Below are 72,089 nucleotides of genomic sequence, written 5' to 3' on the forward strand. Positions count from 1 at the left end.
AACGAAGTGAAAAAGCAGTTCATTTTCTGATGGTAAAATTAAGTTAAGGACTCCAACCATGCATTGGTGGAATGGGACAAGCATAGGCATTCTAGGAACTGTGTGTAACAGCCTCACTGATGTTCATGGAATTGTACAAATTTAGACTGGAGGCTAATTGATAGAGCTACCGTATTTTTGCTCCATAAGACGCACCTGACCATAAGACACACCTAGTTTTTAGAGGAGGAAAGGGGGAAAGCCCCATTTTGGGGGAGGATCAGCTCAAAGTTGTGCAGCTACAATTGCAAAGGGGAAAAGCCCCCTTTTTTGAGGATCAGCTCAAAGTCGTTGAGCTTACTTTGCAAAAGGAAAAAATCCTGTTTTTATGGGGTTCAACTCACAGTTCTGCAGCTTCTTTAGGAAAGGAAAGGGAGCCGTTTCTACAGTTTCCAGACAGATAATCTAATCAGCCAGTCACGTGTCGCTGGGGAAACAAACAGCCTCCGTCTGCAGAACATACAACAATGGAGGCCTGGGCAAGGGGCCGGGGCCGGAAAGGGAGCCAGCGATCAACCACACATTCGCTCCATAAGACACACAAACATTTCCCCTTACTTTTTAGGAGGAAAAAAGTGTGTCTTATGGAGCAAAAAATACGGTATGCATCAGGAAGAACTGGGTTCAGATTTCACCTCTGCTGTGAGATCTCCAAGTGCCCTTAGGTGCCGTCTCAGGTTCAGGTTCCCATCTGGAGCACCAGAGTAATAATGTCGATGCTGGTCAGCCGCAGATTTGGAATAGGTTGTCAGCAATATGCCCAGCTCTACTTCTCTTTTACATCTGCAGGATTGTGGGTGTGCTGGATTGCTTCAGTAATAGATGGGATGAGACCCAATAAACTGAAGCTCAATCCAGATAAGATTGAGGCACTGTTAGTGGGTGGTTGCCTGGGTGGATGAGAAATTTCCTACTCTTGATGGGTTTATGCTCTCTCTAAAGGAGTAGGTATGTAGCTTGGATCCATTGCTGTCACTTGATGGGTAAGTGGCCTTGGTGGTGCAGATCGCCTTCCATCAACTTTGGCTGGTGGCCCAGCCATACTCCTACCTGGACAGAGATATCCTAATTTCTGACGTATGTGGTGCTCTGGTAACCTCTAGGTTAGATTACTGCAGGCATGTCCAGCTCCCAAAGGACTACTATCTACTCCCACTATAAGAAAACCTGGAAGTGATCTACCCGCGATCACTTAGGATTACATAATCAACCAGGATCTACCAGGGGCGCCCCGCGATCGACCAGTAGGTTCCAAATGACCTGTTGGAAAGCCCTAGATTACTGCAATGTCTAGTTTAGATTACTGTATCCCCCCCCCCTTCTGTACTAGCAAGCTTTAGAGAAATTGAAGTGTAGAAACAGTGGCTTTCAATAGCTGCTTGAGGCTAAATGCATTAAATTGGGGGTGCATTATGTGAATCAGATGGTGCAGTTTAATTGGGTATGCAGCCTTTGAGTGGCATTTCTTTCTGTGCAATTCATCCAATAATTTGCGTCACAAAGTGTTTAGAGTTTGTGTGCATGTCTACTCATAAGATCAGGTTCTTTCATGAATACCTATTTGGACTTTGTCTAGGTAAGTGTGCATAATATCATATGCTTAATGACCTGCAAAATCACTAGTCATCAGAGGAAACAACAGAGAGTGAGCTACCGGAACTGGTAGGCTGCTCTGAATAATATCTAATGAGTGCTTGGACAGGGCATCCTTCCAACATTATCGCCTCCTATTTCTGCTTCTGCTTCTTTTTCCCCCTTGGAAGCATCCTACGGTCAAGTAACTGCTTTGGTTTACTTTCGTCAATGCACCACTAATGGAAGGATAATGAGCTTGCCATTGCAATGGCTTGCACAGCTATCAGCTCTTATTGACTCAGATGATAACTATAGAATTGTGTTGTCTACCATGCATCTAAATGCTCAGCAGGTAGTAAACTTCCCTCTTTAGCATAATGTATCAAACAAAATCTGTACGACGCACCATTAGCGGAGTGTGTAAACCTCTTTGCTAAATTATGCACCCCAATTAGCAAAGGATAAATGGAGCAACCAGTAAAAGCGTGTGCAATTTTATCAACTCTTTGCGACTCAGTAAAACTCACAGCGGCATTCGGTTGACACATCTCCAGCCGAACCAGTGCTCCTGTTTACTTTGTTACCTTTGACTAGATCAGAAAAGGTGTGCAAGCAAGTCAAAAAAAGCGAATGAAGCTGTAAGCACAACATACCTACGGCTCAATCAAGGCGTACTTAATTAGCAAAGTGTGCCATTTGCTTAATTAAGTGTATCAAAACATGGCACCTGAAGTGTGATATTAAACAGCCGAAAGATGAATCTTGATCAGCACGGCAGGAGTGCGCCAACCTGAGTCTTGTATGATCAGCTTTCTAAAAACCAACAAAAATCTATGGTTCAATGTTACATTTTAAACTTGGGAAGTAAGAGGGCATACTCAGGATCACAGCACAGGCCAACTATAATTGTACATTCTTGGGATCTCTTAACTTTTAAAAGACTACTACTCTGTACTGAGAAACCCTGAATAAGCATTCTTGCTTAAGAACTAAGAGACAAGCTGTCTCAGAATGAGGCTTACCAACATTCTTTCCTAAAATCCCAGCAACTAGGTTCAAAGTGGTCCACTAGAAATTCACCAGGGACTTATCGTCTGTCTACCTGTTACACCATATGTAAGAGTTAGGACCTTTCCATAGTTAACTTTTAAAATTATATATAAAAAAACTCTCCCTCTTCCCATCCCAATATGCAGCAGTGACGCTATTGCCAGCTTCTCAGTGCTGCCTATTTTCCACCAGTCAAACTGAGTCGGAAAGATGGAGTTGAAACTTGTTTGGCTGGGTTGGGGAGCTGAATAATATTTCTGAGCTCTTACCTCCATCTCGAAGGAGAATTGAAATTGCATTTATGCATGGTTAATTAGCAAGAGGATGAGAAATCAGTTCTAGTATATCCAGTATTATCTGTTATATTTGTATTGCGGTGCAAAGCATTGTTCTCTTTAACTGCAGGTCACAACTTTGTCATTTGCTGTGGTTGTCTTGTTGATTCGGGACTAAAGCTTCTGGCAAACCAAATAATCCAAAACCCTGGTGGATTGGATGCATGGTTTGGCTGGCTGATTACAAAATCTGCAATAATTGTGTTAATTTTCTCTTGGGACTCCCAGGGAATATGACATTGATCATGTGCTAAACAAATTACCTGTGCATTTATCTCTTTGTGGGCAACTGTGGCATTGCTGTTGTATAATTATGGTTTCACCGGCAGAGAAAATTTTTGACCTTAAATAGTTTGATTAACCTAAGCCTTAGAAGACTCCCTGGAAAAGACCCTGATGTTGGGAAAGATTGAGGGCACAAGGAGAAGGGGACGACAGAGGACGAGATGGTTGGACAGTGTTCTCGAAGCCACAAACATGAGTCTGACCAAACTGCGGGAGGCAGTGGAAGACAGGAGTGCCTAAACGACTAAACAACAACAAGCCTTAGTGGGATCTACACAGGGAGATGTTGCAGAGGGAGCCAATAGGAGAATGCCACTGTGATTCCAAACAGCCATTGGACTACGACCGTATTCAACATTTGTTGTTGTTTAGTCGTTTAGTTGTGTCCGACTCTTCGTGATCCCATGTACCAGAGCACGCCAGGCACTCCTGTCTTCCACTGCCTCTGTTCCAAGGAGGGAAGAGAGACATTTAGTTTTCTTTCAATTACAGTGGTACCTCGGGTTACAAATGCATTGGATTACAAACACTTCAGGTTACAAACTCTGCTAACCCGGAAGTAGTACCTCAGGTTAAGAACTTTACCACAGAAATCGTTCAGTGGCAGCGCAGCAGCAGTGGGAGGCCCCATTAGCGAAAGCGCGCCTCAGGTTAGGAACGGTTTCAGGTTAAGAACGGAACTCCAGAATGAATTAAGTTTGTAACCCGATGTACCATTGTACTTGGTGTGTGATTCTTTTCTGAGTATAATAATGGGATGCAACTGTATTATCATGTTCTCTTCCTCTGCTTATGTATTTACTTATTCTTGAAAACTAGATTTTTTAAAGGTCCCTATTCCCCTCACAGAAATATAGTTCCCAGAGTGGCTTAATAATCAATCCCTCTGGCTCCCAAGGAACTCTGGGAATTGTACCTCATAGAATCATTGAATCAGAGAATTGTAGAGTTAGAAGGGATGCTGAGGGTTAGTCCAACCTAAGATTGCCATACGTCTGGGAAATCCAGGACATGTCCTCTTTTGGGGGGCCTACATGCCAATCCAGGGGGAGTTCTACAATGCATAGCAATTGTCCAGGTTTGGGGACTTATTTTTGTTTAATGTGTGTGTGTGTGTGTGTGTGTGTGTGTGCGCACGCGCGCGCGAGCTGGTAGATGGATGAGCTGGTGGATGGATGAGCGGGTATTTGCCCCCCCCCCCAAAAAAACCCGTAACTGCCATATTTTTCACTCTATAAGACATACCAGACCACAAGACGCACCTAGTTTTTTGAGGAGGAAAACAAGAAAAAAATATATTCTGAATCTAAGAAGCCAGAACAGCAAGAGGGATCGCTGCGCAGTGAAAGCAGCAATCCCTCTTGCTGTTCTGGCTTCTGGGGTAGCTGCGCAGCCTGCATTCGCTCCATAAGACGCACACACATTTCCCCTTACATTTTAGGAGGGAAAAAGTGAGTCTTATAGAGCAAAAAATACGGTACTTATTTATTGGACAATTGTAGGGGAGGGAAGCTCAACAACTTTGTGTGTCCGTATTTTTACCTCTTGAAATATGGTAACCCTAGCAACTGCCTGCAATGTAGGAATCTCAGCTAAAGTAACCATGACAGGTGACCATCCAACCTCTGCTTAAAATCATCTCCTGAGAACTCTCAACCCCCTTAACAAATTATAACTCCCAAAATTCTTTGGGGAAAGCTATGGCTGTTTAAAGTGGTATGATACTGCTTGGAAGGTGTGAATGTGGCCTTACTCATTGATCGATAAAACTGTCTCATATTCAGATTTGTTTCTGTTGTCAGCAGAAGATGTTTTTAGCCAGGAGACAGTTGGGCCTCTGCAGTCACCAATCTCGCAGCAGATGCCTTGTGATAATTAAATGTTTCTGCAGTGCACCAGGTTGAGGGTGGGAGATTTGGAGGGATACGATGGGATTAAAAGGAATATTTTAAAAGCCAAAGCCTTGAGTCCTTTGAAGATAGTTCCTCAAGCCTTTGAAGCTTACATGCGTCCTAATGCAAGGCAATGTGTTTTTATGTTAAACTCGATGCTTTAATGTCTCCCATACCTAAAGGCTGATCCAGACAAAGCATTCTCCAATTGAATTTTGACCTTTGAAAAAAGCAATGCTGTATGATATATAGTCAAGATGTCGAGGATAAGAGTAGCTCTGCTGTAGGGGAAGCAGTCTCGGGAATCGTATTTGCCATTTGATAAGAATATGAATAAATCAAGGCGAGTTGGAAGACCAGCACAAGCAGTCAGAAAGGTTGGACACTGGCTGAAGGTCACAGGAGCCAATAGGGTCACTTGCCAGTCTGAACTGCCACCCATATATTTGCTCCTAGGCCTGGTTCCCATTCGTGGAAGCCAGCCAGGCATCTGCAACCACTGCCCTACCTTGTCTTGGCTCTGAGAAAAGATTTCCCCCTATAATTTTTATTAAATTTTCTGTTTTACATTTCTACATCATGGGTCATCATGAAAACGAGGGTGCGGGGCAGGATGGAAGAAGAGAAGGGCATTTTTCCTGTATAATCCACAACTGCACAAAGCGGCATGTGTTCGACTTTTTCCTGCAAAATAGAGATGCAAGAGTAGGGAGTGCTGTACAATGGAGGTTGGATCAGTGCCACAGGATTCCATTTTGGGATGCTGTCAGAGACTCACGGCTGTTGCCCAGGAGAGTATAAAGTCAAGGGAAGATTTCTTTCCGTTCTTTTTCTATTCAGTATTTACAGAGAGAGGCTACAGAACCCAGCCTCTTGGACAATAGCGTTGTCCTGGGTGAATCTCCACAGCCTGTCTCTCCCACTTCCTCATTCATCACTTTGATGGGTGCTGCTACGTGCCCTTTGTCTTTTTCTTATTATTGAAGTTTTTATCTCTACAAAATAACAGAAAGAAAGAAAGGTTTACACATATGTACATGTTAGTAACCTTTTATTGAGGGTGAAAGAGGAGAGCGCAAAATATGATCTGAAGCTTAACATCAAAAAAACGAAGATCATGGCCACTGGTCCCATCACCTCCTGGCAAATAGAAGGGGAAGAAATGGAGGCAGTGAGAAATTTTATTTTCTTGGGTTCCATGATTACTGCAGATGGTGACAGCAGCCACGAAATTAAAAGACGCCTGCTTCTTGGGAGAAAAGCAATGACAAACCTAGACAGCATCTTAAAAAGCAGAGACATCACCTTGCCAACAAAGGTCCGTATAGTTAAAGGTATGGTTTTCCCAGTAGTGATGTATGGAAGTGAGAGCTGGACCATAAAGAAGGCTGATCGGCAAAGAATTGATGCTTTTGAATTATGGTGCTGGAGGAGACTCTTGAGAGTCCCATGGACTGCAAGAAGATCAGACCTATCCATTCTGACGGAAATCAGCCCTGAGTGCTCACTGGAAGGACAGATCCTGAAGCTGAGACTCCAATACTTTGGCCACCTCATGAGAAGAGAAGACGAAGACTCCCTGGAAAAGACCCCGATGTTGGGAAAGATGGAGAGCACAAGGAAAAGGGGACGACAGAGGACGAGATGGTTGGATAGTGTTCTCGAAGCTACCAGCATGAGTTTGACCAAACTGTGGGAGGCAGTGGAAGACAGAAGTGCCTGGCGTGCTCTGGTCCATGGGGTCACGAAGAGTCGGATATGACTAAACAACTAAACAACAACAGTAGCAACAACAACATGTTAGTAACACAAAGCATCCCACCACTTCACACACACCCCACCACCATTGGTTTGACATAACTCGAAATGTGAGTTAAAATCTGACTTCCTTCCATCGTTGCTTAACCTTAATTCTATAACTTATCTTTACAATTGTGTTGTTATATTGTATTTAACAAATATTCTGATTTTACTTGCATTTGTAACCTTTTCCCCTTACAAACTTTGTTCTTTACATATCAATATTTCTGTACCGGAGCAGTGGTTTTTTTCATATATTCATTCGCGCAACTCCATTCCTTTATTAAATTTTGATTTGTTTGACCTCTAATAGCTGCTGTCATTTTGGCTAATTCAACAAATTCAATAAGTTTGATTTGCCAATCTATTATTGTGGGTATTTTGTCTCCCTTCCAGTTCTTTGCTATAAGAACTCTTGTGGCAGCGGTACATGCCCTTTGTCTTTGAGATCTTTGCTCTCCTACTTTTAAGGCTGGCCGGGTTCTGGGAGATGGAGGGTCTAGGATGCTTTCTAATGATACCGGGTCAGCCAGCTGCTGCTCCAGCTCTGCCTCCTCCTCTCCCATTATTTCCCAACTTTTCCCCTCATCCGCCTCTGAGCTCTGACCTCCCTCAAACCCCTGTTCTCAATCTATATTGTCTTCCTCTCCCTCCTCCCGGGAAGGGTCACGATGGGGAGGCGGTCTCCACCATTCCTCCTCTACCCAGTCCCTGACACCTAGTGAAGAAGAAGAAGAGGAGGAGGAGGAGGAGGTGGAGGAGGAGGAGGAGGAGGAGGAGTTTGGATTTGATATCCCACTTTATCACTACCCGAAGGAGTCTCAAAGTGGCTAACATTCCCCTTTCCCTTCTTCCCCCACAACAAACACACTGTGAGGTGAGTGAGGCTGAGAGACTTCAGAGAAGTGTGACTAGCCCAAGGGCCCCCATCAGCTGCATGTGGAGGAGCAGGGAATCGAACCCGGTTCGCCAGATTACGAGTCTACCGCTCTTAACCACTATACCACACTGGCTTCACACTAGTGAGTTTTACAGCTTAGTGGGGGTTTGAACTTGAGTCTCCCCACTCCTAGTCCAGCACTCTAACTGTTGCTCATGAGCCATGGCTCTCAGCTGAACTTCATGAGATATGGATTCACACCAACATCATTTTTTTCTTTTTTTAAAAAGGCATCTCTGAAAGAGCCCCAAAGGTATTTGCTAGGCAAGGGGCCAGAAAAAGGGATTCCTTTGGTAAGTAGCAAGAGGCTGGATATTTGCCACTAAACAGTGTACCAAGAGTCCCTAGAGTGTTTTTCACCTCTAAGAAGCAAATCCTTAGACAGAGAATTCAATGCTTAAAATAAAATTTAAAAAACTTGGGGGCGGGGGGAAATCCCACAGAGAATCTATGCATTTCATCCTGACTCTGTCTGGTCTACAATGCCTTTTCCATTGATCTAACGTCTCAACAAGATGATGATAGGTGGAGAAGTCAATACTATATCTTGCCAAGTAATCGTCAGCAGTGCAGGGTAACATTAAAAGATCCCGCACCTAAAATTCAATAAATGTTATAAATCCCCCTGAAAAATAAGGATGTTTGAAGCAGAGCCGCAGTTCGCAAGCAGAGATATAGGCTGCTTTCAGGGGGTGGGGGACTCATATGGCAGACGAGGAATTAAGATCCAGTTATTCTGGGTTTGGCACCTTCAGTTCCATACATTCCTGTTCTTTTCAGCTATGGGTATTCATCTCTATCCCACCACTTGTCATCTACACCAGTGGACAAAGCTTGAATGAATGTATTTGGGCTGCGTGTTTTTGTCCCTCCTCATAATCATTCCTCCCTGCCCTCCTCTGTCACTTAAAAAAAAAAAAAATCTCCAGAAGTGTGCAAGAGAAGTTGCAGACACACTCGCAGTGACCCCTCTCCAAAGAGCAAGGCCTGGTCTGTGAAGGTGAAACAACTGGACAGAATTTTATGGCTTACTGCCATCCCTGGGGTTGGACACAAGCAGGCATTGTGTTGGAAGGAAGTGCTTTGGGATAATGTGGATGAAGATTACATAAAAATATGTGGGTATTAGGAGATACATTCACTAAACTGGTGAATTTTCATGAAGACTTTTTTAAATGCATATGTAGGAACTTAACGGGGGGGGGGGACAAGGGGAAACAAAAATTAACAAATTCACCCATCCTTAGGCAAGCTGCAAAAAGCAATGGAAAGGGGTCCCAGAGATATATATAGAGAGGGAGAAGACAGATGGGATTTGAAGGTTTTACAGATCATGAGCAGGCTGCCGGGCAAGGTAAATAAACCAGGGAAACTAGGAAAGAAAGGAGTTGGGTTCGAATGAGAGGTCAATGTTGAGGGAAGGGTAAGGATTGGCAATAGGTAAGTAAAGGTAAAAAAAAAAGTTAAGGACCCCTGGACAGTTAAGTCCAGTCAAGGCGACTATGGAGTTGTGGTGCTCATCTCACTTTGAGGCTGAGGGAGCCGGCATTTGTCCACAGACAGTTTTTCCGGGTCATGTGGCTAGCATGACTAAGCCACTTCTGGCGAAACCAGAGCAGCGCATGGAAACGCTGTTTACCTTCCCACCGGAGTGGTACCTATTTATCTACTTGCACTTTGATGTGCTGTTGAACTGCTATGTTGGCAGGAGCTTGGACCGAGCAATGGGAGCTCACCCCGTCGCAGGGATTCGAATCGCCAACCTTCTGATTGGCAAGCCCAAGAGGCTCAGTGGTTTAGACCACAGCGCCACCTGCCCAATGGTGAGCCAGGTGAGAAAAAGGAAGAAGTACAGTGGAGGGGGAAGGGAACCCTGCACTGCAAAATATCCATTAGCGCTGTAGAAAGGGAGTGTAACACTATGGAAAATGAACCACTTGGTGGGTTCTGATATTAGAAGGGTATCTAAGCCCAAACAGTAGCTTACCTGGGGCTCTAAGAATTCTTGGGATCTTAGGGAGCACAGCTGTGGCACAGAGTAAATTTAAAATATAGGCTGACGTTTTGATGCCGATGGTGTCATGTCCCCCCCCCAAAAAAAAAAATATGTGTGTGTGTGAGCAGCACTATTTCTGCAATAAATTTGCAGCTGACATAAAAGAGGGGAGTGACGTCTTTGTGCTCCCCATGTTTTTGAGCACCCGTTTCTTTGAGCACCTGCTGCTTTAAGGGCGACGCTATAATCCAAGGGTGACACACGACTCAAAGTGAGACGGATTCAGCTCTGCTACACTTACCATGCTGCTTTCTGACACTAATTGTGTTATCACAAACTCTAATTCTATTTTTGTCCTCGCCGAGTGACTGAAATATTGAAAGACGCACGTTTGCTCTTAAAAGCGATTATGGGAATGGTAATGTTTTGCTGCTCTAAACGTGATTTAATGCAAGATGGAGTTTTGGGTGTGAAATAAAAGGAGCTTTGCTTGAACAACGACATGAAAGGGCTGATACCCAAGCTTTTTTCTTCCTTCTGAGGATTACCTGGAAGTGGTGCCCTCAGGCAACCGCTAACAGAACCTGTGCCCATAATCACCTGTGGAGCACCTGCATTATTTTGCTGTCCATTGTTGCAATTCCTTCATCTATATCAGGGGTCGGCAACGTGTGGCCCATGGGCTGGATGCGGCCCTCAAAGACCGTTTTACAGACCCACGAGCCGCCCCCAAACCAAGCCGCCTGCTTGGCAAGTCCCCCGCACACTAAACCAGTGCAGCGCTGGGACTCGCCGAGTGGCGATGGAAATGGCATCTGCACATGTGCAGATACCAGAAATCGCATGTGCGCATGTCCAGATGCCAGAAATTGCTTCTGTCCAGGTGCGATTTCCGGTGTCTGGGCATGCACAGAAGTGATTTCTGGCGCCGTGGACATGCGCAGATGCGATTTCTGGCATCACGCTGTGCCAGTCTGGCCCACGGATTATCTCCGTGGGAGTGATCTGGCCCATGGCTGGTAAACCTTGCTGACCCCTGGTCTACATCTTGAGAAATCATGAGTCCCATTCAGGCATTCATAAGGAAGGAAGAGTGTGTGCATGCGTGTGCTAGCTTCACCCACCCCATCCTCATCACATATTCCAGAGAGACTGCCTGAGATAGGGGGAGAGTCCTTGATTGTGGAATCCTATTTTTCTATGGTTCCAAACTGTGCCAGGAGCTCTCCTGTTGACTGATATTCTTTCCTGAATCTTCTCCTTTTTCTTCTTCTTTGGTGATCGCTTGTAGCTGAGTAAGATTGTCTTCCATGAACACGGTTTTAACAGTGAGTCCGTAAGTGACTGTGGAGGCCAATTCTGGATCCACACGTCCTTCCACGGTGGGGATGCAGGTTTCCAGATGGGAGTTGATCATGTGACCAGCATGACTAAACCGCTTCTGGAGCAACGGAACACTGTGACAGAAGCCAGAGCACATGGAAACACCATTTACCTTCCTGCCACAGCAGTACCTATTTATCTACTTGCACTGGCATGCTTTTGAACTGCTAGGTTGGCAGGAGCTGGGACAGAGCTATGGGAGCTCACCCCGTCACGGGGATTCGAACCACCGTATATACTCATACCACAGCCCTTCAGCTACAGTGTGTTCCCAGCCTCACAACTTGCTCTGCAAACCAGCAAGTCAAATTGTGATTCAACGGTTACTCTTTCTTCCCTTTGCATTCATGCTTCAGGTGGGCTGATTCTTCCTTTCTTCAGCTTATAAACAAAGAAACATATTTTAAAAGGTTGCAATGCTGCCTTGGGGACGTGGAAGCAGGTATGTTGAGGATGTGCTAAGAAGTGGCCAAGACGTCACTACCACAGTCTGTAATTTATATTGCCATGCTGGAAAGTTGGTTTCACAGCTTGGTCTTGGAGACAAAGAGATGCTCCTGTACCAAACACAATGAAGGCAATTCCAAACCATCCCTGCTGCTCTAATGCATAGGCAGGTAGTATGAATATGGAGGAATGACATGAGGCATTTAAATCCTGAACGTATCAGTGAAAACTCATGATACAGCTCTGTCTGAACCATTTTGCATACGTGTACTATCTGCTTAAATTGTGAGTGGAAGGCAGCCAGGAGTACTCCGTGAAGTTGAGTTTCCTAGCAATTTTGTCCATTGTAGCTTTAAGTGAAATTACTGGAAAATAGGTTGCTTCTCCCCTCCCCAGTATTTATGATCCATTCAGCTTGAGAAAGTACTCGAAATTTCCTTTGAGATTTACAGCTCAATTTCTAGACCCAAAGCACTTGGAATAAGTTCTGAGTAAGCATTAATCCTACACCAGGCTCTAAAAATCAAATGATAAATCTTTAAGCAAATAATATATATTTCCCACTCAATGGCTGTCAAGCGCAGGCATTTTTTTGCCAAGGGCTTAACATTGGAAAGGGATATGGCAGAACTTTCCCTCATCTATTCATGATTAGTTTTCTAATTTCATGTAAACTTCCAATTATTCTTTGTCTATGTGAGCACATTTTCCAAAGCTGAACATGCCAAATAATGGCAATTGGGTAAAGTTAAACTGTCACTCTTCTCTCTGATGAATTTACCCTCTGTTGGTCAGGTAAGCTGAGTCAGGGGAGTGGAGACCCCTGCATTGCTGCTCACATAAAGCAGACATTGGAGGGTTTCACCAGCAGGAGATGGTGCCAACAGGACAGACCATCTGGACTGTGAGTCCTGGAAAACCTGCTCCCTGCCTGGCAGGCCTTTTTCCACCTGACATTGGAGTGTGGTAGCTAAGTTGGCTGAACAGACACTTGGGTTGAGGTATTGTTTAGGGGGGTTTGTTTGGGGGTGGGTTCTGTTGCTATTTTTATTGCCCTGTTAAAAATGTTTTAAATTGATTTTAACTGCTTTTTACTCGTGTGTTTTTAAATTTGCTGTTTTTAAATAAAAGGGTGCAGGATGTGCCCGGGAAGAGCAAGGGCAACCCCAGTCGCAGTGGTTCAAGGCAAGGGGAGGTATGGTGTGGGGTTGGGAAATTGTGGTTCTCCTTGTTGGGATACTGCCAGGGAGACAAATTCCATCATGGCCCCACGTCGCCTCCGGACGTCCATCGATCTCCCGTAGACACTCAGTATCAGCAATTAGCGACACGAGCTCCAGAAATAGCTTGCTACATTCTGGAACTGATGCATGCTCTTATCAGCAGATAATGCACAACGAAAGATGCATGCAGGAGAGCATTTTTCATAAGTTTATTCTGCGTTAGTCAGAACAGAGAAAAACATGACTGCCTTCTTCAGTGTTGAGGCACCGAGAGAGAGAGAAACGAAAGCAACAGAAAGCATAAACATCCTGTTAACAGGAAATACGCAGACTCTGTGACTCACAAAAGCCTGCTCCCTTTTAAGGTGGAACGGAAATATCCTAACAGTCCTATCAGCCACCTTTAAGTCTGTGGCTGCTGATGCTGAATGCCAAGTTGGCTCTGAGTAAGACCTCCCTCATCCATGATCTGATTATGGATGAAAAGACCTACTTGGTCTTCATCGCTGAGACCTGGGTGGGTGAGCAGAGTGGAGTTGGTGATGGGGGGGATGCTGAATATGCTGTTTTGGTTGGGGCTGCTGGAGTGGCCATACCCAAGGGACCATCGGAGGGGGTCCTTCCAACAGCATGTTTGACCTGGCACCCAAGTGGGGGTCTCCATTTACTATTCCAACGGAAACTTCCCCAGAACCAGACATCTCTGAGGGTTTAGAATCCAGAACCTCTAACCTACCAGGGCTCCTCCCCTAGATCCTCCTGATCCAATTGCCCAAGCTGACCCATTCCTCCTCAAATGGTGACCACCCCTTCCATGGGACTCATGACAAGCAACTGTGTGTGCGCCCTGGTTGTGCGCATCCCATTCACATAAATAAGTGATGACTGTTGACATTTCTATTCCACCTTAAGGAACAGGGATGAGATTGTTGTGTGTCACATGTCTGTTTACATTCCAGCACAGTATTTTGTGTATAGCTTTTGCTTTTGCTGTTCTCTCTGAAACGACATGAGAGAGAGATTCAACATGTTTCTTTGTCCTGATTTATGTTTAATAATATGTAGCTGTTTAATAATATGTAGCTGTGACGCAGGTGGCGCTGTGGTTTAAAACCACAGAGCCTAGGACTTGCTGATCAGAAGGTTGGCAGTTCGAAACCCCGCGATGGGGTGAGCTCCCGTTGCTCTGTCCCTGCTCCTGCCAACCTGGCAGTTCAAAAGCACATCAAAGTGCAAGTAGATAAATAGGTACCGCTCCAGCGGGGAGGTAAACAGCGTTTCTGTGCACTGCTCTGGTTCGCCAGAAGCGGCTTAGTCATGCTGGCCACATGACCCGGAAGCTGTACGCCGGCTCCCTCTGCCAATAAAGCGAGATGAGCGCCGTAACCCCAGAGTCGGCAACAACTGGACCTCATGGTCAGGGATCCCTTTACCTAATATGTAGCTGTAGAATGACTTCACAAGCCTCACGCCTATTCTGTGTGCACAGTACACTCTGCTAATAGCGTGCCCTGGCTTTTGAAGTCTGGGTCACTGATTTACGTCAGAGCACAGGCCGATGGAAGGGAATAGCACAGCTAGGGCTTGCCAGCTGACCTCCCGGCCCTCTGCATGTCAACAATGACATATCTGGATATCTCTGCAGACAGCCATGGCCAACACATGGTTGTCACAAAAGACTCAATGCTGGCTCTGCTGCCAACATGGACATGTGCTATGCATCAGTAACACATGAATAGTGCCACAGGCGGAGGTTTGTATCTCTTCACAAAACCTCCCGCTCAATGCTTTCCATCCATTCACCTCTGAGCCACTGACAAAATTGGAGGCAAGTATCATTAGTGTTTAGACTATTTATGGTTTGTACTCTAGTCAATGTTTTCATTTACTATGCTCTAGAAATGATTAATTCAGCTGCATCTTGTGCGCTATTCATATGCACAGTAATTACAGTGTATGTGGAAATTAAAAAGAATGCCACATACTCAGTTATCAGATTAAAACATTTTTATTGCCAAATTTTCTTTGTTTTCCTTTTCAAAAACAGATTTGAAATGCCACCATGAAATTAGTAAATGATTCACGAGAGAGGCATTATGCTTAAATTCCTTTTTTAAAAAATGCAAAATGACCTTTTTCATTCATTTTTGTTCATTTGTAGGGGGTATCAGTTTGTGTGCCTATAGACGTTCAAACAGCTGTCTTAATTCTGAATGGTTATTATGTTATGGTCTCTCTATAGCCATGATCTGAGCCAATCGTGATCAACAAGAGAACCGCATTGAAATTGCTTGCCAAGATAACAAAATGATTTTGGTATTCAGGGCTCAGAATAAAATGTCAGGTCTTAACTGCGAACGTGATCAAATTATTCTGTTAACATACAGTATCCCACCCCACCCTCAGTATATTTTATCACTTAAAGGAACATGTTTAATATATCCCCGCTCTCTTTTACACATATGTTTTTGATGAAATTAACACATGAAATATGTGTTTGCATTAATCATCTCCGATAGTTTTAAAATCCCTAACCTCATCAATTTCACACAAAGAATTATAGTTTAAAACAATGCAAACATATAATGTTCAGTATTGACTCCAATAAAAAGGTAAAGGTAAAAGACCCCTGGCCATTAAGTCCAGTCGCGAATGACTCTGGGGTTGCAGCGCTCATCTCGCTTTACTGGCCGAGGGAGCCGACATTTGTCCGCAGACAGTTTTTCTGTGTTATGTGGCCAGCATGACTAAGCCGCTTCTGGCGAAACCAGAGCAGCTCACAGAAACACTGTTTACCTTCCCACCGGATTACCTCACCCCGTCGCAGGGATTCGAATTGCCCAGGGGGCATGGCACCACCCGCGAGGGGCGTGGCGCACGTCGGAGGGGGGGTGCATGGCAAGTGGCGGTTTACCTCACCCCAGGTCTCCAGGTACAGCTAGGAATAGCCTTTGTCTGAAATCCTAGAGAGAGGCTGCCAATCAGTGTAGACAGTACTGCTCTAGATGGACCAATGGTCTGACTCTGTATAAGGCAGCTTCCTCTACCATTCACAACTCAGTGTTTCATAATTATGTTTGACTGGATAGTCCAGCAATAATAATTATAATAATTGTGAGCTGATAAATTACTTTCACTTATTTAGATGACTATATTGGAGTCAATATATGTCAATATATATATATATATATGGAGTCAATGGGACGCGGGTGGTGCTGTGCTCTGAACCACTGAGCCTAGGGCTTGCCGATCAGAAGGTTGACGATTCACATCCCTGCAACGGGGTGAGGTAAACTGGTGGGAAGTGGTGGGACAGGGTGAGGTGAGATTAAAGGTCCAGAAAGTACAAAACCTTAGCTGCTGCTACACACACACACACACACACACACACACACACACACACTTGCTGAATCCAGTGACAACCTGAATCTCCCTCTCCCCACTTGATGGAAGATGGCATGATCCCTTAAGGGCAAAATAGATTGTAGGGAAGACCTCTGAAGCCCTTTGTCTTCAGGCAGCCCATCATTCTTTCTGCAAATCCATCAACTACGCCATTAACTGCAGCATATGAATGGGAGCCAGAAAATTGCAGCCAAATGGCTATATCAAGAGCAGACTCCCACCTCCCCGTTCCCCATTCATTCTGCAGAATGCAATTTTGCTTTCCAGAGTTATGCTTTCATTACAGATTATTTCCTACAAGGACCAGGCGCTGCTACACACCTGTCCAGCCTAAAGTACAAAAGACAGAACCAAGTGTTACGGCTTTACAGCAACATTTGCCAACTTAGTGCCCTCCAATTGTTTTGGACTACAGCTTCCATGATCAGCCCCAGCTTGGGAATCTGCTCTATGGAAGCAAAAATGTTTCCCTTCAGCTTGACTTATATTAGGTAGGAATTTTTCGCGTGCCATAACAGAAGGGAACACATTATTGACTAATGTAGCTCTCTGACATTGAGCCCAGAATCCATTTCAGATATGTCTCTGATCATGGATGAGCTAGGATTTCCCCCGCTCCCTCTGTATATTGGCTGAAGAGAGTGCTTCTCACTGTGCCTTTGAAGAATTCCTTGACATTGAGCAACAATGTCAATACAGTCCCTGCAAATGTGGAACTGGTCAGCAGCTCTTACAGATCTGGTGGCATAGCTTCTGGACAGGTTTCTGTCCTGGTGCTTTGTCTTGTGCAAGTTAAATAACGAGGATCAAGAGGAACTCACTTGCACTTTATAGCAGCTTAACAGTCTTTCCAAAACCGCCATTTTCCTAATCAGCTCTGTACGTTTTGTATTTTGCTGGCTTCAGAGGCACGAGAAAAATCTGTGCACCAATACAGTTTTTCTTTGACACCCACCCCCAGAGCAGGTCTGCACCTGAGTTTAGTAGATGTGGCTTTTTGTTAGTGTGCTGTGAAATATTACTGTGGCTTGCATGTCAAAACATGGCTCATCTATGGCATTCTCTGCATTAGGAGGAACATCATTCAGAGGTCAAGGTGGAGTTGCAGCAACAATTTGTCATAGCTCACATGGATTCTTGGCATTCTGAACTCCACTCTGACTTCATCCACCCTTGATATGCACCACTTTAGCGCTTTGCAAATCTGAAACATTGACATTTCAAATCTAAAACTGAAATAATGAAAATACTGAAAGCGGGTCCCCCCCCTTGCATCTAATCAATGTTTTCCTGGCAGCTGTACAGTTTCCAGAATCTGTCTGAGCTCAGATCTGATTGGGAGTCAGAATTCAAATTACTTCCATGCTTGCACATGAGTCACATTTATTTGGTGTCCAGTCAGTGGCATAGCAAGGGGGGCACAGGGGCAGTTGCCCCAGGCACAAAATTGTTAGGGGCGCAACATTTCAACAGCCAGTGCCATCTCAATACAACTTTGTGCTTCTGTCGCTGGGCTCCATTGAAAACGGCTTCTCCGTGCAAACCCAGGAAGTGACCTCTCCAGACCACATAATGACTCTTCTTTTCCTATCTCTGCAGCTGCAGATGAATGCATATGCATACTCCACCCATTTCCCTCCCTCTAACCCCACTCCATGCAGCCCCGGGAACTGGCAACGCACGCTATGCCACTGTGTCCAGTGCTGTTTCGATAAAATCTGCCAGAGAATCCATATACAACATGCTCCCATGTGCACTGTAGTGCCACAAAGCTGTGGCCTGTGCCAAATAGCTAACCTTGTTCTCTTTAGGTATTTTTATCACTACTACTTAACCGTTATTTTTATTCTCTCTGAGTTTGGAGTTGGTGGTGTTGGACCTCTGGAGTGCTATTTTTGCTTCGAGGAGAGGGAGTACATATAACAAAGAATTCCTTCATTCAGCCCTACACTTTCCTATATTCCGCACTTTTATTTTCCCAAAAGGAGAGCAATATCTTTATGAGCAAAACAACATCTTTACGAGTCTCCTGCAAATAAGCACTAAAAAATGTGAAAGGAAAGAGCTAAAAACTCTTATCTTTGTGAGATAATTCAGGGTCAGCATAGTACCAGATCTTCCCAATGTATATCTGTCAGGGAACTCAGAGCGAGAGGTGAAGGGGAGGCTCACAGATGATGCTGGCGAAGGACCCAGCAGCAGGGGGAGAAACAGCTCAGTAGAGGGGGAAGCTAATCAGCGCAACACCAGGGAGAAAAGGGGGCAGATGGGGGAATCGGAGAGAGGGCTCCAGGACTCTTCACTGGACATCAGTGAGGAGAGCCCAGGTCCTCCGCTACCCACACCCTCCCTGCGCAGAAGACTCCCGTGCAGTGAGAGGAGGAGGAGACTGGGTCTCAAACAACTTTTATGTTGGAAGAGGTTCAAGAAACACCCACTGACAGATTCTGCCAGCGATTGAGGCAGCCGCGATGAGCAAGGGCTGTGCAGTCAGAAAGGTTTAACAAGGCAAATCAGCCTAGAGAGGCACCAGTTTATGCACAAGTAACTCATAGCCATTACAATATCCAGCAACTGATTAGTTGTGCATGACCCTCTTCCGCTGCCGAGACTCAACGTTCTTCCAGATTTCATGTTATCTAATTGATTCTGTCCTGGAAATTTCATGCTATATAATTCTTTCCCAACTTGAATTAAATCAAGCTCCCACTCGGTTAATGTAACGCCGATGAATGTATTGGACAATGAAACATCTTGTGTTGGCACAGTGTACCTTGTCAATTTGACACGTTAACAAAATGTACCGCAGCCGCCGGAAATGAGTAGTCAACACTTCAACGTCCTCAAACACAACAGGAGAACATTCTCAACACTCCATTCAAGCATCTAGAATATTCCGTTTCGATGAGTTTTTCAAAACTTGCTGGGTGCCTTAACCTCCCCTGTCGCACTGACTGAAGTGGCTTTATTTCAACGTGCTAACTTACTCCTCATAGACAAGCTAACTGAGAATTTCTTGAAGGCAAACACACACACACAAAAACAAAATATACGTTGCCTATCAAAGTGGAGGTGGGAAACATATTTCAAATATCGCTGCCAGAGAGACCAATAACTGAGTGACTAGTAAATTCCAGATCAGCCATTGCACATGCCACTACAACACGAGAGTGTCTCGGTCAGCTAAATCTATTGAGCATCAATTGTACAGAAACAACAATCATCTGGGGAAATTTGACTTGCGGCACTGCATCCTAAGGAGTGCAACGCCTCAAAAATAGGAATTTCCCCTTGCATTGTGGAATATCCTTTCCTCTGCCATACATAAAATGTACTATTCAGTTTGCACATTTGGAGCACTCCCAGAACCTCCTTGTACCAACCCTATTATTACTGAATTCCTCTTTTATAATACTGTTTTGCTGTTTTTTTTGTCGTATTTCTGTTTTTATGCTTTTTAAAAATGTCGTATTTTGCACAATGTTTAGAGATTATTGGAATAATAATAATAATAATAATAATAATAATAATAATAATAATAATAATTTATTTATACCCCGCCCATCTGGCTGGGTTTCCCCAGCCACTCTGGGCAGCTTCCAACAAAACACTAAAATACAATAACCTATTAAACATTAAAAGCTTCCCTAAACAGGGCTGCCTTTAGAAGTCTTCTAAAAGTTTGGTAGTTATTTTTCTCTTTGACATCTGGTGGGAGGGCGTTCCACAGGGCAGGTGCCACTACCGAGAAGGCCCTGTAACTTGGCTTCTCGCAGCGAGGGAACCACCAGAAGGCCCTCGGCTCTGGACCTCAGTGTCCGGGCAGAACGATGGATTAAGTGGTTTGGAGAGGTGTTGAATGAATGAAAAACAGAAAAAATTCTGTATCAATCTCTCTCAAATGTTTTGAACTTGTATCCACCATTACATTTGGGGGGGATCCCTCAACCCAGCAATATCCATAATCACACTGGTGGAATGCAGAGATCTTCAGATAACTGGGAAGGGCTGTAGCTTTTCTATGCAGAATATCCTAGTTTCATGTCTGGCACATTCAGTTTAAAAAAGAATTAGGTGGCACAGGGGATAGGAACAACCCCTGCCTGAAAATCTGACATTTTAGCAAAAAGAATGGCACAAGGGAGGAAAGTATGTGGAGAGAGATAAATACACTGCATGCATGTGCCAATCTGCTGCTTTAGTTTGCAGTCTCTGCAGTGGCATTTTGTAAAAGAAGACAAAAAAAGGGGACAAACTATATGTACATCAATCTTAAGTGTTCCTTGATCCTGAGAATAGTCTCCTGAAGTTGGATCCCCTTCCTGAGAATCTCGTCCTACCCCATTCAAATTGGAAATGAGTGATAATGCAATGACTCGATATCAGCACTGGATAGCTCAGTTGGTTAGAGCATGGTGCTGATAGCAACAAGGTTGTGGGTTTGATCCCCGTATGGGGCAGTTGCATATGTTGCATTAGATCAGGCTTCCTCAACCTCGGCCTTCCAGATATTTTTGGCCTACAACTCCCATGATCCCTAGCTAGCAGGACCAGTGATCAGGGATGATGGGAATTGTAGTCTCAAAACATCTGGAGGGCCGAGGTTGAGGAAGCCTGCACTAGATGATGCTCAGGGTCCCTTCCAACTCTTTGATTCTATGGCCCATCAATGGGAGTGGATACTTTTTGCATTCAAAAGGCTTCACTACCTGGCACCTCTGTTTGAGGATCTCAGGTAACAGGATACCCACTGGAGACCTCTGAAAGAGTCTGTGAGTCAGAGCATATGAATACAGTGGTACCTCGGGTTACAGACACTTCAGATTACAGACGCTTCAGGTTACAGACTCCGCTAACCCAGAAATAGTACCTCAGGTTAACAACTTTGCTTCAGGATGAGAACAGAAATCATTTGGCGGCAGCGCAGTGGCAGCGGGAGGCCCCGTTAGCTAGAGTGGTACCTCAGGTTAGGAACAGTTTCAGGTTAAGAACGGACCTCCAGAACGAATTAAGTTCTTAACCTGAGGTACCACTGTATAGTGGATGTGCCATCTCATTGTAAAATGGTTCCATGAGTTTATGAGTTGCCATCAATTTGAGTTGAATTAATTTTAATGAAATGATTTTAGAATGTTGTATTATTTTATTGTTGTTAGCCGCCCTGAGCCCGGCTTCTGCTGGGGAGAGCGGGATATAAATAATTTTATTATTATTATTATTATTATTATTATTATTAGGCTGCTTGAGTTCCTTGGTCTAGCATTTTCTTCTTTAAAAGAAATCTTTCCGAAGTTCATCTGTCTATATCTATCTGTCTGTCTGTCTGTCTATCATTTATTGGGATGTGGGTGTGGCACTGTGGTCTAAACCAGGGGTCCTTTACCTTTACCTTTTTTATCTATCATCTATCTATCTAATCATCTAACCTATGCAAGGAGGTATAAAAATAGGTGTTCATGGCCCCCTTTCTTCCAAACCGGCAGGCTTCTCAGGAGATATGAGTCTTTTCAACAATTTAGACAGAGATTGAGTTCTTTCCATGTAAAGATCAGGCATCAATCCTGCCTGTAGAGCTCACACATTTTCTCCTGACTCCCGCCCAAGATTTCAATTCACTTCAAACACTGGGAGTAAATCTCACTGTGGCAAGAATATCCTGAGGGGACAGAGAAATTCAAATTGCAAAGTTGCTTTAGGGTTTCTTGTTCCACATTTACAATGGAATCATTTTGCTGAGTAAGTCATGGATATCAAGCTTAATTCTTAGAAAGAACCAGGTTCCCCTTTGTGGAATTGCCTTTCACTTTCAACTGGCGGGCATGAGAAAAATTGCTGTAAGACTAAAACCTCCATTAAGTTAAGATACCTAAAGATCAAGGTAAGAAAGTCCAAGGCAAAACCTCACCTGAGCAGAACCTGTGTGGTTGTCTAGGAAAGTGGTTTCAAGCACTCTGATAGATAGATAAAAGGTAAAGGTAAAGCGACCCCTGACCATTAGGTCCAGTCGTGACCGACTCTGGGGTTGCGGCGCTCATCTCGCTTTGTTGGCCAAGGGAGCCAGTTTACAGCTTCCGGGTCATGTGGCCAGCATGACTAAGCTGCTTCTAGCGAACCAGAGCAGAGCACAGAAACACCGTTTACCTTCCCACCTATTTATCTACTTGCACTTTGACGTGCTTTCGAACTGCTAGGTTGGCAGGAGCAGGGACCAAGCAACAGGAGCTCACCCCATCACAGGGATTCGAACCGCCGACCTTCTGATCAGCAAGTCCTAGGCTCTGTGGTTTAACCCACAGCGCCACCCGCGTCCCTTAGATAGATAGATAGATGATAGATAGATTCAAATAACAAATTAAGGGAACTGTAAATAACCAAATCCAGAACAAATGGGCAGCTGATGATTGGTGTGGGGGGTGGGGGGGTGTATGATATGCAATGTCCAGACAATTTATATTAAAAAGCATTTTACTTTCCTAAACATTTGACTGAGATGAATATATTTATAATCTCACGCCTATTCACTTACTCGCCTTATAGAAAGTTCATGCACCATGTTTCTCCCTATTATTGTTTAGGGATCTTCCTCTCTCTGTTTCCCTTCAAACAGATCACACTGGCACACACTGTCCTCAGTATGGTTTGTGTTTTAATGAAAACCTGCCAAATCAGACTTCCCAAACCAGTGCATGCACCCAAAAACAGCTGCTTTTTTAAAAATTGTCCTTCTTTAGAATTTTTGATGCAGATCTCCAGCCACAAAATGTGCACAAGGTGTAATTTAGGGGAAGATGCATATAAGAATATATCTAATGGTGCCAAAATGCATTATGTTGGGGGGAAACAGCTTGCAATTTTTTTTGCAAAATTGCATGCAGAAATGTGTACCATTTGCAGAGCTGTGCATTAAAATGAGTCTGCATTTCCATGCAAACTTTTAAAAGAAAAATTGACAATTGGATGAGGAACTAGGGCAAAGCGAAGATTGGGGTAAAATGAGAAATGGAGAGAAACTGAAATGGATAGCTTCACTCATCCATAATCTGAATGAGCTCCTGGTGGTCCATTCACACATGCAAACCATTTAGGGAGTGCAGTGCCCATTTCTTCAGAACTACAGAATTGTGACTCTGGTCTTGCTCCACCCGATGGAATTGCTTGTGTTCATTGTGACACAAAGAGGGAGTTCACCTCCCTCGCCACCAAACTTAAATGACTGTGAATTAGTGTGTGATGCCTAAGTGCTAAAGTAAAGAAGATGCCAGAAAGTCCCTGAAATTAAGGGACAAATAACTTCTCTAGACTGTGCTCAGTAGTCAACTGGAAGTAAGTACCCAAAGTGGAGGTGGAAAGAATTTAAAGTCCCTACCAGAGAAGTATGGCAAATTAAGTTGACTGACTATGCTGAAATGGCAAAAATGACCGGAAAGCTCAGAAACTAGGATGACCAAAACTTTAATAAGGAATGGGGGGGGAGAGAGAATTATAATTTATGTAGAAGACCACTGTAAGCAGTTGAAAACACTAGCAGGGCAGCAATAACACTTGTAATAAGAACTATGGATATAATGGAGTTACCCAAAAAAACCTTGGACTTTTGAAATAAGATGCAGTAGAAAAAGGGTAACAATAGAACCAATAGAGGGGAAGGAGGAATCTTTGAACTGTGGATTTGTTGTGGTATGATTATATTTATAAATCTGTAAAACCAAATAAAAATTATTTTGAAAAAGAAAGAAAAAGTAAGTACCCAAAGTAGGCCCTTTCCCCTGAATTGTAAACAGGGCAGAGATTGCCAAGTCTTCGCACAATCACTTCCTTTTGGCTTTATTTGCTCAAAGTATCTACAGTGAATTCTGCCCTCTTCATTTTCCATTAGAAAGATTAATAATAGGGAGCTTAGCAACAATGGCTATATTGCCATCACATGACAGAGTCTTGGCAGCGGTTAAGGTCAATCTGCAATAAGCGTAGATTGAACGTCGTTAACTTTCTGACACATTTGCCTCTGGAGCTGAGTGCTAGATGGCTTGCCAAAGGTCTTCTCCCCCAAATAAAAAAAAAGAAATGTCTAATAGAGATATTGAACAAAACTGGATAAGAGGCCACAAGATCAGGACTTTGGATTGCATACTTTTCACGGGTGAAAAGTAAACCTCAAATCATCTTCATACATACAGTAAAACCCCTGCGAACGTCCGCCTCCTCTAGCGTTCATCACGGCAAACGTCCGCGGCAAACCCGGAAGTACCGGAGTGGATTACTTCTGGGTTTGCCGCTCACGCATGCACAGAAGTACTAAATTGCGCTTTGCACATGTGCAGAAGCGCAAAACCGCTCTGCGCACCTGCACAGAAGTGACACTTTGTCCTGTGTCGTTTTCAGGTTGAGGCGGGGCCTCTGGAATGGATCCCCGCCTTAAAACCCGAGGTTCCACTGTACTGTGATTTTTCAGTATCAACTAAAGCTGCAGACCTTTGGTCTTATTCCCAGAGAGTTGAAGGTGGACCCAAAAGGCCCTTGGTTTAATCCAGTAGAGCTCTTTTTAGGTTCTAAAAATGAACATAATAATAATAATAATAATAATAATAATAATAATAATAATAATAAATTTTATTTATATCCTGCCCTCCCCAGCCGAAGCCGGGCTCAGGGCGGCTAACAACAATCAAATAATCAAACAATCGAACATATGGAACTACCCTATTTTTTGCTCCATAAGACGCACGTGACCATAAGACGCACCTAGTTTTTAGAAGAGGAAAACAAGAAAAAAATATTCTGAATGAAACAGTAGATGTATGATTTTTGTGGTTCATGCTGTGGTCGCCTCCAGAAACCAAACCAATTTGGTACTTGCCTTAAGGCTTGCCTTGGGCTGACAGAATTATAATTAGCAGAAGTCTCTAATAACAAATGACTGAAGTGCTTCCTCCTGTTGCCTGTCGTGTTACTATGGCCATTGAAAACACACAAAAACCAGCACATATTTTTCATTAAACACTTGTACGGAAGATTGTGCCACTGGCATAATAACTCGAGGCTGTTCCTGACATAAGATGGCAGAGTTGTTTAATATGGTGCTTCAAATTACAGATCGGGTGTGTGTAACACAAAACTTGACATTATTCAATTCACTTTCAGTATAATAATTTCTTACCTTTTGACATCCCATCCTTACATCCGTGATATTCCTGTTGTATTCCTTTATCTTTTACCATAACTGCCATTTATTTTCTATTGTATTATAACATATTACAATCATTTATTTATTCTCCTTCTCTTCCGTGTTATTGACTATAATTTTTTTGTCAAATAGTCTGAAGAGAACCTCCACTCTTCGACAAAGTTTCCCTTTTTTATCTCTTCTTTTTGTTGTCGACTTCACCATATCTGCATAGTCCATTAATTTAAAATCCATTCTTCTTTGGTTGGGACTTCTTTTTTCCACTTGTGCGCATATAGGATTCTGGCTGTGCTAGTAGCATACAGAAACAACTTAACCATCTCTTTTTACCATCTATATCTCATTTTCATATAATGTTCCTTTATTGCATAGCAAGCTGTACATGTAATATCTATTTTCCACAACTAAAAATACATATTTAAAAAAACAATAATAATTATAGCTTTCCACTGTAAGCTTGATGATACAATGATATTATTTACCCAGTGTGTGTTTTTTAAAAGATTTGAGATATCATCTGCCTGCAAAAAACCCATGTGGCCAGAGTACTAACAAACAAGAGATTAGGTCAAGAATTTACCTCTTTAGATATATAAAAAAAGGAATTGTTATTTATATAAACCCCAAATTAGAGGCTAAACAGGTCTTTAAAGATGAAGAAGACAGAATACTAGGAGTAAAGATAACAAGAGGAAGGGAACAAATAGAAGTTGTAGGAATCTACGCTCTAAATGGTAACAAAACAAAGTACTTTAAAGAAGTAGAGGAGAGATTATTAGATTACATACATGATGAGATCATCCTAATGGGTGAGCTAAACGGGGTTGCTTCACTGGAGCTAGACAGAACAGAAAGAGTCAGGAAATCTAGGAAAGGGAGACTGCTGCATTCAATTTTCCAAATGGCAGAAAACTTAAATTTAAGGGATACATGGAGATATAAAAATCCAAACAGGAATCAGTATACACATTTTTCAGTAGCTAAACAATCAGCTGGAAGAATTGATGGTATATGGGTAACAAATAATTTAATAATTTAATAATTACAAATAATTTTAAAACAAATAATTTAATAATTTAAAATACACAAAGTAAAGATCCAGCCAAAAATATTAACAGATCATAATGCAATAGTTTTGAAATTAAGGAATAAAGGGAAAATAAACAAAAGGTGGAGACTGAACAATAATTTATTTAACGATGAAGAGATAGTTAACAGAGCACAAAAAGCACTAAAAGAATTTTTTAAAATAAATAAAATACAAGACACTGACATTAGAATTTAATGGGACACAAGAAAAATCTTTATAAGAGGATTTTATATACAGCAAACGTGAGATATAAAAGAATACAAGAAGAAAAATTAGAACAAATAAGAAAAGAGATATCGCTAAATGAAAAATAATAGCTAAAGAACCAAAAAATAAGGATGCAATACATAAGATGAAAGTATTACAAGCCCAGATCTCATCAATATTAGAATATGCGATTGAAAATAATATAAAATGGATGCGACAAATATCAAGTGATTGGGTGGTGAGAAATGCTATCTCTAGGACATGTGCTATGAATTATAAATGCTGTTGGTACTTCCATGCTCAAGCTGCCCTAAGGATAATTTTCCTTTTGGTCATTGAACTCATATTGCACTCCTTGCAAGAAATTAAAACTATTTGTTAACCCTGTGGATGGGAAAGGAACCTGTCCTCCGAGATTGTCCTGTATGCAATGCCAAACTTGTAGTTTATGCAATGTGATGCCCATGCAAATACCGTTACACAGGAAAAGCAGTTAAATGTTGGAATAGGTGAGCAAATGGACAAAATGTAGGACCGTTGCTAGTATAATGTGGTGAGTGGAAGAAAGAGAGAGAGAGAGAGAGAGAGAGAGAGAGAGAGAGAGAGAAAGAAAGAAAGAAAGAAAGAAAGAAAGAAAGAAAGAAAGAAAGAAAGAAAGAAAGAAAGAAATCCCACAGTGTAAGATTTCTGGGCTAGAATAAATGCATAGGCCTTCAGTCGTGTACCCACATAACCTCAGAGTATGCCCCATTGAACCAGAATTCTTTTAGAAAAGTACAGTGGTGTAAGCTGGATTCATAGCAAATGAGCTAAACGTAACACCCTGTAGAAATGAGACAAGCTAGTCATCACGATTAAAGTCCATTAATTTCAATGGGAACCAAGATCAGCTCACTGAACCCAATTGGGCTTAATGAATCCCTTCATTTCACTGCACTAGGATCTGTCTGCAGCTATTTTCAACTGGTCTGCTTGACAGACTTAAAAGCTCAGTTGATGCAAGTCTTCAGTTTGAGTGCAAAAATTACATTTTTTTAACTTGCCTACTTATCTTCAGCTCATACACACAGTGGGTTGTCCCCTTTTCTGACTTTCCTGAGAATTAGACTTATTTTGATGAATAGCTTTTCTAAGGTTTTTGGGTGACATTCAACTAAGTTTTACTTAGAGTAGAAAATGACTTCAGTTAGGTCCATTAACTTCAATGGGTCTACTCTTAAGTTAAACTTCATAGAATACAACCCTTTAGACTTCTGGTCTAATACTGGGGGGTGGGGGTCCACAAGAGTTTTTCTAAAGGACTCTAATCTGTAACTAGTTAATGATTACCTGTTGATAAACTGAGAGTGAACCTTTAATCATGTGATGAAGGCACTGAGTTGCAAATTCGCCATCTTGAAAGGGTGGTGGTTGTTAGTCTTCCTCCGAACATGACAAGCATGCGATAATGGCTCCCCAAAAGCAGAATCGAGAGACAGAGACCTCTGCTTATAGGTCTGATTGGATCATTTCATATTTTGTAAGATGCTGAGCCTGTGCTGGACAGCAGATGTACACTTGATGTTTTAGATCTGTTATGAAGAAAGTTCTGCTAGTAAAATTTGAATGAAGTTTCCACAGGCCTGGACAATGTTGAATTTCTGAAGGAGTCAGTTCTTATGCTTCCAGTAGCTTCAAACTGTGCGATATTTAATATCTGCAACACATACTCCCCTTATTAAAGACAGAGGTGGTAGGGCCAAATGATAGTGAAATGACTAAAACCACCTTGTAAGTCGCTGGCTAAGCTGAGATTTGACTTCTGTCCTTCACATTTTAAGCAGGTAACTATTATGCAACACCAGCCTTTTTGGAACAGGCAAAAGTTCTATTTTCATATATATGGGCTCTAGACCTATGCAGTGGCTGAACAAGAAGGAACAGTTGGCCCTATATTGATTTAGCATTCTCAAAGGAGTGATTTTTTAATGCAGGCCATATGGTGGCTACAGCTGTGTATAATCTGCCTTTGCTTTCTCAACCTTTGCTAGGATACATGCATTAGTGTATTGGCGTACCAGTTTTGAAGCTGGTAGAATGCCATTTTGTGTGAGAAACCTGGACATAAACTGCCAGGAAGACATTTCAAAGGATCAAGTGGGCAGCCATAGCTCACATTTTCTGCAAGGGTTGTGGTTGTTGTTGTTAAAAAACAAGGCTTTAAATTGAGGAGCTTTAGCCAATGCATCTGCAAATATAGGTCAAAAAATAAAAATAAAAATGTTAAATCTAGCACTCTTGGGCATGAGAAGAATTAGCTTATGATCTAGGAAGAACTCCACCCCCCACCCCCCCAAAGGAGATGAATCCTGTACTGAAAACCTGTGACAGGATGGAAAATAAGAGCGGGCAGAGTATTGAAGGATTAAAGGCAAGCTGAACTAAATGCCACCCAAATGCCAACAACAAACAATTTCTAACATTCTCAAAGCAGAACTTACATGAGTGAGGCAGTGAAAGCAGAGCATATCCTTTTAAATCTTCACCAAAACAAGCACTGTGATCACATATTCTCCAACATTTCCCTGATGAAAATAGGGACGTCGTATTACATGATGATGATTATGATGATTTTACTTTTCATACCCCACTCATCTGACTGGGTTGCCCCAACCACTCTGGGCAATTTCCAACATATATAAAAACACAATACAAACCATTAAACATAAAAACCCCCTTCTCTATACAGCAGTGTTTTTCAACCACTGTTCCGCGGCACACTAGTGTGCCACGAGATGTTGCCTGGTGTGCCGCGAGATGTTGCCTGGAGGGAGGCGGGCGAGTCGGGTGGCGAGAGGCGGGGCGGCGGCGGCGAGGAGAGGCCGCCCAGCGCGGGGCTCTCGCCGTCTGCCTGCCTAGCTGCCTGCGAGCTCGGCGGGCAGCGCCTCCGTCCGCAGCGCCCGCCTCGCGGCTCTCATTCCCTGCCCCTGCCAAAGCTCACCCAGCCAAGCCGCGCTCTCCTTCCTGCCTCGCTTTGCTGCCTCCTCCCCCCCCCACCCCCAAAGCTTGGAGGTTCCCCGGCAAGGGGGAGGGAAAAAAATTGAAACTTACACTTTCGTGCGTCCCTCCCGGCGTGACGCTGCACGCTGACGTCACAGGGCTGTAATGGTGGTGTGCCTCGAGATTTTTTTCATCAAACAAGTGTGCCTTTGCCCAAAAAAAGGTTGGGAAACACTGCTATACAGGACTGCCTTCAGATGGCTCCAGGATCAGATAACTCCATACCCTCCAACATTTCTTTGATGCAAATTGGGATGTCCTAAGGAAAAGCAGGACATTCCAGGATCAAATCAGAAACTGGGAAAGCTTCTGAAAATATGGGACTTTCTCTGGAAAATAGGGATATTTGGAGGGTCTGTGATCGGAGAGTGTTTGGTGAGATTCTTGCCCTGGATTGGAAGCTACAGCTCTCAATAAGCAAATTCCAGCTCTCCCCCTTCTCCTGGCTTTACACGGTATTGTTTATATTTTTTTCTATCAATCTGGAGGTGGGCTGTCTGTCTTAGATTACATGGAACGGGTTAACCCCCCCCCCCCCCGATAACCTTGGAGGGGCATCACCTGGGAGGAACTGTGCTGTGGTCCGAATACACCTTCCTGTATTTGGGATTTGGACAAACCGCTCGAACAACCCTAGTAAAAAAGTGAAGGTAAAGGACCCCTGGATGGTTAAGTCCAGTCAAAGGTGACTATGGGGTGTGGCGCTCATCTCACTTTTCAAGGCAAGGGAGCCAGCGTTTGTCCACAGACAGCTTTCTGGGTCATGTGGCCAGCATGACTAAACCGCTTCTGGTGCAACGGAACCTGTGACGGAAACCAGAGCGCATGAAAACACCGTTAACCTTCCCACTGCAGCAGTAGCTATTTATCTACTTTTACTGGTGTGCTTTCAAACTGCCAAGTTGGCAGAAGCTGGGGCAGAACAGCAGGAGCTCACCACCGTCGTGGGGATTCCAACCAGCAACCTTCCGATCAGCAAGCCCAAGAGGCTCATTGGTTTAGACCACAGCGCCACCTGCGTCCCACTAGTAAAGACCTGACAATAAGTCAATTGAATAGTTTCACAATATGTTTGCCTATGGCTTTCAAAAAATGTTACTAGTTTTATTCAAAGGAATGTTTGCTTTTTTCCCTTCATGATTTCTGAAATATCCTGAGCTATCTGTTTTGAGTTTCTGCAAAATGCCCGTGGTGTCACCAGTGAAGGATGACCGGCTCACACATGACAATGGAATGTGGTACTTGCAGGTTGAAACAGTGTGCAGCTTTCTTGAGCATGTCCGCAAGCATTCAGATACTCATGTTTCCTTTTTGCACTTTATGTATCCCTTGTAGGAAGCACCAGGGTAAACATGACTATAAAAGTGTGAATCAGCCCACGGAGAACCGGAGCTGGTGGGAATACAGAACTGTGATTGTTTCTTTCTCACCCCCCCATGCAAACAATGCTCTGACATTTCCATTAGACTGCTGCGTGTTTGTGAAGCCAGGAGCATTAAATTTTTCACATTTGACAATTCAGTGTGCAGCGTGTGGTATTTTTTCTCCCTTGAGCAAATCAACGCAGGCTAATTTTTCTTTTATTTTTTTGAAAACCCGAACGAGCCCTTTATCTCTATTCCTCAAATGCCACACTTGCTCCAGTAATTCATGACACCTGTGTGTTCTGCAGTCCTGGTCGCTTCAGTCCCAAGGAACGCTGTGTTCCAAACTGGGTGTCCGCTCCTCGTTTTATTTGTTGCTGGCTCTTTTTTTGTACAGTGATAAATGCTTGGTAGGAGTCAGAGTCCATCAACCTCTGTGTCTGCCACCATCAATCACTGGCCTGACTTGGTGTAGCAGTTCTTACCCTTTGCCTCAGAGCTCTTAAAAGAACGTAAAGTCCTGACCAGTGTGGGATTTGGTCAGACTAAATAAGGCTTGTCACTCAAACTGGAGATATGACTCTCCACCACCACTAGAGGGGTTCTGTTTCATCCAGGGTCTGCTGAATTCACACACAACATTACTCCCTTCAATTGCTCAGCCCAGGATTTCTTAAGCAGCCTGCCAGTCTCCATTAGATTGTTTCTTGCTTCTCTCAAGGCAGTATTTATTTGTTTAAAGTCTTTATATTACATTTTCAGTCACAAAGGGAACTCAAAGCAGTTTACATAAATCAGTCAAAACACTGGGCTGCATCTAATGCTGTGGAAGTGGAACTCTGATCCTCCGATGGGACTTCCTTTATTCTCATCTTACACCCCCCAAAAATCTAGTCTGGAGGTTCCACCAACCTATTGGGGGCCCTTCCAACTCTACAGTTCTATGACTCTATGAGTAGTCCAAACTAATTGTTGAGTAGTCCAAACTAATTAGTTGAACTAATTTATCATATTATTCCATTCCAGGAAAACTCCCAATCAAGTGACAAAGGAAAGGCAAAGTTGATTACAAAAATGGAGTCTGTTCTCAGGGTCAGCACAGCAGACATCCATCTGCATCTAAGACATTTTGAAGAAGAAAGCTGAGGGAGATAGAGGCTGCAGCAATCTATTGCATACCCACCAACATTTCTCGGATGAAACTAGGGATGTCCTAAGGAAAATTGGGACATTCTGGGATCAAATCAGAAACCAAGATGGCTTCTGTAAATCTGGGACTGCCCCTGGAATATAGGGACACTTGCAACTCTGGAAATAAAGCTCTGCCCCTAGACTTAGTAATTGTTAGATATTTGACTGCTAATTTCCCACAGATGGAGAATGAGGTCTTCAATGTGGTGGCACATTGATGCACATTGATGCAGATAACTATGGAAATGTAGTTCTCATTGCTCCCAGTGAATGGTAGATGTCCAGGCATTTGAGACCATTTGACTCTTTTGGCCATTTTTTTGCATTCTTAAGCGTAGGTAGTATATATTTCACTAGCTGTCCCTTGATCAAATGTAAATATGATTTTAAAGACATTCCACATGGCAGGAATCTATGTGAAAAGGTGGAATTTACTGTGAAACGTGTTGAGGAGGCTTATTGCTAAGTCAAGTGTGGTCAGCATAAAATGTACCTCTTTAGTAGGTTTTTCTCTTTTAAAGGGAACAGGTCAGGAACACAGTTGCACTTCTCCTCCTGAAAGCCTTTTATTAGTAACAGGAGATAAAAATGTGAAATCAGTTTAATTAACCACACCACTCTGCCAGAAAATCCCAAGCAGAAATTAAAAGTGGTTCAGACTAATGATTTTGTATTTACTCCACTGGGACTTTCTTTTGCCCTGCCGGGGTTAACATAAACTTTGTTCTTTAAAAAAGCTTAATCAGGATTTTGTGCTACTTCTGATTAGAGTTTCCCTCTTGTTCTTGGTTCCCCCACCTTTGAAAAAACAACTATCTCCTGCTGCACATTATTGGAAACAAATGATTTTATAGCAGAGTTCAGGATTGTAATGCAGTAGCAAAATTTGTCACAAATGTAAGAGTTGCCCTTATCCCATGTGGGTTGCGTTGTGGTTTAACTGAGTCTCTTGGGCTTGCCGATTGGAAGGTTGGCAGTTCAAATCCCCACAATGGAGTGAGCTCCCGTTACTGTCCCAACTCCTGCCAACCTAGCAGTTCAAAAGCATGCCAGTGCAAGTAGATAAACAGGTACCGCTGTAGAGGGAAGGTAAATGGTGTTTCCGTGCACTCTGGCTTTCATCAGTGTCTCATTGTGCCAGAAGCAGTTTAGTCATGTTGACCACATGAGCCGGAAAACTGTCTGTGGACAAACATCGGCTCCCTCAGTCTGAAAGCAAGATAAGCGCCGCAACCTCATAGTCACCGTTGACTGGACATAACCATCCAGGGGTCCTTTATCTTTTACCTTTATCCCACAGGGATATCTACTGGTTGAACTCCTCCCAAATGGGAAGGGGGCACATATGTGCATCAGGGTTACAACTTGAGCACAGCTGCAGCAGAACAGCCTCACATTGCATTTCGAGGTTTTATGACTTCAAACTGATCCCTTTTCGACATAATCACCCAGAGCTATTGGACCTGAATACTTCTTGTGATTAAAATAATCTTTTCCAATCAAAACAATTATTCGACATGGCATTTTATCCCCACCAACTTCTTCTAAAATGCTCCACACAAGCGTACATGTGAACAAAACGTAAAAAAATGACATGTGGCCATAGCTCAAAAACTTGACCTGATTGAGCAAAACCAATGTGATTTTTGGATTCAGCGCATCAGATTCGTCCTAAATCAACTGAAAAAACACAGACAACAAATTTGTTGTTGAGCAGTGTTGTTATATGAAGTTATATAAAAAAGAGCATAAAGATGGAATTAAAATAAAAGAGTATTTACGACAAAATAAATTACCGCCAATTATAGAAGAATATAGACATTTAGATTCTGACATAGAAATAGAAGAAATTGCTCAAGTAATAAGAAATATGAAAAACGGCAAATCACCAGGTCCAGATGGGATTACTATAAATTGTTACAAAAAAATTGAAGAAGTTATACTTCCTATCTTGAAAAAAAATTATGAACAATATAACAGAAGATGGAAAAATTTCAGCTTCATGGAATGATGCATTAATAACATTAATCCCAAAACAAGGCGCAGGTCTGAAAAATACAAAAAATTATAGACCAATTTCATTACTAAATTCAGATTATAAAATCTTTGCCAGAATACTTGCAAATGGATTGCAAAAATTTCCTAAATAGAATAATAAACAGAGATTATGCTGGCTTTCTGCTGGGAAGGCAAATCAAGAATAATACAAGGACAATAATTGACTTATTAGAATACATTGAAATGAAACCTAGGGGAAAAGTAGCAATGTTACAAATCAGACCCGGTGTATGTTTTCGCAGTTCTATCATATTCCACCTTTCAACGTGTTTCTCTGACGCCTGGAAATGAGGAAACCCCACCTTAACAGTCCCAGAAGGGGAATGCATTCTAGACCACCACTTGCAAATCCCTGCCGTCAGTCGCATTCTCAGCAGCTAACAATCGAGAAGCTACCCAGCAGATTAAAACCATATTTGTCAGAAACAAGAAAACGGATGAAAAGCACTGCCAGAAGAGCATCGCATGACATACTGCTGTTTTGCCATAGGGTGAACATCCTGTCTGTAAAGTATCGTGCTTACGGGAAACACAGACAAAAAGGTGGGTATGACAAACAGACAGGAATTTGAAGGAAGAACGAGACAATGGAGCTCAGCTTCATAAGAAATGATCCCAGCATGGACAGTTTCCACATTCTTCTCAAATCTTCTGCAAGCTTTGTTGTAAACAAAAGTTTGACAAAGAAATCTGAAAGGTTACTGGGATTTTGCAAGGCTGTAATGAAGAAACTGGGCCTGGAATTGAATCTAAGGTGGGGAGTACAACAACAACAACAACAACAACAACAACAACAACAACAACAACAACATATTATTATTATTATTATTATTATTATTATTATTATTATTATTATTATTATTACCCCGCCCATCTGGCTGGGTTTCCCCAGCCACCTTGGGAGGCTCCCAATTGAATATTAAAAACACAATACAGCATTAAACATTAAAAACTTCCCTAAACAGGAAGTTTTGTACTGAGTGAGACCATTTCTCTATTTAACTCAGTGTTGTCCCAGATGAGAGGCAGAGGCTCTCCAAGGATTGGAACTGGGACCATCTGCATAGAAGGAAATGTTCTATCACTGAGCTACAGCTTTCCCCTAGTTTAAGATGATGCAACAGTAAGATTACTGGGTAACACACACACACACACACACACACACACACACACACACACACACACAAATATACCAGAAGCTTTCTTATTAGGAATTGTAGGTACCAACGTCCCAAAAGAGAAGGAAAGACTTTTTATGTATGCAACAATACAGATGCTACTAGCCCAGAGACGGTCTGAACCAGTTCCAACTGGTCTAGACCGGTTCCAACCAGCTTGGACAGGTTCAAACTGGCTTCAACCAGTTCAAACCAGTCTGTACTGGTTCTAACCGGTCTGAACCGGTTCAAACTGGATTCAACCGGTTCCAACCTGTCTGAACCGGTTCCAACTGGTACGAACCAGTTCCAACCGGTCTAGAATGGTTCCAACCAGCCTGGACCAGTTCAAACTGGCATCAGCTGGTTCAAACCAGTCTGGACCGGTTCCAACTGTCTTCGACCAGTTCAAACCGGTCTGAACTGGTTCCAACCGTCGGTTCCAAGCAGCTTGGAGCGGTTCAAACCGGCTTGAACCAGTTCAGACCGGTCTGAACCAGTTGCAACCAGTTTGGACCGGTTCTAACCAGCATGGGCTGCTTCAAACTGGCTTCAACTGGATAAAACTGGTCTGAACCAGTTCCAACCGGTCTGAACCAGTTCCAACCAGTCTAGACCAGTTCCAAACAGCTTGGACCAACCGGTTCCAACCGGTCTGAACAGGTTCCAACTGGTCTGAACCAGTTCCAACCGGTCTAGACTGGTTCCAGCCTTCTTGGACCGGTCTGGACCAGTTTCATCCACCTTGGACCGGTTCCAACTGGTCTAAACTAGTTCAAAATGGATTCAACCGGTTCCAACCGGCCTGAACCGGTTTCAACCAGCTTGGACCGCTTCCAACCGGTCTAGAACTGGTTCTAACTGGATCCAACCGCTTCCAACCGGTCTGAACTGGTTTCAACCAGCGTGGACCGGTTCCAACCGGTCTAGACCGGTTCAAACTAGATTCAATTGGTTCCAACCGGCATGAACTGGTTTCAACCAGCTTGGACCGGTTCCAACCCGTCTGAACTGGTTCTAACTGGCTTTAACCGGTTCCAACCAATCTAAACCAGTTCCAACCAGCTTGGACCAATTCCAACCTGCTTCAACAGATTCCAAGGGGTCTGAACCGGTTCCAACTGGTTTGAACCAGTTCCAACCAGTCAAGACTGGTTTCAACCAGCTTGGAACGGTTCCAACTGGTCCAAACTGCTTCTAACTGGATTCAACCGGTTCCAACTGGTCTGAACCGGTTTCAACCAGATTGGACCGATTCCAACCAGTCTAAACCGGTTCCAACCAGTCTAGACTGGTTCCAGGCCTCTTGGACCAGTCCAATCCGGTCTGAACCGGTTCCAACCGGTCTGAACTGGTTCTAACTGGATTTAACCGGTTCCAACCGGTCTGAACCAGTTCCAACCAGTTTAGACTGGTTTCAACCAGCTTGGAACGGTTCCAACTGGTCCAAACTGCTGCTAACTGGATTCAACCGGTTCCAACTGGTCTGAACCGGTTTCAACCAGCTTGGACCGGTTCCAACCAGTCTGAACCGGTTCTAACTGGATTCAATGGGTTCCAACCGGTCTGAACCGGTTCCAACAGGTCTGAACCAGTTCCAACCGGTCTAGACTGGTTCCAGCCTTCTTGGACCGGTCTGGACCGGTTTCATCCATCTTGGACCGGTTCCAACTGGTCTAAACTAGTTCAAACTGGATTCAACTGGTTCCAACCGGCCTGAACCGGTTTCAACCAGCTTGGACTGCTTCCAACCGGTCTGAACTGATTCTAACTGGATCCAACCGGTTCCAACCGGCCTGAACCGGTTTCAACCAGCTTGGACTGGTTCCAACCAGCTTGGACCAGTTCCAACTGGTCTGAACCAGTTTCAACCAGCTTGGACCAGTTCCAACTGGTCTAAACCAGTTCAAACTGGATTCAACCGGTTCCAACCGGTCTGAACCGGTTTCATCCATCTTGGACCGGTTCCAACCGGTCTGAACCAGTTCTAACTGGATTCAACGGGTTCCAACCGGTCTGAACAGGTTCCTACAGGTCTGAACCAGTTCCAACCGGTCTAGACTGGTTCCAGCCTTCTTGGACCGGTCTGGACGGGTTTCATCCATCTTGGAACGGTTCCAACTGGTGTAAACTAATTCAAACTGGATTCAACTGGTTCCAACCGGCCTGAACCGGTTTCAACCAGCTTGGACCGCTTCCAACCGGTCTGAACTGGTTCTAACTGGATCCAACCGGTTCCAACCGGCCTGAACCGGTTTCAACCAGCTTGGACCGGTTCCAACCGGTTTAGACTGGTTCCAACCAGCTTGGACCAGTTCCAACTGGTCTGAACTGGTTTCAACCAGCTTGGACCAGTTCCAACTGGTCTAAACCAGTTCAAACTGGATTCAACCGGTTCCAAACGGTCTAAACCGGTTTCATCCATCTTGGACCGGTTCCAACCGGTCTGAACCAGTTCTAACTGGATTCAATCGGTTCCAACCGGCATGAACCGGTTTCAAACTGCTTGGACCGGTTCCAACCCGTCTGAACTGGTTCTAACTGACTTTAACCGGTTCCAACCGGTCTAAATGAGTTCCAACCAGCTTGGACCAATTCCAACCTGCTTCAACCATTTCCAAGGGGTCTGAACCGGTTCCAACCGGTCTAAATGAGTTCCAACCAGTCTAGACTGGTTCCAAACAGCTTGGACCGGTTCCAACCAGTCTGAACCGGTTCCAACCAGCCTAGACTGGTTCCAGGCCTCTTGGACCAGTCCAATCCGGTCTGAACCAGTTCCAACCAGTTTAGACTGGTTTCAACCAGCTTGGACCGGTTCCAACTGGTCTAAACCAGTTCAAACTGGATTCAACCGGCTCCAACCGGCCTGAACCAGTTTCAACTAGCTTGGATCGGTTCCAACCAGTCTGAACCGGTTCTAACTGGATTCAACTGGTTCCAACCAGACTGAACCAGTTCCAACCGGTCTGAAACAGTTCCAACTGGTCTAGACTGGTTCCATCCCTCTTGGACTGGTTAAAACTGGTCTGAACCGGTTCCAACAGGTCTGAACCGGTTCCAACCAGCTTGGACGAGTTCCAACTGGTCTAAACTGGTTCAAACTGGATTCAACCGTTTCCAACCAGTCTAGACCGGTTCCAACCAGCTTGGACCGGTTCCAACTGGTCTGAACCGGTTCTAAGTGGATTCAACCTGTTCCAACCAGTCTGAACCGGTTTCAACCAGCTTGGACCGGTTCCAACCGGTCTAGACCGGTTTAAACTAGATTCAACCGGTTCCAACCAGCCTGAACCGGTTTCAACCAGCTTGAAGCGGTTCCAACCGGTCTAGAACGGTTCCAACCAGCCTCAACCGGTTCCAACGGGTCTGAACCAGTTCCAACCAGACTAGACCGGTTCCAACCAGCTTGAGTGAATCAGAGAACGTCAGATTTTTGCTGCATTTTTGACTGCATCGAGGGCTTCTGTTTTCACCACCAAACTTTCAGGGGAGGATTTGCATTTGCAACAGTGTGGCACCATTTTTGAGTGAATTGCACAATGTCAGATTTTTTTGTGAAATTCTGACCCCGCGGGTTAGGGATTATTTCAAAAAATAATAATTCAGCAGCTTAAGGCGTCGAGGCCTGATTGCTTAGCCTAGGATAGGAACCCTTCTGTTTTCACCACCAAATCTTTCAGGGGAGCATTTGCAACAATTTGGCACCATTTATGAGTGAATTGCAGAATTATTATTTTTTTAATTCTTTCCCCGCGTGTCAGGGATTTTTTCAAAAAAAGATTTTCTGCATGGTAAGGTGTCGAGGCCAGATTTCTAAGCCTAGGATAAAAAGCCGTCTGTTTTCACTACCAAACCTTTCAGGGGAGCATTTGCAACAGTTTGGCACCATTTTTTAGTGAATTGCATAATGTCAGATTTTTTTTTGAAATTCTGGTTAAGGATTTTTTCAAAAAAAGATTTTCCGCAGCTTAAGGCGTCCAGGCCTGATTTCTTAGCCTAGGATAAAAACCCTTCTGTTTTCACTGCCAAACCAAAGAAGACAAAGTCCCTAGCAGAGAGGACTGGCAAACTCAGCTGATAGACTATGCCGAGATGGCAAAACTGACTGGAAAACTCAGGAACCAAGAAGGCAAAAACTTCAAGAAAGAATGGGGGGGGGGAAATAATTTATTTAGGAGACCACTATAAGCAGATGAAAACATTAGCAGGATTTTAATAACACTTGTGATGTAACAATCACTATGGACAATATGGAGAGATACAAAATATGGCTCATGAAATAATATGCAGTTGAAAACATTAAGAATAAGACCCTTGGAGGGGATGGTGTGAAGTCTGGAGATTCAGAGAAATCCCTAAATATGGATATGTACTTGGTATTATTATAACTTTATGCTTATAAAATCAAATAAAAATTATTATTTTTTAAAAACGATTACTGGGTTAATAATATCCTTGTATCATCAAGCTTACAAGGGAATATGCACTAGGGATAACCCCTTTCTAAACAAACGTAATGGGTACAGTATATTCTAAATCTAAATATTATATTTTGTTGTGTGAGCCTCAATTTAAGGTCCAGAGATGGGTGAGGTTGATGGGATGGAGGTGTCTTGTTTTTGTTGCACATTCATTTAAGAGTACCTCTTTAGGTTGCAGCAATGCAGTGACACTGGGGAAGAATTGATATGTGAATGCTCTGTTATCAATCCACCGCTAATGCAATTTTATTGTGTCAATGACATGTTGTAGTATACACCTGCAAAAAAGAGGGGAGGGAATAAAGTCTGGACTGGCCTTTTACCTCCATCAAGAACTCAGCTTTTGTTCTGCACTCTAATGATAATAACTCTGTATCACTCTGCAGGGCTAATGTAAAGATTGTTGGGATAATGTAGGCAAGGACCTCAATATTACCCATCTATTTTCTTAAATCACCTCCATCCCCCCTTTTATTTTAGTGGTCTAAGAGCACCTGTCTGTAATCATAATTGGTGCTGCTTTTAGGTTCTGCTCTTGAATTTAAAAGGTTGGATAGTGTGAAAAATTTCCACGTTCCCTTTTAAATCTCCAAGAAAGAAAATGTGCTTCCAGATGGGGACTTAATATTGCAAACATTGAGATACCAGGAACTGGTAATTGGCAAGAGGTTGTGTGTGTGTGTGTTTTAACATACTCGGAGGGGTAAATCTATATTAAAAGGTGGGGAGGGGGAATATAGGCTAACATCATGTGGATACTAAGGGGGGGGACTTGCATGCATGGAAAGCATGCATCTGACAATAAATATCATTTCTTCTTATATTTGTTCCTGCTCTCCTGTACCCATTCGCAAATACGCTGATTTTCTTTGCCTCCCTTTCTGCCTTTTTTTGATGACGCTAATTAAGTCATGACTTCAGAAGGAATACAGAAAGAGGAAGGAGCAAAAGAGCACTGGCAGAATCTCTCACGTTTCTGCTGCCACCTTGGCATCCAGCGGTAAAGGAAGCTGAACAGTCTTGGCCTCTGCATGCAATTTGCAGATGGTAACATTAAGACCTGCTTGTTCTCAAGCTGCACGTCAAGCAGGTAATGTGTCTGAGAAATTCTCTTCAGCGTGGCTCAAAAGAAAGAGGGGAAAGGGGCTGTGAATTTATTCTGTCAGCTCTGTTTGTGTATGTTTTCTGGTGCTAAGCTCCTAAGGCGTGAAAGAGAATTTCAAAGAGCAATTCCTGGGTAGTGGTGCTTAGGGAACAACACTGATGTGCAGATGTTTTGCTTAGGCCTGTATACCAGCAACGCACAAGGGGCAAATAGCCACGGAAGATGCAGGCAATACTTTCAGTTCTGATCTTGGTTCCAGTTCAGGTGAACCTAGATTGAATTGATTGGGTTTACAATCCCATATTTGCATTCCACTTGAATTCTTCAAGGCTCAAAGCTAGCAAGTGTAGAGGTTCCTTATAGCCACGCAATTCTACGATGGTGAGCACTGAAACTTCAGTTCCAATTCCAAAAATCTGGGGAAGCATAAATTGGCTGATAGATCCATACCGTTGAGATTTCAGGATGGCAAATCAGGACCCCACTACCACCATCCTGCTGCCCCCCTCACCTGCTGGCTTGCTGGCACCACCTGTCCACTCACCTGCTAACTGCTGCCGTCTGGCTTCCAGAAGTACACCACTGCGGCCCTCCTTGTGTGGGTGTGGCAATGGGCAACAGAAGACTGATCGGCAGGTTCTGGGCAGCTAGAGAAGGTGCAGAACCAAAAGACTGCAGAAGGAAGAGATGCATGTCTTTTGATCCCCGTTGGCTGAAATCCCAGGACATCCCAGGATGGGATCAGGAGCCAGGGTGGTTCCTGTAATTCTGGGATGTCCCAGTTAAGACAGGACACTTGTGCGGTATGTAGATCATAAAGGAAATTAATTGGACATAATACATTGGGAATGTTTCCTGTACATATTTCTCATTGGAGATGATTGTGATGATGATAAATAGCAGACTTTTAATAATAATAGAAAATTTATATGTTTAGTATCCTTTGTGACTTGACCTGCATCTTTCCTTTGTTATTAAGCCTGTGCCCTCTCTATTGTTCACAGACATGAAGTCAGAATCCTGTTTCTCAGCAATGATTATTACGATTATTCTTCTATTCTTTTACTTCAAGCTCATTAAAAAAAAAAAAGCCCTGGGAACTGTAGACTTAGATCTGTCTGCGTATAGTGTTTTGTACTTTGACTAGCATACTGTTATTCTGAACGCTCCATTGTCCTGTTCAGTGTTTGCACGTACTTAATTTGAACCCGAGTCACCCTGGTGCCAGACCAGTGTTTTCATTTGCTTGCTTACAAATATGGTATCTGCAGTTGCTAAGCTGCTGAATGAGCATCATCCAGCCATGGGTGGCTGATATACTATGATGTCACAATGAGCCTTGGCAGATAGAGATGTCACAGAGGTGCTGAGTAGTCTAGCTGAGTAGTCTAGGATTAGAGAGAAGAGGGGCTGTATCTCAGAAGATGAAGAAGATCCCAGATTCATTTTCTGTCATCTTCAGGTAAGGCTGAGGTGGTGTCGGTCAGATCGGTCTGAAGCTCGGTGGACATCCTCATTGTGTGAATCTACAGAAGATGATCGGTCTCGCTGGATGTGGTGAGTTCTCCTTTCGGTACATGGGCTGTGGACCACCTCATGAGTGTTATCCTTCTCAAAGACCATGGCCATATTCATTGCTTCCATCATTGTGATATCATCTTGCATACTACTGATGAACTTTTCAAGAAGTCGTTCCTCGATGTCAGCAAATCGGCAGTACATCGCAATCCCCTGGAGTGCTGTGATGTATTCACTCGCTGACTCTTGCGCTTGTTGTTCTCTGTGCACAATGTCGTAGAGGCAGTGGTTCTTAGTTGGCTGAGGCGCAAGGTGTCTTGTCATAGCCTGTGTCAGCTCATTGAAAGTGCATGCCTCTATGTCCCTGGGTGCCATCAGACCTTCGAGTAGAGTGATGGCAGAACTTCCCAGCACTGTCAGTAGCATATCCATGACTTCCTTTATGGTCGGCCTTTCACTATTGTTACCGACCACAAGCCACTCCTGGGACTCTCTGCACCTGACCGCCAGACACCCCAGATGCTTTCGCCACGAGTATTGCGCTGGTCCATTTTCTTGGCTGATTACCAATACTCGCTACAGCACTGACCCAGGAAAGCCATGGGTCATGCAGATGCACTCAGCTGCTAGCCGCTGTCGGAGAGCGGCTCTGACCCTGCTCCTGCCCACCAGATCCTGCGGCTGGAAGACTTACCAGACCAGCCCTTGTATGTGAAGGACATTGCCGCCGCAACCACGAAGGATAGGCTATTGCCCCGCGTCTTGGACTGGGTGGGGAGAGGGTGGCCCAGGAAGCCGGGTCCAGAAATTTCATTCTACACAGCCTGCAAGGACAAGCTGTCTACTCACCAAGGATGCCTGTTATGGGGTAGCCATGTTATAGTCCGTCCGTCCCGTTAAGAAAAAAAGTCTTAGAAGGGCTGCAGGTGTCTCACCCGGGGATCATCTGGATGAAAGCATTGGCCTGTAGCTATCTGTGGTGGCCAGGCATAGATGCGGAGTTAGAGGGCTGGGTGAAACGTGAGCCCTGCCAGGTCTCCCGGCCGGATCCACCCAAGGACCAGTACAGTCCTGGGAGTCCACACAGTCCCCATGGTCCCGGGTGCATGTGGATTTCATGGGGCCTTTTCAGGGCCAACACTTCCTAATAGTGGTTGACTCTCAGTCCAAGTGGCTCGAGTGGTGCTGACCTTAACTGTGTCCGCTAGAGCGACTATAAACACGCTCAGGAAGCTATTCGTGACACACGGCTTGCCAGACACACTGGTGAGCGATAATGGGACCACTTTTACTTCGGCGGAATTCAAAGAATTTGTAACCAAGGATGGAATCCACCACATTCGTTCCGCTCCTTTTCACTCGGCCACTAACGGCCAAGCTGGATGCATGGGCCATACTACCAAAGATGCGCTTAGGTGCATAGTGCATGGAGATTGGACTCTCCGGCTAGCGGAGTTCTTATTGGCCCAACACATCGCCCCAAGCACAGTGACCGGCCGGAGCCCGGCGGAGTTACTTATGGGAAGGAGGGAGGCTCACTACCCTCCTTGATCGTATGCACCCTGACTGGGCTCTTGAGCAACAGCCATCCGCTGTGGTGTGGGGGGCTCCAAGAGGGTTCTCCCCTGGGGACACTGTGTACGTCCGAAACTATGGGCCCAGACAGGGTTGGGTCCCAGGTATCATTGCTCACTGTACAGCTCCGGCTTCCTACAAGGTAGGTTGGGAGGGGGGACTGGTTTGGAAGAGACACATTGACCAGATCAGAGCCAGGACACCTCCGAACATGGAACTCCAATTGGAACCAGAGGACAGAGAAATGGGTATTTCAGGAGATTCTGTGCCCAGGCCAGGGTGGGAACCAGACGGGTTGCCAGTGATTGAGTTACCCCAGCAGGGCGACTTCAGGCTGGAATCCTCAGTGGCTCCATTGGCAGTGACCCCTTTGGAGCCGGCCTCGCTGACCGCCCCACTCAGACCACAGGTACCGGAGGAACCTCCTGGGTCACCCACTCGGGCACAGGAACCATAACGGTCCCAGCGGGAGCGGAAAAGGCCAGCACACCTTGATGACTATGTTTGTTCCTTTTGTTAGGAAGTTGGGGGGAGGAGTGTTATGTATTGGGTTTAACACATTTTATGTTACAAGGCGCATTCTAACCAATTGTATAAGCGTTGGAAGACAAATGTTCTAATGACAAGTAAGCGCATGCACTGTCAACTGTCAACTGTCAACAGTCAGTTCATGTTAGGGCTTTTATTTTGTAGTCCTGTGAGTTCGGGTTTTGTCTTTCTATGAGTGAGCCATTGTCACTGACAATGTTGAATAAACGTAGTTGAGAAACTTATACTGTCTTAGGCTTCTGACTTTTCCCGAACATTTAACATTTGCCATCACCCTGGCCCAGGCCTTCGCCTTCACCGTAGCCTGGGCATTTGCCTTTGCCTTTGCCATGGCCTGGGCCTTTGGCTTTGGCGTGGTTCAGGCCTTCGCCTTGGCCCTGGCCCGGGCCTTTGCCTTTCGGCCTGGCCTTTGCTTTTGCCTTTGCCTTTGCCCTGGCCTTTCAGTTAGAGCTGAGGTTGAAAGGATTCATGATGTTACTTGAACAGGGTTTAATTCATCCTTGCCAGGGTGTTTTATATGATAAACAAACTTGAAGTTAGTATGACTACAAATCCACATTCCATTTTTATGCATCTTGGGAGAAATGTGTTCTCAAGATCTTCTTGTTTCAGTTCTGTTTTTTATTTTCTCTTTAGGGAGATCCCAACCAATTATAGATAGGGTTTTACATGTCTTCTAATTACGACAGAATAGAATTGGGGAAAGCCTACAAGGGAAACAGACCAAATGAGGAACAGAATGCTATCCGTGGATGTAAAGGCTTTCATGGAATTGGCAATGGCTGCCAGAATACCGGATTAACATTCCCATCTGAAAATGCGCTTCACAATAAAACAACTAGCTGAAACTAATTGGGCACATTATATAGTGTCTGCATTGTGACAACAGGCTCCCTGAATATCTGCCTTCAACATTTTGCTTGTGGTATTATTTCCTCCATGCAAATTTAAGTTTGCAAATGATTCCAGTTTGAAGGCCTCTCTTCAAAAACCTCAGACTTCTTCCTGAGCCCATTGCAACAATGCATTATGTTAATTACCTATATGTGATTGTCTGGGTCCTGAGGCAAATTAATATCTTCAGAGTATACTGTACATTTGTGCAGATTGCTGGGTGTTTATCTTTTTAGCTCATTATAGGGAGCGCTTATTTTGGAATCGTATAGCACTAGGAAACCAATTGACTCTGAGATCAGTTCTTGCTGTTAACTAACAGCTTTATTTCCATTTCACTCGCTTATATCTACCCACTCAAAAAATGACTGTTTGCTGTTTTTATCCAGACAGTGAAGAATTAGGCCATTAATTTTTACTGCTCCTAATGCCGGTGGTGCACGTCATGATGTTTGCCCAATTATAAGACTGAAGTTTTGTACCTCTGTTGGGCACCATTTTAAAGTTATTTTTGATTCACATATAGGAAACACCCATTTCTGGGGTTTAGCCATCTCTTTGGTCATTCTAGCAGGACCCAAAAATAAAACCCAAAGCAACCAAAGACTGAGACTACACTCTGTAAGACAACATAATTTGAAAGTTGGCTGGAGGGGGGAATCCCCTGAGTGGTAGTCAAGTAAATTTTATGTTATACAGTGGTTCCGCTCCTTCCTCCTGGGCCGTGTTCAGAAAGTGGTGGTGGGGGATGAGTGTTCAGACCCCTGGGCTCTCACTTGTGGGGTGCCTCAGGGTTCTGTCCTCTCCCCCATGCTTTTCAACATTTACATGCAGCCGCTGGGAGAGATCATCAGGAGGTTTGGGCTGGGTGTTCATCAGTATGCGGATGATACCCAGCTCTACCTCTCTTTTAAATCAGAACCAGTGAAGGCGGTGAAGGTCCTGCGTGAGTGTCTGGAGGCGGTTGGAAGATGGATGGCGGCTAACAGATTGAGGTTGAATCCTGACAAGACAGAAGTACTGTTTTTGGGGGACAGGAGGCGGGCAGGTGTGGAGGATTCCCTGGTCCTGAATGGGGTAACTGTGCCCCTGAAGGACCAGGTGCGCAGCCTGGGAGTCATTTTGGACTCACAGCTGTCCATGGAGGCACAGGTTAAATCTGTGTCCAGGGCAGCTGTTTACCAGCTCCATCTGGTACGTAGGCTGAGACCCTATCTGCCTGCGGACTGTCTCGCCAGAGTGGTGCATGCTCTGGTTATCTCCCGCTTGGACTACTGCAATGCACTCTACGTGGGGCTACCTTTGAAGGTGACCCAGAAACTACAACTAATCCAGAATGCGGCAGCTAGACTGGTGACTGGGGGCGGCCGCCGAGACCATATAACACCGGTCTTGAAAGACCTACATTGGCTCCCAGTACGTTTCCGAGCACAATTCAAAGTGTTGGTGCTGACCTTTAAAGCCCTAAACGGCCTCGGTCCAGTATACCTGAAGGAGCGTCTCCACCCCCATCATTCTGCCCGGACGCTGAGGTCCAGCGCCGAGGGCCTTCTGGCGGTTCCCTCATTGTGAGAAGCAAAGCTACAGGGAACCAGGCAGAGGGCCTTCTCGGTAGTGGCGCCCGCCCTGTGGAACGCCCTTCCAGCAGATGTCAAAACGATAAACAACTACTTGACATTCAGAAGACATCTTAAGGCAGCCCTGTTCAGGGAAGTTTTTAACGTGTGATATTTTACTGTATTTTTGGTTTTTATGGAAGCCGCCCAGAGTGGCTGGGGACACCCAGCCAGATGGGCGGGGTATAAATAATAAATTATTATTATTATTATTATTATTATTATTATTATTATTATTATTCAGAGTAGATAGACCCAGTGAGATTAATGGATCAAACTTAGTCATGCTCATTTGTTTCAGTGGCTCAACTCTTGGAAAAACTTAGCCGAATGCCACACATTATGCCAGACTTCCCCAAACAGTTACCCTTCAGATATTTTGGACTCCAATTCCCATCTGCCCTGGTCATCAGGGTGTCAGTTTGCATTTCTTGGTGCAGAAAGCATTGATCTGATGTGTAGAGATCTTTCCTATTCTAATTAATTCAAGAGGGTTCTGGAAGCGTCTCTGTGTGAAAGAAACAAGCAGAAGGTTCATGATGTTTGGGTTATTCCTTTAGAGAAGCTGAGGACAGCTGGCTTAAACTGGTTCTGTTATCTCTTCTTCAAGGTCATGCTGACTATAATAATAGGCCAGGAACAGTCTCGGTTTCACTTTCTCTTTCTATCTCTCTTCCTTCTGGTGTGGTGTTTTGTATATAGTGTTAAGGGTTGGTCTTATTATAAGTTATTGTAGGTTTAAGTTAAGTCTGCTGCAACTGGATTTCTTATGGACAGTGCCAATCCTGAATGTGTTGGATTTGTGACCATTATGCTCATTTGCCTTCAGGAGTAGTAAAGCTCTGCTGGATGAAATATTAATTGCTTCTGGTTTATTTTTGGGAATCCTGCAATGTGTTTAAGTTTTTACAATGCTAACTATACAATTGGAGTTCTGCTCTAGATCAATACTGAATAGAATTCCATGACACAGGGGCCATGGTCATGGCTTATGGGAGTTGTAGTCCATCACATCCAGAGAGCATCAGGTCAAAGAACGTTGTCCTATGCCATGAAACTGAGCCCCAGGCACAAGGGGACAGGATTAGCTCCCATCTCACCAACACCCATGAGTAAACTATTCACTGTCAATGGCTGCCAGAGACAGTGATACGAGGAAAATGTAAGGGCAGCAAAAAATGCCCTGATTTGATACTGCATGGTCAAGGTTGCATTAGGAGCAAGGCCCATGGTGGGGTGCAATGTGTTCAGATTTACAGAATTTGCCACCCTAAGAATCCCCACAAATTTATGGGACATATCTGAATCATAATAACAAACCTCCCATTCTTGTTTTTGTAAAAGCCGAAATGGGGGAAAGACTGACTTTTTATTATTTATAAATTGAAAATCATATTTTAAATATTTTTATTATTATTTTATCCCTTGTTCATTGCTGCCCTGGGCTCCTTTGGGAGGAATTATAAATTTAATAATAAAAATAAAAATGAATGAATGTTTACCTCAGCTTTTACATTGACAAAATGCCCCAGGCAGCTTACAAAAGAGCAACACATTCACAAGAGCAATAATCAAAAGGCTGCTGCCAGGAGTGGATTGGAGCACTAAAATCAAATTTTAGCAAAACAGTACAATCACATTCCTTGTATGAATAGATACAAGAGAAATCAAGGGCCCCAGATGTTGTCTTTAGAATCCGGATGGTGCAGTTACTGACTTCATTTTGGGTCAAGTTGGTGTTTTTGTTTCCTTGCAATCATCCCTCCCCCAACCCACACCAACCATGTTCTTAGAGTAGATTAAATTTTGAGTCTGTTAACCTTGATCCTTAACTTTTCAGTAACTTTAGAGTCAAAATAAAACTTCTGAGTTACGAGCTAAACATCGCTGCAGTGCCTTCCCTACAGTGGTTGGAATTAATAGTGTCTGAAATTTCTGAGGGCATGCAATACATCTCTGGAATGGACCTTCTTTTTAAACAGCCATAAAGCTTTTGATACCTCAAGGATCATGCTATGTAATTACAGGAGTTACTTTTTTATATATCTGTGGCAGATATCCTTCATTTTACTGAGTTTCTAAGGGACAATAACGGCCATTTCTGCCCCCTCATCTGCAGTGTTTGGATGCCCAATCTGTTTCTTTCTGTTGCAGCATATGGTATAAGCACATTCACCAGAGTCATTTTGATGATTTAGGATATGCATCACCTGTCTCCCATTCGTATAATGTACTTTACCCCGCCATTGCCCTTTGCTTATGGGTTAGAGTCCCAGCTTCTGTGGAAGTGAGGCTTGAGCAAGGACATTGTTGAAGTTGAAGTCTTTTATTCGGCAATTCCACTTTGCACCCCTATTTTCACCTTCACCCCCATGTCCGTGCCTCTCTCTTCCTCTTGTGCAACCTCCCTTGTATACAAACCACCTCCAAGGTACCTCCAACATCTTTCTCCTCCCACTCAATGCAACTACTAACCACCCTAAGCATAGCCTGAAGGAGCATCTCCACTGCCATCATTCAGCCCAGACAATGAGGTCCAGCTCCGAGGGCCTTCTGGCGGTTCCCTCACTGCATGAAGTAAAGCTACAGGGAAGCAGGCAGAGGGCCTTCTCAGCAATGGCACCCTTCTTGTGGAACACCCTCCCATCAGATTCAAAAAGAACTACACAACTTTTAAAAGAAATCTGAAGGCAGCCCTGTTTCCAGCTCCAAAGGCCTTCTGGCAGTTCCCAAACTGCGAGAAGTGAGGTTACAGGGAACCAGGCAGAGGGCCTTCTTGGAAGTGGTACCTGCCCTGTGGAATGCCCTCCCACCAGATGTCAAGGAAATAAACAACTCTCTGACTTTTAGAAGGCATCTGAAGGCAGAACTGTTTAGGGAAGTTTTTAATGTGTGATGTTTTATGTTTTATGTTTTTAATATTCTGTTGGGAGCCACCCAGAGTGGCTGGGGAAACCCAGCCAGATGGGTGGGGTATTATTATTATTATTATTATTATTATTATTATTATTATTATTATTAATTCTAAGTGGGAATGTATAACTTCACAAAAGTTATCCAGTCCTATGTATGCAGACTTAGGTGTGGCCCTGATTTCAGTGAGTTTGGTACTCATGGTGCTACTTCTCCCAGGTCCTTCTCAAGAACCTCCATGACGCTGCCTCATACTGAGCCAGATCTTTGCTTAGTATTGTCTATACTGATGACAGTGTCCAAACCCTCCAAGTGTCCCTATTTTCCATGGATGATCCTGGAATTACAGAAGCCACCCAGCTTTTTCTTAGGACGTCCGTATTTTCAACAGAGAAACGTTGGATGGGAAGGTAGGATGTCCCTATTTTCATTGGAGAACTGTTGGCGGGTATGGTACGGCTGCCATATGTTCTGAATTTCCTGGACATATGACAGTTGGAAACAGTGTCCAGGCAGAAATCACTGACTAAAATGTCTGGGAAGTCTAGATTTTCCTTAAGAATAATTCAAAACTTTGTTTGTTTGTGTTTTTGAAGTTTTGCCCAAAAAAGCTCAACAACTTTTGTGTCCGGATTTTTCACTTTTTGAAATATGGCAACAAATTTTCACTCTTTGAAATAGGACATGCCTATTTTCATCAGAGAACTGTTGGAGGGGACATCTCTATTTTCATCGGATAAATATTGGTGGGTGAGGTGTCTTAACGTAGAGGTGTTTCTTAGCCTTACCTGAAGATGACAGAAAATGAATCTGGGAATCTGGGATCTTCTTCATCTTCTGAGATACAGCCCCTCTTCTCTCTAATCCTAGACTACTCACCTAGACTACTCAGACCTCTGTGGCATCTCTATCTGCCCAGGCTCATTATGACATCATAGTATATCAGCCACCCATGGCTGGATGGTGCTCATTCAGCAGCTTAGCCACTGCAGATACCATATTTGTAAGCAAGCAAATGAAAACACTGGTCTGGCACCAAGGTGACTCGGGTTCAAATTAACTCCCTGGCAAGTTTGAGAGATGATCTACTTTTATGGTTGGAAAGTATGTGCATACTCGAGCAAACACTGAACAGGACAATGGAGCGTTCAGAATAACAGTGTGCTAGTCAAAGTACAAAACACTATACGCAGAGAGGTCTAAGTCTACAGTTCCCAGTGCTTTTTTAAAAAAATGAGCTTGAAGTAAAAGAATAGAAGAAGAAGAGGAAGAAGAGGAAGAAGAGGAAGAAGAGGAAGAAGAAGAAGAAGAAGAAGAAGAAGAAGAAGAAGAAGAAGAAGAAGAAGAAGAAGAAGAAGAAGAAGAAGAAGAATTGTTGAGAAACAGGATTCTGACTTCATAAATGTGAACAATAGAGCAGGCACAGGCTTAATAACAAAGGAAAGATGCAGGTCAAGTCACAAAGTATACTAAACATATAAATTTTCTATTATTATTAAAAGTCTGCTATTTATCATCATCACTATCATCTCCAATGAGAAATATGTACAGGAAACATTCCCAATGTATTATGTCCAATGAATTTCCTTTATGATCTACATACCGCACAACTGTCCTGTTTTAACTGGGACATCCCAGAATTACAGGAACCACCCTGGCTCCTGATCCCATCCTGGGATGTCCTGGGATTTCAGCCAACGGGGACTTAAAGACATGCTTCTCTTGCTTCTGCACTCTATTGGCTCTGCACCATCTCTTGCTGCCCAGAACCTGCCGATCAGTCTTCTGTTGCCCATTGCCACACCCACACAAGGAGGGACGCAGTGGTGTACTTCTGGAAGCCAGAAGGCAGCAGTTAACAGGTGAGTGAGCAGGTGGTGCCAGCAAGCCAGCAGATGGGGGGGCAGCAGGATGGTTATAGTGGGGTCCTGATTGGCCCTCCTGAAATGTCAATGGTATGGATCTATCAGCCACCTTATGCTTCTCCAGATTTTTGCAATCAGAACTGAAGTTTCAGTGCTCACCATCGTAGAATTGCGTGGCTATAAGGAACCTCTACACTTGCTAGCTGTGAGCCTTGAAGAATTCAAGTGGAATGCAAATATGGGATTGATAAACCCAATCAATTCAATCTAGGTTCACCTGAACTGGAACCAAGATCAGAACTGAAAGTATTGCCTGCATCTTCCGTGGCTATTTGCCCCTTGTGCGTTGCTGGTATACAGGCCTAAGCAAAACATCTGCACATCAGTGTTGTTCCCTAAGCACCACTACCCAGGAATTGCTCTTTGAAATTCTCTTTCACGCCTTAGGAGCTTAGCACCAGAAAACATACACAAACAGAGCTGACAGAATAAATTCACAGCCCCTTTCCCCTCTTTCTTTTGAGCAACGCTGAAGAGAATTTCTCAGACACATTACCTGCTTGACGTGCAGCTTGAGAACAAACAGATCTTAATGTTACCATCTGCAAATTGCATGCAGAGGCCAAGACTGTTCAGCTTCCTTTACCGCTGGATGCCAAGGTGGCAGCAGAAACGTGAGAGATTCTGCCAGTGCTCTTTTGCGCCTTCCTCTTTCTTTATTCCTTCTGAAGTCATGACTTAATTAGCGTCATCAAGAAAAGGAAGAAAGGGAGGCAAAGAAGCAGCAGCGTATTTGTGAATGGGCACAGGAGAACAGGAACAAATCTAAAAAGAAATGATATTTATTGTCAGATGCATGCTTTCCATGCATGCCAGTGCCCCCCCTCAGTATCCCCATGATGTTAGCCTGTATTCCCCCTCCCCACCTTTTAATATAAATTTACCCCTCCGAGTATGTTAAAACACACACACACACAACCTCTTGCCAATTACCAGTTCCTGGTATCTCAATGTTTGCAATACTAAGTCCCCATCTGGAAGCACATTTTCTTTCTTGGAGATTTAAAAGGGAACGTGGAAATTTTTCACCCTATCCAACCTTTTAAATTCAAGAGCAGAACCTCAAAGCAGCACCAATTATGATTACAAATAGGTGCTCTTAGACCACTAATATAAAAGGGGAGAGGGATGTGATTTAACAAAATAGATGGATAATATTGAGGTCCTTGCCTACATTATCCCAATAATCTTTACATTAGCCCTGCAGAGTGATACAGAGTTATTATCCCTAGAGTGCAGAACAAAAGCTGAGTTCCTGATGGAGGCAAAAGGCCTGTCCAGACTTTATTCCCTCCCCACTTTTTTTCAGGTGTATACTACAACATGTCATTGACACAATAAAATTGCATTAGCGGTGGATTGATAACAGAGCATTCACATATCATCCCGATTTATTAGGTGTTCTGAAATTCTTCCCCAATGTCACTGCATTGCTGCAACCTAAAGAGGTACTCTTAAATGAATGTGCAACAAAAACAAGACACCTCCAGCCCAGCAACGTCACCCATCTCTGGACCTTAAATTGAGGCTCATACAACAAAATATAATATTTAGATTTAGAATATACTGTACCCCGTTATGTTTGTTTAGAAAGGGGTTATCTAAGATATCTGTTGGAGTTGCAATACGGATAATGCTTCTCTAAAACATATTTTTTTTTTCATTGTCCTACCTTTAAAGATTTTTAGCAGTAGGTAACCGAAACCATCAACAGAACTGTACAGATCAACCATACATATACAGAGCAAAATATCCTCTTGAATTATATACCCAACACATGGACCCTTACAAAAGGACAATACGAGTGGACTCTCCTTGCCCTCACCACAGCAAAAAGACTGATACTGATGAACTGGAAAAATAAAAACATGGCTCCCTTCTGTGATTGGATTGAAGATTTATACAAACTTGCAGCATATGAACAACTTGCATATAAACTCAGACTTGTCATGGACAAATGATATTCGGAATCCATTCTTACAAATATTGTAATAGGTTAAGATCTGGTGAAGTACAATAGCAAACTTGTAAAGTATACAGTTTTGGGGTTGTCCCCCTTTATTTCCCCTTCTGCACGGGTTCTGTTTCTCTCCTTTATTTATGCCTCACCATGTTTAGTGCACATATAATGTGGGTGCCCTTTGCAGGATCATTCATGGTGCTACAGTTCCTAGGGAGCTTACTGGCGAACGGGAGCTGGCTTGCCTCTCAGTGTTAATTTTTGGAGGTTCACGTCCAGCCTCAGTAATCAAGTTTCTTGCTGGGAGGTGGGGCCAGTCCCCTTTTGGTCGTTTACCAACCCCCCTAACCAGAAATCTGTTCCAGAGATGCCTCACATCACTATGAATAATGTTATGTACTGAGTTGAATAGGATCCAAAATGCAGCAGTCTGATTGGTCCTAGAACAATAGGATCCAAAATGCAGCAGTCTGATTGGTCCTAGAACAATGCAGCAGTATGATTGGTCTGCAGGAGCCAATCACGTGCAGCCCATTGTGTAAATAATGTATATAAAGCAGATATTGTGGGGGAACTTCCATTCCTCCTCACCACTGTGAGCTGAATAAAGAGCATGAAATCCACTCTCGACTCTGAGTATATTTCAACTAAGAAGCCACGAAAGAAGCCACCTTGCACGGATCGCAGGAAGTGCTTCAACCTGGCGATGAGCTACAGGTGCATTCAGATGCCTCTGGTCCTTGTGGCTTTGGTGTTTATTTCACTGGTTGTTGGTGTGCCACCTTTGGCCGTGATCTGACCTTTCTTGAGTTTTTTCCCAATTTAGTTGCACTTTGCATCTGGGGTCATCGTTTCAAGAACACAAGGGTTTGTTTTTTGGTCTGACAATCAGGCAGTGGTATGTATCATTGGTATGTATCAATCAGAAAAATCAGAAAGGGCGATACGTGTGCTCTGGCTTTTTGTGCTGGGATGCCTTAAGGGTAATATATCCTTTTCCACTGAGTTGACCAGATCTTAATAATGGTCAGATGGAGCGTTTTCGCGACCTGGCTCCTGAAGCGGCCCAACTACCAGAGACCTTCCCGAGGATATGTGCGAACTTGGACAAGCGTAGTCACTAAGGGAGAATTGGGAGCCCTTGCACCCTACACTTTAAAGGCTTATACTATTGCATTGTCTTACAGTGGTGCCTCGCAAGACGAAAAGAATTCGTTCTGTGATTCTCTTTGTCTAGCGGTTTTTTCGCCTTGTGAAGCAAGTCCATTGACGGATTAGCGGATTAGCGCTATTAGCGGCTTTTAGCAGCTTATCGGCTTATCGGATCAGCTGATAAGCGGTTTAGCGGCTTAGAAAAAGGGGGGAAAGGAAAAAAAAACCCGCAGGAACTCACAAGACATTTTCGTCTTGCGAAGCAAGCCCATAGGAGATTCGTTTTGCGAAGCACCTCCAAAACGGAAAACTCTTTCGTCTAGCGAGTTTTCCGTCTTGCGAGGCATTCGTCTTGTGGGGCACCACTGTATTTCAATAGGTTTAGATCCAGGTTCTGCCCCAGTTATAGATGTCCCCCTTCGGAATCTGATGTATTAAAATATTTAAAACAAAAGGGCATGGCCCTTAAGACCATGAGCCTTCATAAAGCTGCGATCTCTCATTTCTGTAATTGTTTATGGCACCCTGATCCTTGCGACAACTTTCATGTATGGAAGTTATTTGTTGGTTGGCGTCGATCACATCCGTCTATCCCCGATTTGAGAAAGCTGGTGACCTTAGAAATTTTACAGCAGTTATGGGATATTTCCCCTGAGATTTGTTGGTCCAGCTTTGAGACAAAGCATTTTCGTGTGGCTTTCTCGCTGGCCTTCTGGGGGCGCTCAGGATTGGTGAGTGTGTGGAAGGCTTAGCAGTTGCAGATTTAAGTTTTTTGGATCGCAATTTACAACTCAGGGTACGTGTGTCCAAGACTGATCAGCTGCGCAAGGGCACCTCTTTACTTTTGGCCCCTTCCTCGCAGCCTGGACTTTGCCCTGTGGCCGAAACACATAAATTTATGAGAGTCTGCCCTGAGGGGCCAGGCCAGTTCATTGTTCATGCATCCGGCCGCCCTTTGACTCATCACCAGTTCTCAGGAGTGCTGTGTAAAGCCATTTTGGCATATGGAAGAAATCTGGCTTGGTTTGCCAGTCATTCTTTTTGCATTGGTGCTGCAACTTCAGCAGCAGTGAGTGGTCTGTCCCATGAGTGTATTATGGAGATGGGGCGATGGTGTTCTGCGGGATATAAAGGGTACATTCGACTCGGTCAGTGAACTGTGACTTATTCTGTTTAATTATGTTTTCTACAGGTGCAACAACCAAGAGGGTTTGGATTTTCTTCCACAGTATCGTGCATTGGCCAGCTGCTCAAGCTTCCACCAGTCATTTGGGCGAACACTTGGGACTACAGCCAGAGATTCACATAACCTGGTTTGGCCACCGTGGTATGTAATGGGATGCCCTGTTACCAGCGGCGTAGCGTGGGTTGTCAGCACCCGGGGCAAGGCAAGTAATTTGCGCCCCCTAATTCCTAAGCTGCCGTCGCTGCCAGCTTCTTCTTGCTGCTGCCTGGGCTGGGCTGGTGTGGTTCTCTCCTGCGCTCAGCGCTGCGCTGGGCGGCCGCTGCACTGTCTCTCCCCCAGATAGTCCCTCGCTCTCTCTCCGCACCGCACGCCTGGCACCCACCCCCTCCACAGTGGGCGGCGACCCAGCGGCTCGGATCGGATTTGCACAGCCAGCACTGCACTGAGAGAGTGTGAGTGAGCCAGGTAGGGGCAGAGAGCTGTGAGTGCGAGCGCCCCCCCCCCCCGATGTTGCGCCCGGTGCGGCCGGCCCCCCCTGCACCCCCCACGCTACGCCACTGCCTGTTACCAAGTTTATGTCAGGAATTTGCATTGCGAGGTCTTCCTGACGCTGTGCTGTTTCACTTGGGAGAGACTGGCCTGATGGTGCGGAAGGGCTTTGTGCTGATAAAATCAGCAATTGCAGATTTGGAACAACTTCACGCCGTGCATCCATATATCCCCTTGTCTGAACTCCTTTCGTGTTTGCACTGGCGTGGTGCGTTCAAACCTTCCAGACTGAACTATGCAGTGAGAAAGATTAACAGGGCCATCCGTGTAGCGATTTTGCATCTCAAAGGTGGTGTGCCGAAGCACCTCGAAATTGAAGTTAGAAGGCCTGATCTTTTCAGACATGATGGCATGCATCTTCCCAACCCTGTGAGTGAGCTCATGTTGTGCAACATCAGGCATGGCCTGATGGAGTGGCTGGAGGTAAGTTGACTGCTTTTCCAGATGTAGGTGGTCTTGGCAGTGGCGTAGCGTGGGGGGTGCAGGGGGGGCTGGCCGCACCGGGCACAACATCTGGGGGTTAGGGTTAGGGGGCGCAAATCCACGGGTTAGGGGGCACAAATCCACGGGTTAGGGGACGCAAATCCACGGGTTAGGGGGCGCAAATTACTTGCCTTGCCCCGGGTGCTGACAACCCACGCTACGCCACTGGGTCTTGGTGACAAGACTGCGAGTTCGTGGTCTCGGGTGGCTGTTATGGCCTTGAGTAGAATCCTTTCGTTTTTTCCTTCCCTATATGGGGGTGGGGTGGGGTTTGAAGTGGTGATTCACCCTCCTGCGGTGGCGAATCCAGGGTCCCCCTCTTAAAGGTGTCCGCCTCTTATGGGTCTCACTGGCCATACACTGAAAGGTCATCAGTGAACTACCCTGCGTGCGGGGATATGGACTTGGCTGCCTGATACACTTACGTCTTGCAGAGCACCCCCATATCCCATTTACCCTGGTGAGCCCCAGTTCCCCCTGGCTGGGGGGCTGGGAGGGATACATGCCCAAAGCCTAAACCAAGTTCTTCCTGCATTCAGAAGTTTAATAAAGTTGTGGCCTAATTTTAATTCCATATAACGTTGTCAGAGTCTTTATTCCTTCTTTATGATCCCTGGGGGCTGGGGCTGTTGCCGCCTGGTCATGCCATTACATACTTTTTTAAAAAAAGGAAAACAAAAAACAAGAAAACCCTCATGCATCCAAACATTATTGGTGTAAAAAAACTATAGAAAATAACTTTCACCGGGCTGTCATGGAACAAGCACTGACTGGAAATGAAGCAGTACGCCCACCCCAAAGCTTTTGTAGGGAGAAACAGTATTGAAATCAGATCACTCATAGATGCCGCGGTACAAGCATGAGCACAAATTCACTATGAAAAGGATGTCTGGAAGTGATCAAGGATTCACGGCCATCTCTTAAGTCATTTCTTAACTCATAGGCTATGCCTGTCTTAGGCTGGCTTGTAACTGATGTTTAACAGAATAACTCTAATGGTAACGTATGGGCCAGGGTAGCAGAAAAGATTTATTGGAAAATCCACTGCCACATGCATTGTAATGCCCAGGGCTGGCAGAGATCTGTGCTGTTCTGGAGGGCATTTTGGTAGGCACTGCTTCCTGTTACGCTGCTTTCGCTTATAGGGATGCAGCTGACGCTGTGGTCTAAACCACTGAACCTCTTGGGCTTGCTGATCAGAAGGTAGGCAGTTCGAAACCCAGCGACATGATGAGCTCCCATTGCTCTGTCCCAGCTCCTGACAACCTAGCAGTACGAAAGCACACCAGTGCAAGTAGATATATAGGTACTGCTGCAGTGGGAAGATAAACAGAATTTCCGTGCGCTCTGGCTTCCTTCACAGTGTCCCATTGCACCAGAAGCAGTTTAGTCATGCTGGTCACATAGCCTGGAAAGCTGTCTGTGGACACACGCTGGCTCCTTCGGCCTGAAAAGCGAGATGAGCGCTATACCCCATAGTCACCATTGACTGGACTTAACCATCCAGGGGTCCTTTACCTTTACCTTTTTACTGCTTTAGGTAACATTTTTAAAATACATCAAGTCCAAACTTCTAAGACGAAAATTAGCTGATCTCCCCCACCCTGATCTTCAGGATAATTATAGTCAAGTTTCTAGATATAGGCAGAAATATGTTTGACATGTATGTACGGTGTTAATCCACTTTCCAATTAATAAGCTTTTTCAAAAAAGAAGAAAAAAATCCTGCATAGGAAAGACTTCAATTCCATTTATGCAATGTCAAGTGCCATTTATGGAGCTTGCGTAGAAAAGGGGTCATCTGAATGATATTCCTTATCAGAAAGCATAATAAAAAAGACTACCGTAATCACCTGCTAACTTTCCCTCCCCCAGTTGCAGAAGGAATGGGAGAATAATAGATAATTTTACTGGATCTAACTCTCCAGCCAAGCTAATAAGTATTTGAGGCTAATTTGGCAAGCTTTTATCAGAATATCTAATTATGCTGCCAGATAGTGATTCTTAATACAATGGATTATATAGCTCATATTAGCATGCATATCAATTACAAAATAGGGTTTGGGGAGGTTGTAAAAGAAGGAAGACATGGAGAGAAACAGATAATTCACAAATCGAACTCCTTGCTTAAGAAAGGGCATTTCATATTTATTTTATTTATTGAATTTATAAACTGAACTATACCCGGAGGTCTCAGGGCAGTTCACAGAATAAAATCAAAATATAAAACCACAAAATACATATTCAAAATAAAACAAGAACCAAACCAATACCCCCCCCCCAAAAAAAGCACATTTTAAAAGGGCATAGGATGTCAATCAAATCAAAGGCCTGGTTAAAAAGAACTTTTTTGCCTGGCACCTAAAAGTGTATAATGAAGGCGCCAGGCGAACTTTCCTGGGGAGAGCATTCCACAGACGGGGAGCCACTGCAGAGAAGGACTGTTCTTGTGTTGTCACCCTCCAGACCTCTCATAGAGGGGTATATGAAGAAGGGCCTCAGAAGATGATCTCAGGGTCCGGGTAGGTTCATAGGGAAAGAAGCGGTCCTTGAGGTATTGAGGTCCTGAGCCATTTAAGGTTTATAGGTCAAAACCAGCACTTTGAATTGGGCCCGGAAACTATCTGGTAGCCAGCGCAGCCAGACCAGGATCAATGTAACATGCTCAAACTGTCTTCCTCCGATGAGAAAGCTGGCCACTGAATTCTGCACCAGCTGAAATTTCCCAACCGCCTTCAGAGGCAGTCCTATGTATAATGCATTGCAGTAATCTAACCAGAGCATAGACAACAGTAGTTAGGCTATTCTTGTCCAGATAGGGGCGTAGCTGGGCCACCAGCTGAAGCTGATAGAAGGCACTCCGGGCCACTGAGATCACCTGATCAAGGAGTACCCTCAAGCTATGAACCTGTTCCTTCAGAGGAAGTGTAACCCTATCAAGACCAGGCGATCTCCTACCCATCCAGTCTAAGGAACCACCCACTAACAGCCTCTGTCTTATCTGGATTAAGCTTCAGTTTGTTGGTTGTCATCCAGTCCATTATTGAGGCAAGACACTCGTCCAGCACTTCCACTGCCTCACCTGCAGACGTAAAGGAGAAATAGAGCTGAGTGTTATCAGCATACTGCGGACAACATACTCCAAACCCCCAGATAAGCCCACCCAGCAGTTTCATGTAGATTCTTTCACCTTTGGTGGACGTGCCCAAGGATTAAGGCTTTCTGGGAGAGGATATATAATGAATTGAAAAAGGTATTTAAATATACCTTCTTGAAGAAACCAGAGGCCTTTCTCCTGGGCATAGTCAGCCAATCGGTGTTAAAGAAGGACAGAACTTTCTTTATGTATGCTACAACAGCAGCAAGAATACTTATTGCAAAGTATTGGAAGACACAAGATTTACCCACTCTGGAAGAATGGCAGATGAAAGTGATGGACTACATGGAATTGGCGGAAATGACTGGTAGAATCTGAGACCAGGGAGAAGAGTCGGTGGAAGAAGATTGGAAGAAATTTAAAGACTATTTACAGAAGTACTGCAAAATTAATGAATGTTAGAATGATGTTTGATTGACGTTAAGCGGTTTCTAGCTGTAATGATATAAAATAATATGGAAAATTGGATTTCTAAATAGGTAAAAATTTAATGTTATTATATATTAAGATCAAAGATCACGATAATAAGGAGGGAAAGAAATTGCTGAATTAATTAATTGAATTGGAATACAAAAAAGGGAGGTATGAGGAGGTCAGGGAAACAAGGATATGAATGTAAGACATGGAAAGGTTGATTTTATTTTTTTTCCTCTTTTTTCTGTAAGTGTACTTATTCTGTATTTTTCTTGTATTTTTATTTTTGTCTTTTACTTTTGTATTTTTTGTTTTTATGTAATTCCTTTTTCTGAAACTTTAATAAATATTATATATATATATATATATATATATATATATATATATATATATTTGTTTTCGTAGATTTTCACGGGTACAGGAATGCAGGTTTTGGTGTCCTCGGGTGTCTTCCCGTGTAAAAGTTGGGGTGTCTAGGCGACGTTTCGACGAGGTCTCACTCGTCATCTTCAGGCTGGTGCTTTCGGCTTCTTGTTACTGGAACAGAGCGGGATCTCAGTGTTTGAGTTCCTATAAATACTGTAGAGGGGTGTGGTGTATTGCCTCAAAAGTTCTGGGCAGAGGGGAAGTTCCCAGGCTAGTGTTCTTTTCTTCTTTTGTTCCTTAATTACTTGAGGGATATCTTGAGTGATTTCTTGAGTGATATTCTGAGTACCACTTAGGTGGGTCATTAGGTGTGGATTAGTTGCTAAAGCCTTCGTGTCTTGACCTCTTGAATTTGTGAAGAGTTTTTCTGGGAAGATGGCTGTACTGTACTTAGTTGTGCTTTGGCTTGGCTTCGTGTATAGGGGCGAGCTGTGGTTTTGTGCCCTGTGCCAGCCAGATCTGTGTAGGGATTGCAGGGGGGTGCAGCATCCGGAGGTGCCACTATGGTTTGGTTACTGGATGGTGTCTGTAATTTATCTGTGGAGAGGGTCTGGGTTTGGGTCTGGTGTGGTTGATTGGTGGTGGCGTTCTGTGTGCCTCTGGATCTGGTGTCGGTTTTTGTGGGGAGGGCTAATTTCCAGATGTCTGGCAGGCGGGACGTGTCGTCACGCTTGTTCATGTTGTGAGGGTGTTTCTCTATCTCGATGGCTTCCATGATTATTCTCTTGTGGTGATGTTCCATGTTAAAGAGCAATTTGGAATCTGCAAAATTAATTTCGTGTCCTGTTTCTTTCATGTGTTGGAAAAGAGAGGAAGATTTTTCTTCTTTTTTGACGGCATTCTTGTGTTCTGCGATACGTGCATTTATTCGTCTGTTTGTTTGTCCAATGTACGTGGCTGGGCAGACTTTGCAGGGTATTTCATAGACCCCTTGGTTTTCCAACTGGATTTTATCTTTGGGGTTTCTGAGGATATTGGCTATTTTTTGGTTGGTGCAAAAGGCTGTTTTTATATTGTGTTTATGGAGGATTTTGCTAATTTTATCTGTAGTGCCCTTGATATAAGGAAGGAGGGCCATGCCATTGTTTTCTTCCGTGTCTTGGTTTTTGGGGGGTGTTTCTTTTTGGATTAGCTTCTTAACCCTGTTTTGCTGGTATCCATTGGCGATTAACACATTTGAGAGATTCTGTAACTCAGTTGTCAAGTGGTCTTTGTCAGCCAGGCGTTTGGTTCTGGAGATGAGGGTCTTGGCTACGGAGTTTATTTGTGCAGGGTGGTGGTGTGATTGAGCATGTAAGTAGCGGTTGGTGTGTGTTTTTTTCCGGTAGATAGTGTGTCCTAGGGAGCCATCAGGTTTTTTGTAGATTAGGACGTCCAGGAAGGGAAGCTGGTTGTTGGCTTCTATTTCCATAGTGAATTGTATTTTGGGGTGTAGGCTGTTGAGATGTGTGAGGAAGCTATCTAGTTTTTCTTTCCCGTGTGGCCAAATTACAAAGGTGTCGTCAACATATCTGAGCCAAAGTTTGGGTTTGTGTTCTGACTTGTCTAAAGCATTGGTTTCAAAGTGTTCCATGTCCATGGTTTCAAAGTGTTCCAAATTACCTTTGTAATTTGGCCACACGGGAAAGAAAAACTAGATAGCTTCCTCACACATCTCAACAGCCTACACCCCAAAATACAATTCACTATGGAAATAGAAGCCAACAACCAGCTTCCCTTCCTGGACGTCCTAATCTACAAAAAACCTGATGGCTCCCTAGGACACACTATCTACCGGAAAAAAACACACACCAACCGCTACTTACATGCTCAATCACACCACCACCCTGCACAAATAAACTCCGTAGCCAAGACCCTCATCTCCAGAACCAAACGCCTGGCTGACAAAGACCACTTGACAACTGAGTTACAGAATCTCTCAAATGTGTTAATCGCCAATGGATACCAGCAAAACAGGGTTAAGAAGCTAATCCAAAAAGAAACACCCCCCAAAAACCAAGACACGGAAGAAAACAATGGCATGGCCCTCCTTCCTTATATCAAGGGCACTACAGATAAAATTAGCAAAATCCTCCATAAACACAATATAAAAACAGCCTTTTGCACCAACCAAAAAATAGCCAATATCCTCAGAAACCCCAAAGATAAAATCCAGTTGGAAAACCAAGGGGTCTATGAAATACCCTGCAAAGTCTGCCCAGCCACGTACATTGGACAAACAAACAGACGAATAAATGCACGTATCGCAGAACACAAGAATGCCGTCAAAAAAGAAGAAAAATCTTCCTCTCTTTTCCAACACATGAAAGAAACAGGACACGAAATTAATTTTGCAGATTCCAAATTGCTCTTTAACATGGAACATCACCACAAGAGAATAATCATGGAAGCCATCGAGATAGAGAAACACCCTCACAACATGAACAAGCGTGACGACACGTCCCGCCTGCCAGACATCTGGAAATTAGCCCTCCCCACAAAAACCGACACCAGATCCAGAGGCACACAGAACGCCACCACCAATCAACCACACCAGACCCAAACCCAGACCCTCTCCACAGATAAATTACAGACACCATCCAGTAACCAAACCATAGTGGCACCTCCGGATGCTGCACCCCCCTGCAATCCCTACACAGATCTGGCTGGCACAGGGCACAAAACCACAGCTCGCCCCTATACACGAAGCCAAGCCAAAGCACAACTAAGTACAGTACAGCCATCTTCCCAGAAAAACTCTTCACAAATTCAAGAGGTCAAGACACGAAGGCTTTAGCAACTAATCCACACCTAATGACCCACCTAAGTGGTACTCAGAATATCACTCAAGAAATCACTCAAGATATCCCTCAAGTAATTAAGGAACAAAAGAAGAAAAGAACACTAGCCTGGGAACTTCCCCTCTGCCCAGAACTTTTGAGGCAATACACCACACCCCTCTACAGTATTTATAGGAACTCAAACACTGAGATCCCGCTCTGTTCCAGTAACAAGAAGCCGAAAGCACCAGCCTGAAGATGACGAGTGAGACCTCGTCGAAACGTCGCCTAGACACCCCAACTTTTACACGGGAAGACACCCGAGGACACCAAAACCTGCATATATATATATATATATATATATATATATATATATATATATATATATATATATAGATGCTGATCAACTTTTGCCCTCCAGCTCATTGTATGTTAGTTGCGAGGAAGTCCCAGTGGGAAAGGAGATGCCACTGGCAGTTTTTATTGATACCAATAAACTATAGGATGTGTAGGGTCACCTCAAAGGTTGCACTTAATAAGATGAATTTTGCACTGAAGTAACGCTATACTCCTGTGCATGATGTAATTCTTAAACCTTTCTATATATTAAGACTATATATCTCAGTATGGATTATTTGGTAGTGAAATATTAATAGAGCACTTTACCTCTATTGATATCCCCACCTGATTCCTTATGAGCTGCACTTCCATCTTGCAATGTCTCCAGATTACATTGGTTCTATAAACCTCCTTACTGCAAAATGGCAATATGAACCCCTGCTTCCAGGCTAACAATAATTACAGCGCTGGCAAATCTGTCCTGCCGTTTACACTGTGAGTATAGTTCTTTCCCCCTTCATATTTTGGAAACGCATCTTGCGAGTAGGGTAAAGCCTTCAATAATGCAATCAATTTATAGATAGATTAGCAAGGTATGTTTCCCATTCACAAAGCAGTAGCCTTATCAAATACCTTATCAGAATAGACTCTGCTTATGTTCTCAGGCTGTCGGTTGTATGAAACATATCTTACCACACTGTGGGCTCCATAAAGCCAGGGATCAAGTCATTAAACCCTTATTTACCTGGAAATTCTGAAACCTCCTATCTCAAGTATCTTCTCGAAGATAAGACAAATGATATTGCCCTGGCCATGGCAAACATTCTCTCAGAGGTAATAAGAATTAGAAATCAACATGCGCTGGATAAAGCAGGGTTTAGCAACCTTTTTCAGCTGTGGGTCGGTCCACAATCCCTCAGACCATGTGGTGGGCCAGACTATATATACATATATTTTGGGGGGAATGAACAAATTCCTATGCCCCACAAATAACCCAGAGATGCATTTTAATTAAAAGGACACATTCTACTCATGTAAAAACATGCTGAATCCTGGACCGTCCATGGGCCGGATTGAGAAGGTGATTGGGCCGCATCCGGCCCATGGGCCTTAGGTTGCCTACCCCTGGGATAAAGCATAGTGATTGCCTGGGATTGTTTTCCCTGCTGTAGTTTGCTTTCAAAACTGTTTTTTGTGGATCTTTGGACCGTAATAAAGAATGTGTGTGTAGCAGCACAGATCCCTGCTTTTTTCCTCCAATTTTCTGGGTTAAGGGGGTTGCAAACAGAATTCTTCTGGAATCAAATAACCTAGAAATGAGTGCTGAGCAGGCACTCTGTTCCATTAGTTTTCTTGAAGTGGCTTTTATGTCATGTGAAAGCTCGAGTATAATGTGGAAATTAACAGTCAGGGAAATGTCAGAGAAACGGTGCCTTGATCTTTGCAGACTATTCTGTGCTAAAGGAGCTGCGACAGAAGCAGCAGGTGTAAACCACTAGTTTGGAGCACATTTAATTGTGAATGTTTGGTATTTCTCGAAGCCCTTTGTTAATATTGCACAACCGATGATAGCATGGGAAGCAAGACTTTGCATGCTCATTGAAAATATAATGATGTCCCCCTGGAAAACAGTTTGTAAAGTGGTACCTCGGGTTAAGTACTTAATTCTTTCCGGAGGTCCGTTCTTAACCTGAAACTGTTCTTAACCTGAAGCACCACTTTAGCTAATGGGGCCTCCTGCTGCTGCTGCGCCGCCAGAGCACGATTTCTGTTCTTATCCTGAAGCAAAGTTCTTAACCCGAGGTACTGTAGCACCCTGCTTTTGGTTAACGCTTAGCTGGAATGAAATATTCAACGCAGCAATAGAGAAATTAAAATAATAATTTATTTGTCAGACAAATAAATGATAGGCACAGTGGTATATGGTTACTAAAGCTCTGCCCACTCCAGCCCTGATGGCCAGCACTTATATTTCCTCAGCCCAGCCCCCTTGCTCCTCCTTTGGCTGCCTCTGTCCAATCAGCCTGGTTGAAATTCCTATTGGCTGTTTGCTAGAACCAATCATAAAAGATACACCCATTTCCTATTACCTTTTATGGGAGACAAAGAGCTATATTTCCTTCTATCCATAAATGGCAGACAAGTAGCCATATATCTTACATTTGCCTCGACAAGGCACCTTAATTACCAGATCACCTTTTGCCCCTGTTGCCCCTGCATTCCAAAACAAATGGCTAAAACAAATGGCTCATGGTATTAAATTCTATCTAAACAGAGATCCTGGGTTCACATTCTCACACACCATCAATGAAATAAGAATCTAACATAAGAATCTAACATTTCTTACTTTCTAAATCCTTTGCATAATTACATTAAGCCAATAAATCTCATACATAACATAGATAGCTTTTTAGAAGAAAAGGCCTTTGCAAAGTAAAAAGGAACTCAGTAAAAAAAACAGCTTCAAAGAAGCCTCTTCAGTTTACACCCTCCTTTCCCAGCCAGCTGCTTTTCCCATTAGCCCTTCCCAAAATTTATTGCCCTTTAACTTTCTCAGGATACCTTAAACCTTGGGAAAATATGGCTAGAGTCTGATGGGAGGCACATGGTATTATTTTCTGTTAAACAATAAATCTTACTATTTACCAACTCTTAATTAGTGTTTTTGCAGCTTGATTGTATTCTGTAATATGTAGGGTCAGTGTAACCTTTGCTCCCAGCCTGTAATTCCCTTTTACAACTTTGAGAAACTTGTCTCCTGCTACTGCTATAAATCAGGGGGGCCCTTGTCCATGAGAGCAGGAAGATAAACAACTGCCTGAGTACTTAGCCAGCTGCTTTCTGCCTGGCATGAAACATGCAAACATTTGCAAATATATCTTTAAGCTCATTTTAAAATACAGGCCTTGATCAGATGCCTCAGTACTATTTCTGGGTTAGCGGAGTTTGTAACCTAAAGTGTATGTAACCTGAAGCGTATGTAACCCGAGGTACCACTGTACATGGGCAACCAGACTGAAGAGCACATAGTTGGTCTTTCTATTTTGCAAATGTCAGTCTCGAACACAAACTAGCAAGCTTCATACATGGAGGAAAAATATAAGAACATCACACTTAGAACACAGTTCAGAAAATCAAAGCACTCTCTCACACATGTTCATGTTAACACATAGTCTTCATGGATATACTTATCTGGGTAAAGGTAAGGTAAAGGACCCCTGGATGGTTAAGTCCCGTCAAAGGTGAGGTGACTATGGGGTTGTGGCACTCATCTCACTTTCAGCCCAAGGGAGCTGGCATTTGTCCACAGACAGCTTTCCGGGTCATGTGGCCAGCATGACTAAACCGTTTCTGGCACAACAGGACAACATGATGGAAGCCAGAGCACATGGAAATGCTGTTTACCTTCCCTCCACAGTGTTACCTATTTATCTACTTGCACTGGTGTGCTTTTGAACTGCTAGGTTGGCAGGAGCTGGGACAGAGCAATGGGAGCTCACCTCATCATGGGGATTCAAAGCGCCGACCTTCCAAATGGCAAGCCCAAGAGGCTCAGTGGTTTAGACCACAGCACCACCCATATCTTATCTGGGGTAGGTGATTTGACTGTCCTCTGGGGGGTTTTCTACCACAATTATGACATCTCTACCTCCACATTGTTATTCCAACCCACGTTCTTTTGGCAAATGTCTTGAGTCTTAAACATCGCCCCTCCCCTTTATCCCTGGGGAACAATTTGTTCCAAACTGGATGTTCTCAGCTCCTGTCAGTTTACAAGTTGCTCTGCCACCATTTCTTTAAGCGCCAATGATATGGTTCCATCCTGACTCGAGTGAAGCCTGTCCCTTTTGTACAGGCCTGACTTGTTCCAAAACATTTCCACATTTCCCAGTTCCTAACAATTCAGTTCCCCTGCTCCCATTTTATTTTTGTGGTTAAACAAAAGAGCTGCTCACATGTTGATAAAAGCGGTGTGGGTGCCAGCACAAAATGGCCAAATAAATGTGTCCTTGAATTTTGCTGTCTGAACGCCAAAGATGTGACACCAGGAATTCAAAGGCAATGAGGCCACCTTTTCTATCTTCTCTTGTAAACAGCAGAGAAAACTTGGCTCTTTGCCTTTCGAGCCCTAATACAATACCAAAGTCTAATGTGTACGTGCTAAATAATTCAGTAAACATATTAGTGTTGAAGGGAGCTGCTTTTTTCCTCTTCTCTTTTTTGCAAACGGACTTGCGTTCTCTTTGTAATGCTTTTGGCACACCATCTGCTCTCGCGGCGCAAACCCAGATGAATGCGCGAACACTTAACGGCATGCCATGAACATGCCTCCTTCCCATTCAGTTGAAAAACATCACAGTTGGGACATTTAATAGCAGGCCATCTACTGTGTTTGCACATCCTTAAATAGAAATATTAGAGCAACCAAAATTTAATTTCTGCGCCCGTCATTTGTTACTGTAATTACTGTGGAATACAATTAGGTGCTTTCGGATCTTTCAGTGTTAATTAAAAAGCTAATAATTTGAAATGCTATAAATATTGGCGAAGGGGGGCTAATGTAGCACACAATTAATCCTTTGTCACTTACTTTTAATTGGTAGACTGCCTTTCACTCTTGACTCCATGGCAAGAGCATTGGTTGCTTCGCTTCCTGTTGCTGCTTTTGGAAGGAGTTTCCATCTCTGCTCAAGCTATATACTCCTCATTGGTTTATCTGAAATAAATCAAACTTACGGAAGGGCTGTAGCTTAGTGGTGGAGTTCATAGCTCACATGCAGAAGGAGCCAAGTGCAGTTTTAGAATCCTGCAATCATAGAATTGTAGAGTTGAAAGGGACCCTAGGAATCATCTAGTCCAACCCCTTGCAATGCAGGGATATGCAGCTGTCCCATATGGGGATCGAACCTGCAACCTTGGTATTATTAGCACTACACTCTAAGCAGCTGAGCTAGCCAGGCTCAGCATCTTCTGGTAGGGCTGGGAAATAAACCACTGAGCCTTGGGCTTGCCGATCAGAAGGTCAGCGGTTCGAATCCCCGTGACGGGGTGAGCTCCCGTTGCTCAGTCCCAGCTCCTGCCAACCTAGCAGTTCGATAGCATGTCAAAGTGCAAGTAGATAAATAGATACCATTCCAGCGGGAAGGTAAATAGCATTTCTGTGCACTGCTCTGGTTTCACCAGAAGCGGCTTAGTCATGCTGGCCACATGACCCAGAAAAAACTTTCTGTGGACAAACGCCGGCTCCCTCGGCCAGTAAAGCGAGATGAGCACCACAATCCCAGAGTTGTTCACGAATGGACTTAATGGTCAGGGGTCCCTTTACCTTTTTAAAACCCTGGAGAACCAGTGTCAGTCTCCGTAGGTCAAGTATAACAGCCGGGCTCCCCCAAAGTTGTTGGGCATTGCCATTCAAATGAGGTGTGTGTGCCATGGCATGGGATCGCTTATGCTCAACTTTGGAGTGATCTTAACCCTGCAGTTACTGCAGCTTCAGTTGAAGTACCCAATGCTGGAATAGAGGCTGTTTTGTGGGGTCACTTTCACCTTACACAGTCAGCTGATGTCAGGAATAATTTGTGCCAATTTTATTTACAAACGCTGCTGCTTTGATGCTGTTTTGCAGTGTTGTGCACATGTATGCAAACAGCATCTGTTGCTGTTTTAAAAAGGAAACCAAGACCTGAGTTTTGTTTTGTGTCCGTTGTTTTTATTACTGCTTTAGGTCTTGCAGTGGCAGCAGAGCACATAAATGCTTGAAACTGGGGAAGTGGGGGGAGGTGACTTAGAAACCAGAAGAACTGTTTTTGCACAAATGACCTCAAACTCTCCAGTATCCTTCCTTCAATGTCTTAGAGGGCATTCGGAAACATTCCAATAATCATACCATACTATAGACATACTATTTATACTTCACTTTTCAGACGAGATACCAGCTTAGACGCTGATAAATCAAGGGACTTTTTATATAAGGCAACAGGGATCTGGATATGATCCAGGAAATGTACGCAATCAAGGTTCAACTATAACATTTATTGCATTTGCCGTTTAAGCATCACTTAACGGATCAGCACAAATTGGTCCAAGCAAATAAATCAATGCCTCTATGGGAATTGTGAAATTACAGGGTGTTTTCCAAAAGAAAGCACAGAACAGCTTCCTTATATGCCATTTCAAATCAGAGCAGCTTTACCTTTAAGGAAAACCATCAATTTCTCTTGGTGTTTGAGCTGGGGGGGCAGGGAGAGAGTTGTTTGATGAGCCTCCTAAAAGATGCTCCAAGGAAACATCCGTTTCCAGTGTCCCTTCAAATTATTTAAAGTTTGTCGAGCTCAGATTGTTGTTTGAAGGCTACATTGTGAGTAATGGGTTTCTGCTGCTATTTACACATTGGGGTAAAGGCAAAACAGCCATTAGGCTCTGCGTTTTATTGCACTGCATTATGTATGAGATGGTTTTGCAAGCAGGTACACACAAGGGGCGGGGAGAAGAAACACAGGAAAGCAATTTCTTTTATTGTCCAATATACAAGAGTTAGGAATAATCTAGGGAACATTCAAATGCCCCTGTTTGTGGGCCCTCCGAGCTGCCGTGATGAAATGAGTTATTTACTACACTGTTATGAGAACATACATTAACGCTACAGTGCAGTCACCAATCTTTCCACAGGGCTAGTTTATAACCACTCTGTTTATAATGCGGGGTAACCAAGCGGCTTCCCTTAGTAAATTATGACCTTTGTTCAAGTGCAGGAAACACTCTCAACTCCTGTTCATAAGGATCATGAGGAGGGAACATCATGCGCTTTGGAAATAGATTCCCCAGCCAAATCCACAAATCCTGGTGTGTGCTGCAGCAGAGCCCCTTACATTAGTGTGGTGCTGAGAACTACTTATAGGCTTCCTATAGTTATCTGGTTAGCCATTGTGAGAATGGCTCTTATGTTCTTAATAGTGTTGGTCTTCAGCTTGGAAGGTCTTGATACAGATCCCTGCTCAGGGTCAATAGGCTAGTTGTTGAGTATAATTGGTTTAATTCATACTGAAATGAAGATTTAATGGAAGATTCCACTGAAGCTAAAGAACAGCAAGGAGAGCTCTCTCTGAGTTTTATCAGTTTGATAATTAACAGGTGGTTGTTCTCTAGCAGCTAACACATGAGTGTTTAACCTTAGATCATGTGAGAAGTAATGAATTGCAAATTCGCCATCCAAACTCCCTGGAAGGAGGATGTAAATGAAGCTCTCCAGGAAAACAGCTCCAATCTAAAGGGGTTGGGATGGAGCCAATGGAGCCCGAGAGAGAGAGAGAGCTATGTTTGTCATTATAAGTTTATTTTCTTTCTAAGATACTGAGCCTTGCTGGACAGCACAAGGCACTGCATGGATATTTTGGATGTATCATTGATGCTTTTGTTCTGTTTTTTGAA

At 43.8% G+C, this 72,089-nt stretch overlaps 1 long non-coding RNA gene across 2 annotated transcripts; it reads right to left on the reverse strand.

The window, feature by feature from the left end:
• Positions 1 to 6,156: 6,156 nt before the first annotated feature.
• LOC310700676 lies at positions 6,157 to 51,118 on the reverse strand. 2 transcript variants are annotated; one of them, XR_014522700.1, is made up of 4 exons: positions 51,100 to 51,118; positions 29,332 to 29,415; positions 28,181 to 28,422; positions 6,157 to 6,171 (listed from the first exon to the last, which is right to left on the reverse strand). It is a non-coding gene; the product is annotated as an uncharacterized lncRNA (long non-coding RNA). The 2 variants fall into 2 exon arrangements; XR_014522701.1 differs by lacking the exon at positions 6,157 to 6,171 and adding an exon at positions 22,012 to 22,026.
• Between the last annotated feature and the right edge of the window lie 20,971 nt (positions 51,119 to 72,089).

Source organism: Podarcis liolepis (genome assembly GCF_965112155.1).
Source record: "Podarcis liolepis genome assembly, chromosome: 2".
In the NCBI taxonomy this organism is placed as follows: domain Eukaryota; kingdom Metazoa; phylum Chordata; class Lepidosauria; order Squamata; family Lacertidae; genus Podarcis; species Podarcis liolepis.